The sequence below is a fragment of the Eumetopias jubatus genome, unplaced genomic scaffold, assembly GCF_037043125.1.
Source record: "Eumetopias jubatus isolate StellerSeaLion01/CBP00866 unplaced genomic scaffold, mEumJub1_p1.0 scaffold_7, whole genome shotgun sequence".
In the NCBI taxonomy this organism is placed as follows: domain Eukaryota; kingdom Metazoa; phylum Chordata; class Mammalia; order Carnivora; family Otariidae; genus Eumetopias; species Eumetopias jubatus.
Window position 1 is genome coordinate 62294114 of NW_028274813.1, and position 72089 is coordinate 62366202.

Genomic DNA, 72089 nt, shown 5'->3' on the forward strand with positions numbered 1-72089 from the left:
ACCTGGCTTTCTCTTGAGCTCCAGACTCCATCTACATTCAACTGCTTGTCAGACATTTCCATCTGGACATCTCCCAAAAGCCAATGAAACATTCAAATTTAACTCATCACTTTCTACCACTCCACTCACTCCTTCCTTAGGGTTCTTTGTCTTGGTAAATGGAAGAGAGACGATAACCTGTGAGAGTTATCCTTTCTCTCCTTTGTGGATTACTTCAGGCTCTGTTTGTTCTTTGCAGCCCTTCTGAGGGGTCCTGTGGGCTGAATACACATGCGCACTAAGCAAGCTGCTCTTTTTGCATCCTGTCACCAACCAGGAGCCAGGGCGGCACCGCAGCTCACTGCGTTCTGGCACGGCTGTCCTTGCTCGCTCCACTTGTCTTCATTCTCACTTTCTTGGGCTTGCATCTACCAAATATATTGTTATGACCATCACTATGGTCTCAGGCGTTGCTTTTTTATATTTTAATTTTATTTTATTATGTTATGTTAGTCACCATTCATTACATCATTAGTTTTTGATGTAGTGTTCCATGATTCATTGTTTGTGCATAACACCCAGTGCTCCATGCAGAACATGCCCTCTTTAATACCCATCACCAGACTAACCCATCCTCCCACCCCCCTCCCCTCTAGAACCCTCAGTTTGTTTCTCAGAGTCCATAGTCTCTCATGGTTCATCTCCCCCTCCGATTTCCCCCCCTTCATTTTTCCCTTCCTACTTTTTTTTTTTTTTTTTAACATATAATGTATTATTTGCTTCAGAGGTACAGGTCTGTGACTCATCAGTCTTACACAATTCACAGCACTCACCATAGCACATACCCTCCCCAATGTCTGTCACCCAGCCACCCCATCCCTCCCACCGCCCACCACTCCAGCAACCCTCAGTTTGTTTACTGAGATTAAGAATTCCTCGTATCAGTGAGATCATATGACACTTGTCTTTCTCTGAGTTATTTCACTCAGCATAATACCCTCTAGTTCCATCCATGTCGTTGCAAATGGCAAGATCGTTGCAAATGGCAAGATTTCTTTTTTTGATGGCTGCATAATATTCCATTGTATATGTTGTATACATATATACCACATCTTCTTTATCCATTCATCTGTTGATGGACATCTTGGCTCTTTCCATAGTTTGGCTATTGTGGACATTGCTGCAATAAACATTGGGGTGCACGTACCCCTTTAGATCACTACATTTATATCTTTGGGGTAAATACCCAGTAGGCAATTGCTGGGTCATAAGGTAGGTCTATTTTCAACTTTTTGAGGAACCTCCATACTGTTTTCCAGAGTGTCAGGCCTTGCTTTTTGAGGACCTGAGCAAAGATACCACCTTTTCCCCAACATCCTTTTTTCCAATAAGTCATATCAATTCCAACTTCTAAAGAACTCTTCAGTCTATTCTTTTGTCAACATCTCCATTGCCACCACCCTTAGGCAAGCTCTATCAGTTCCTCCTGGATTGTCACCTCAGCCTCCTAACTGGTCTCCAGGCCTGCTTCCCTACAAGCTATTCCCCACTCTCTAGCCTGACACACAGAGCTTAATGTTAGTTCTGAGAGTGAGTGAATACGTGAATAGATGTATCACAGGGTGCTGCATCTTGTAACTGAGCTACTTTGGAATGTTGACATAAGAATTTTTTCTAGAAATTTTTAGAGTATGTGTGAGTTGGGGTGGGGAGGCGCTGAGGGAGAGGGAGAGAGAGAATCCATGCCCAGCATGGAGCCGACATGGGGCTGGATTCCACAACCTCAAGATAATGACCTGAGTGGAAATCAAGAGTGGGACAATTAACCGACTAAGCCTCCCAGGTGCCCCTCTTTGTAGAATTTTTTAACATTTGACACTCAATCTTCCCCTCTGGGAGGGATCACGCATTAGTGGGCCAGCTGGTTACCTCATAGACAGAGGCTCAAGGGCTTCAAGATAGGAGACTAGAAGTTTTTTTTCTTTTTAAATTGAATTTTGGTTGAAGTTCCCTTTCTTCCTTCCTTCCTTTCTTTCCCTCTTTCATTTCCTCCTCCCTCCCTTCCTTCCTTCCTTCCTTTTAAAAAGATTTTATTTATTTATTTGACAGAGGGAGACACAGCGAGAGAGGGAACACAAGCAAGGGGAGCGGGAGAGGGAGAAGCAGGCCTCCTGCTGATCAGGGAGCCCGATGTGGGGCTCGATCCCAGGACCCTGGGATCATAACCTGAGTGGAAGGCAGATGCTTAATGGCTGAGCCACCCAGGTGCCCCTTTTTCTTTTCTTTTCTTTTCTTTTCTTTTCTTTTCTTTTTTCTTCCTTCCTCCCTCCCTTCCTCCCTTCCTCCCTTCCTTTGTTTCTTTGTTCATTTTTTTCTTTCCTAGATTGGGCTGACCCACATAGCACTTTTATTCTTCTCTGCTGTTCTACTTCTAAGAGTTCATGGGGTTTTAAGGTAAGTGAATAGTAGTAGATGTGGAGTGCTTAGAGCTGTGCGGGTTACATATTAGGGACAAAATAAGTTTTAGTTATTAGCATTATCATCCTATTATGGATTTTTTCCCTCCTATTTCCTTTCTCCCATTTCCTGAGGGTTAAAATAGTTTAAAAATATTTAATTCAAAATTGAGTAAATTCCATTTTCTGAATGTAGCTCTCCTAGGAAACAAAATACAGTAGAGATCTAAGTGGTCATCATCCTAAAATTGGCACTGTCCAGATGAGTTACTTAGTTTCTGTGCAATATGTTTTTGTGGATATAAAATGCAATTTAAACCTCAAGATTCTAGAATTAATATTCAATTTAGAAAAGTTAGAAAGTAAAAATAAAATTAGTTTTCCTTAAGCCTTCAAGTTTAAATTATAATTCTTATTTTAAAAATAAATGTAATCAATCCAGGGAGGTATTTGATTATAATTTGCTTGAGTAGCTGAACAGACCAAATTCCTTAGAACAGTCTGTGCTATTAACATCTCAATTTTTAAAATTCCATTGGGGGTGCCTGGGTGGCTCAGATGGTTAAGCGTCTGCCTTCGGCTCAGGTCGTGATCCCAGGGTCCTGGGATTGAGCCCCGCATCGGGCTCCTGGCTCAGCAAGAAGCCTGCTTCTCCCTCTCCCTCTGCCTCTCCCCCTGTTCATGCTCTCTCTCTGTATCTCTGTGTCTCAAATGAATAAATAAAATCTTTAAAAAAATAAAATAAAATAAAATTCCCTTGAACATTTTAAACTGCGTTTATAAATTGAGTGTATCCGATTATTTAAAGCACTTCTACTGCCCAACCTGACCACCAAAGGCTTCCCAGCTCTAAAAAAGCTAATTAAGTTAATGAATGTGGTCCATCTCAAGCTAATCGTATACATTCCAGTTTTGCTTACAAACTTTGCATAATTCTCTTTATCTTTCAACTGAAAATCTAAGTCTAAAATAAATTACTGAGTTATACCTTTCAAACTAGAATCAAAGTCCAAATCTATCAAATTTCCCTAAAATCTCTTAAACACTTCAAATATAAAATGAATACAGATCATTCCTAAATGCATGAACGAACTATTAGTAGCATGGTTTGGTTTATTTCATCATCTCTATATTTAATTCTAAACTTCCAGAGTAGAGAGATAGCTTTTACCATCTCAAGCAACTTGGTGCTGCTTTTGGCCAAGAGTTTTGGCTGGGATACAGTTATAAGGTCTGAATGCCTGTCTGGGCACCAAAGGAGATGCTGAGCACCTTTTTAATAGCCACAGTGATAACAAGGGACTTCTTGTCTGTGCCCGACACATGGGGCTGTTTTCACAGCTGACCTTCCAGTTTCCAATTAGATCATTATCCAATTCTTTCTTCTGATTTGAGCCTGCAGCTCTGGGTGGTTTACCTGTTGGTAGATATTAATTACTCTATTTACCACTGATTAACTTGAAAATTAAAAAAAAATTACCTTTCATGTTTGAATATTGGTCGTAATCCTAAAGATATTTATACTATCAGGTACACTCTTGTCATTTATGGGAAAGGAAAAGGGGGAAAAAAAGATATATTGAACATAATTTAGCAAAACTTAGGTGCTATACACAGGTCATTATATTTGTATTTATTATTTTATTTAATCTTTTTCACAGTTGTATGATAATAGGCAGGTGCAGTTATGTCCATTTGATAGAAGGGAAACTGAGGCTCAGAAAATTAAGTAGCTATTAAGTCACAAAGCCGGCATATGAGCCTAGTTTTGATTCCATAACCCGAAGTCTGTGCTTTGTGGGGAACTTCATGTAAGCCTCCTGAGATTTCTAGCTAGAAAACAAGTTTGGCCACACATGTAGAAGGTTCTTGGGGTTGTATTTCTTAAAAATTATTTTTCCTGCTATCTTTTTTTGTAACAAAACAGTCATGAATAGTTTGGGGTCATGGCTGTGAGTTGAACATTTGACACTCGCTCTTCCCTTCTGGGGGAGATCACACATTAGTGGGCCAACTGGTGACCTCATAGGCAGAGGCCGGAGGGCTTTGAGATAGGAGATTAGAATTCTTCTTTTTTTTTTTTAATTGAAGTACAGTTGAAGCTTGCTTGCTTGCTTGTTGGCTTGCTTTCTTCCCTTCCCCCCACTTCCCTTCCCTCCTCTTTTCTCCCCCAGCCCCCACCTATTCCCTTCCCTTCCCTTCCTTCTTTCCATTTGGAAATAATTTCAAGCTTATAGAACAGTTATAAGAATAGATTAACAAAAAATCCTTGTTATTCCCTTCCCCCAGGTCCACCAATTGTTAATATTCTATCATTCTCTGAACTATTTAGGAGTGTGTTGCATACGTCATACTTCTTTACTCCTGAACACTTCAGTGTATATTCCCTAAGAATAAGGATATTCGTTTACACGACCACAGTTCAAATATCAGATCAGATCAGGAAATTTTGAAATTTTGAAATTGATATAATGCTGTTGTCTAATTCAAATATAAAATGAATACAGATCATTCCTAAATGCATGAACGAACTATTAGTAGCATGGTTTGGTTTATTTCATCATCTCTATATTTAATTCTAAACTTCCAGAGTAGACAGCTTTTACCATCTCAAGCAACTTGGTGTTGCTTTTGGCCAAGAGTTTTATCTGAGATACAGTTATAAGGTCTTATTCCCATTTCACCAATTGTGTCCCTTTTAACAATTTTGCTTTTCTGGCCCACAATCCAATATGGGATTAAGTATTACGTTTACTTATCTGGCTTTTTAGTTTGCATAGTCTGGAATTTAGTTTGCATAGTCTGGATTCCTGGGCTTTCTCTGCCTTTCATGTCATTGACATTTTTTTTTTTTTTTTGAAGCATACAGGTCATATATTTTCCAGAATAGTTCTCAGTATGGGTTTGTCTAATGTTCCCTCATGATTAGATTTAGGTTATGCCTTTTTGGCAGGAATCCTACCTAAGTGCTACCGTGTCCTTCTCAGTGCATTCTATGAGGAGGCATTCTGTGTCAGTTTGACCCATTATTGATGATGTTAATTTTGATCACTTGGCTAAGGTGGCGTCTGCCAGATTTCTCTCCTGCAAATTTTCTACTTTCCCCTTTTTAATTAATAATTTGTAGTGAGATGTTTTGAGATTTTGTAAATAAACCGTTTCTCATCAAACTTTTATCTACTAGCTTTATCATTCATTAAAGATCTTCTCTGAATCAATTAATACTATATAGCTGCAAAATGCTGATTTTCTAACTCCATCATTGTTTCTACATTTATGAGTTGGCATGTTGTGGTGAGGGAGCACTTACTGGTGTCATTAATTATAAGTATGGACTAACGGGTTCTTAGTTTTGTTCAGTGTGTTATTGTTCATTACTATAATTATTTTGATGCTCAAACTAAGATGTACCTAGTGGATGCACATTTTAAGCTGGTTCTTGTGTCCCTTTGACTCATCATTTTTTGAACACTTATTTACTTTCTGACACAAGATAGTGGAGACTCATCTTGTACTTTTTCTGTGTGAGCCCTGGAATCACTTGTTTCTCCAGGGAGCCCTGGTTCCTTTTAGTGGGGAATGGTTTCTAGAAACCCAGATTTGGATGCTACCAGTGTCAAAGCTTTTAGGCCCTTTCAGCAGAAAGACCTAAGAAACAGACTTACACATTTATTTCTGTCTCTCTCTCTCTCTCTATATATATATGTATATATATATATAACTATAAATTCATACTGTACCCAAACATTCATATATACATAAATAAGCATATTTATTTCTATATTTATATATGCACTAAAAACTATAACTTCATACTGTATCCAATTTCAATCCAACAATGCAGGATTCTTTAAAGCCTACCTCCTCCATATTTGTATGTCTTCTCCGAAAGCAAGAAACCTGGTTCCCCACATTCTCAAAATATTTATTCATTTACTCCATCCTACAACACAGAGAAAATAATTTCAGAATTATGCACCCATACCACTGAGAAAAATGTGTATACTGAAGTGGAGTTCAGTTTTGGTAGCTGTTTTAGTCTTTAGATCAAGGTTATATAAGCAAAGCATTGTGTTCAAAAGTTATTTGGCTTAATTTATTTTTCTTCAGTGTGCTTAGGTTATTTGTTTGAAATATAGTAAGACTCTTTTGTTTCTGTTTGTATCCCATTTTAGATTTTTCATCCACCTCCATTCTTGTTGCTTTAATTTTATGTTTTTGAGTAAATAAAATGGTAATATACTTCCAAGAGCCAAAATGATACCCGAAAAGGATATTCCAAGAATGTGTAGTGCTCCTTTATCCCTTTGTACCCTGTTTTTACCCTCTGGATAACCAAACTCATTAATTTCTCATTTGTTCTTGCTGTGTTTCTTTTTGCGAAAATATGTAGTGAATATACATATTCTTATTTCACCTTTATTTTCCTACACAAAAGTTAACATACCACCTCTACTCTTTGTGCTTCACTTTTTTTAAACCTAAATCTATATTCTATAAATCACTCCTATCATTTCATAGAGATCTTCCTTATTCCTTTTTATAGTTATACGGGACTCCATTGAATGGATGCACTATACCTTATTCAACTGCTTATTTTTGCTATTATATCTGTTCATTACGGTAGAGGTACAGTTTCAGGGTAAAATCATAAATGGGGGATTGCTGGGTCAAAAGGTAAACATACATGTAGTTTAGTTAGGTATTGCCGAATTCCCTTCTATAAGTGTGTGCCATTTTGCATTTCCACTAGTAATCTTTGAGAGTGACAATTTCCCTGATGTCTTGCCAGCAGAATGTTTTGTCAAGGCTTTTAAGTTTTGACAACCTGGTAAGAACAAAAAGCTATTGCAGCATTGTTTTAATTTGTATTTCTCTTATTATTTTGAAGTTGAACAATTTCTAAATGTTTATGGCTTATTTTTTGTCCTTTTGGGTAAATGGTTGATATCATTATGCGATTTTTAGTCATTTATTCTTCAGTTTCTCAGAGTTTTCTGTATATTGGGAGCATTAGGTTGATATCCCTAACATAGAAAGATCTCTCCATCTCTATCACTCTTCCTATCTCTATCTTTATTTCTATCTATCTGTTTGTTTGTTTGTTTATTTACTTCAGTAGACTCCATGCCCAATATGGAGCCCAATGTAGGACTTGAACTCACGACCCTGAGATCAAGACCTGAGCTGAGATCAAGAGTTGGGTGCTTAACCGACTGAGTCACCCAGGTGCCCCAATTTCTATCTACTTTTTTTTTTTAAAGATTTTATTTATTTATTTATTTGACAGAGAGAGAGAGAGCAAGAGCAGGAACACAAGTAGGGGAAGTGGGAGAGGAGAAACAGGCTTCCTGCTGAGCAGGGAGCCCGATGCGGGGCTCGATCCCAGGACTCTGGGATCATGACCTGAGCCGAAGGCAGGCACTTAACGACTGAGCCACCCAGGCGCCCCTCTATCTACTTTTTTAACGGACGTAATTCTACTTTTTTAACGGACATGATTCTTGGGGCACATAATTCAGTTGGTAGAGCAGGTGACTCTTGATCTTGGGGTTGTAGGTTCAAGTGCCACATTGGGTATAGGGATTACTTAAACATAAAATCCTTACAAAATAAAATAAAAGACATAATTCTCTCTCTTTCATACCTTTGTGATATATTTGTATAGTAACATTGTTTTAGAGACTCTTAATGGCAAACAAATGTCTTTGCTTAGATAGCTATCGATGAGCAGAGGCCCTGGGAAAAGGGCCTTCACCTTCAACCAGCAGTTAAGGGACAATACCTATTGGAAAGGAAGGAATGATGTGAGACCAAGGCATATTCCTGGAACACAGACCAGAAACCCCTTCAGAGATCAGACAGTGATCAGTAGAGGAGCCTGAGTGTTCAGCAGCAGTTTGTCTCTCTGTCTGAATCTCCAGGTTGTCACAGGCCTTGTCTTAGGGAGGGACTAAAAGAAGTGAGGTCGCAAGATTTCGGGCCCGTGTCAGCAGTGGGGATCCATGTGTGTGTATCTGGTAAGAGATGGTTATGTCATAGAACCAAAGAAATCGAGGCCTGTAGGAGAACTTACAGATCACTGGGACGCAGAACCGAACTAGCACTATTTCAGGGGCAGGGAACAGGCCCAGAGGTAAGCCAGCTTGCCCAAAGTCACACACTTAGCTATCATCAGTGCTACATACTGTGACTTTGGACTAATAGGACTCTTCAAAGGTAATCCATGTTGAAACATCTACGTTCAGATGATTTTCATATTTTAAAGGTGTCATCCTGGTTAGTTGCATACTTCATTCTAGCAACTGCCTGGCCAGAACTTTTCTGAGATCCTCTAATTGAAGGAGAGCTGAAAATTTGCTTTGGCTGGTCTGTGTATTCCTTCATTCTTTCATTTTAATAGTACTGACACATTATTCTGATTTCTATTTTAGGCTTGAGTCTGACACATACTCTTCTGTCAGCAGAGGTTTGTTGTTTTGTTTTTTTAAAATAGATCTCTGTGTAAATAATTAGGTTGCTTTTCTTTAGTTGCATTCTTGTTTTAAGGATACACCATAATTAACTTAATTGGACTCCCGTGTTTCCTCAGTCTCTTAACCCATTTCTATCTAGATTAATCTAATCCATTATGTTAGTGGTTCCCAAACTGATAATCACCGAGGGCGCTTATTAGACATACATATTCAAACCCACCATGACCTCCCAAATCAGACTCTTCACGTGACTGGAAATCTGAAATTTTAACAATTTAAGAAGGATGCAGATTCTGGGAAATGATGATTCTGTGTTAGTTTGGGGAGTTTAACTCTCAGCTGGCAGCTTTACCCCAAATCCTCTTACTTGTGGATTATCCCTAGGTTCTGAGGGCAATGCCAATAAAACCTTGTGGTCTATGGCAGAATCATTGGAAGAAATACACAGCTTCCTAGCACAGGCAATTCATCAACACGTAGGGGGCTACTTTGAGAGGGAGAGAGCTCCTCCGGATGATGAGGTACACGCATGCCAAGTCACAGTCCTTTACAGAGACAGCCATTCTTCAGGAAATGCAGGAGGCAACGGGTAGTTGGTTCTTCATCCATTCCAGAACTGGATGACAAAGGCAGTCATTCCTTCAGTCATCGAGACCTGTTGACCAGAGCACTTGGTCAGGCACCAGAGCTGGTTCACTGACACCAACAACACTGCTGCTTTTGTGAGCAGACTGTCACCCCAGCTGGGGCTGCTTATCATCCCACTTGTCTTACATCACTACCATTGGGGCTATCTGTTTCAGCTCTCACAAATTCACTCTTTTGATTTCCGTCTCTTATCTTAGGACATCTTGCTCTTCCTACTTTAACACTTAAAATTTATTTTATTTTATTTTTAAAGATTTTATTTTTTTGAGAGAGAGAAAAATGCATGAGCATGAATGGGGGCGGGTGGTCAGAGGGAGAGGGAGAAGCAGATTCCCCACTGAGCAGGGAGCCTGACGTAGGGCTCGATCCCAGGACTTTGACATCATCACCTGAGCTGAAGGCAGATGCCTAACCGACTGAGCCACCCAGGCGCCCCTTAACACTTAAAATTTAATAAAGGTTTGCTGAGTGATTACTTTGTGCAAGGTACTGTGGGTTTGGGGGAGCAAGATGGAAAACTACTAAGAAAAATAAATACTCAGCCAAGTTGTCAAGGCTATAAAAATGCTTAAGCAACAGTTCCTGCTCTAAAGGAACTTAAGTTCACAAGGGGAATAAAACAAATAAATAACTATTAAAACTTGGCAATGAGAATAGCCAAGAAAAGGCAGGTATAAGGCAAACATTTTTGTTGCAGTAATGAAAACAGGTTAGTACTGATGTAGGAATAGATACATTGATGAAATTGAATAGTGAGCATAGAAATATACCCAAACATAAAAATAATATTTGATAATAACCTCACTTCAAATTGGTAGGGAAAATACAGATTACTCAATAAATTATAGTGGGACAACTGGCAACGCTTCAGGAAAATAAATTAAACTGAATCCTTACGTCACTCCTCACACAAAATTAATTCCAAAATGATTTAAATGTAAAGACTTAAACCATAAATATATTAGAGAAAACACAGGTGAGAGTCTTTCTAATTTTAAATACAGGCAGCCTTGTTTTATTGCACTTCACTGTATTGTGTTTTGTAAATACTGGTTTTTTAAAACTTGAAGGTTTGTGGCAACCCTGCTGTGAGCAACTGTACCAGCACCATTTTCCAACAGCATTTGCTCACTTCATATCTCTGTGTCACATTTTGGTTTTTCTCATAATATTTCAACTTTTTCATTATTATTATATTTGTGATGGTAATCTGTGATCAGTGATCTTTGATGTTACTATTGTAATTATTTTGGAGTACCATGGATCACGCCATGTGTGATGGCAAACTTAATTGATAAATGTGAGTGTGTTCTGACTGCTCCACTGACCAGCTGTTCCGCCATCTCTATTCCCTCTCCTCAGGCCTCCCTATTCCCTGAGACACAGTGATACCGAAATTAGTCCAATTAATAACCCTACAATGGACTCTAAGTGTTTAAGTGAAAGAGAGAGTCAAATGTGTCTCACATTAAATCGAAAGCTAGAAATGACTAAGCTTAGTGAGGAACACATGTCGAAAACCAACACAGGCTGAAAGGTAGGCCTCTTGTGCCAGTTAGCCAAGTTGTGAATACAAAGGAAACTTTCCTGAAGGAAAGTAAAACTGCTACGGTAGGGAACGCACAAATGATAAGAAAACAAAACATCTTATTGCCGATGTAGAGAAAGTTTGAGTGGTCTGGATAGAAGACTAAACCAGTCATATTACCTTAAGCCAAATCTTCAACTCTTTGGAGGCTGTGAGAGGTGAATACGCTGCAAAAGAAAAATTGGAAGCTAGCAGAGGTTGGTTTGTGAGGCTTAAGGAAAGAAGCCATCTCCATAACATAAAAGTTCAAGGTAAAGCAGGAAGTTATCCAGAAGATGTAGCTAATTAATGAAGGTGGCTACACTAAACAACAGATTTTCAGTGTAGATGAAGGAGGTTTTTATTGGAAGAAGATGCCATCTAGGACTTTCATAGCTAAAGAGGAGAAGTCAATGCCTAGATTTAAAGCATTAAAGGACAGGCTGACTCTCTTAGTAGAGGCTAATGCAGTTGGTGACGTTAAGTTGAAGCCAGTGCTCATTGGCCATTCTGAAAATCTTAGGGTCCTTAAGAGTTATGTTAAATCCATTTTGCCCATGCTCTATAAATAACAACAAAGCTTGGTTGATGGCACATCTGTTTACAATATGGTTTATTGAACATTTTAAGCCTACTGTTGAGACCTACTGCTAGAAAAAAAGATTCCTTTCAAAATGTTACTGCTCGTTGACAAGGCACTTGGTCACCCAAGAGCTCCGATGGAGATGTACAATGAGATTAATGTTGTTTTTGTGCCTGCTAACACAACATCCACTATGCGGCCTATGGATCAAGCAATCATTTTGATTTTCAAGTCTTATTATTTAAGAAATACATTTCTTTAGGCTACAGCTACCATAGTTAGTGATTTGTCTGAAGGATCTGAGCAAAGTAAGTTGAAAACCTTCTGGAAGCGATTTACCATTCTAGATGCCATTTGTGATTCATGGGAAGGTTAAAATAGCAACATTAACAGGAATTTGGAAGAGTTGATTCTAACCCTCAGGGATAACTTTGAAGGGTTCGAGACTTCAGTGGAGGAAGTAACTGCAGATGTGGTGGAAATAGCACGAGGACTAGAATTCGAAGTGGAGCCTAAGGATGTGATGAATTGCTGTAATCTTGTGGTACAACTTTAACAAACGAGGAGTTGTTTCTTATGGATGAGCAAAGAAAGTAGTTTCTTGAGATAGAATCTACTCTTGGTGAAGATGCTATGAAGATTGTTGAAATGACAACAAAGGATTTAGAATGTTCCGTAAATTTAGTTGATAAAACAGTGGCAGGGTTTGAGAGGACTCTAATTTTGAAAGAAGTTCTACTTGAGTAAAATGTGAGCAAACAGCATTGCATGTTATAGAGAAATTATTGGTGAAAGGAAGGGTCAATCAATGTGGCAAGCTTCATTGTTGTATTATTTTAAGAAATTGCCACAGCCACCCCATCCTTCAGCAACCACTACCTGAGCAGTCGGCGACCATCAACATCGAGGCAAGACCTTTCACCAGCAAAAAGATTACAACTTACTGAAAGCTCAGATGATGGTTAGCATTTTTTTAGCAAGAAAGTATTTTTTAATTTATTTTTTAAAGAAACTAGTTTTAAATTAAGGTATGCACATTGTTTTTTTAATACATAATGCTAGTACACACTTAATAGACTACAGTATAGTGTGAACATAACTTTTACATTTACTGGAAAACCAAAACATTCATTTGACTCACTTTGTTGTGATATTTGCTTTATTACAGTGGTCTGGAACTGAACCTGCATTATCTCCGAGGTGTGCCTGCATAAAGTCTTTTCCATGCATGAAAAAATAACCTAGTGGCATTTTTAAAAGAGTGATTTTCACTACATAAAAATCTAAAACACACCATAAGCAAAGCCAAATGCCAATGACAATGGGAAAAATATTTAAATCACACATGACAAATAAAGGACCGATATTCATAATATCCAAAGAACTTTTACAAGTCTATGGAAAGATAAAGAGCTTTACAGAAGTTTAAAGAGACATGAATTGGGTATTTATAATAGAAGAAGTACAAATGGCCAGCAGACAAATAAAAATACACTTCAATAATTAAACAAATGTAAATGAAAGCATTTTTTTGGCCTATTTGATTAGAAAATGTATTATTTATTTTTAAGCTTTTAACCATTTATTAGAGAGAGTACGAGCAGAGGGAGGGCAGAGGGAGAGGGAGAAGCAGGCTCCGCACTGAGCAAGGAGCCCAATTTTGCCACTGGATCCCAGGACTCCGGGGTCATGACCTGAGCCAAAGGCAGATGCTTAGCCGACTGAGCCACCCAGGCGCCCCGGAAAATGTATTTTTTAATTGGTAAAATGTCCAGTAATGTTTGCTGTAAATGGAGTGTAAATTGGTACTTTTAGGAACAACTTGGCAATTTAAATTTAAATTGGGAAATTTAAAGTGGGAATGTGGCTTTCCTGTGATTGAGAAATTCTATGTTTATAAAATTACAGGTTTACTCCAATAACTGTGCAAAGGTGTATATACAAGGTCATTCACTGCAGAACTATTAAGTGAAACACTGGCAACACTAGTTGATAAGGCTAATAGATTATAGTACATCCATATGAGAGGATAGGGTAACAATGCTCTGATCTGATGAGATATGCACTGGGTACTTGCTTAATTCAAAAATTTTTAAATGGGGAATCATAAAAAATGATACATATGTATTTTAAACAGAAAATTTTCACCTAACCTCTCTAAACATAGAATTATTCATTAATCTTTTGATGCTAAGACATGGTCTTTTCTCTGAGTATGGGTTTGCTGACTAGAATTCTCCTCACCTTTCTTGCATAAGCCACAGTTATGAGGTCTCTGCTCTTCTTCCCAATCTTGTGTCCTCCTTCTTTCCACCTTGCTCACATTGACCTCTATGTTGCTCCAGTTGCTAAATTCCCACTGAACGGCCTCTGCATTGGTTATTTTCTCCTTTCCTTTTCCTGCCTCTTTGCATGGTTGGCTCTTTCTCATGCTTTAAATCTCAGTCTAGATGTCGTTTCTGAGTCACCTTCTTTGATGACCCCAGTATATCAGCCAGGATGATTTTTCTTGCAAGTAACAAATTCCAGCTTAATTGGCTTATATTATACAAAGGAATTTATTGTCTCACATAACTAAATAACCAGTCATAGATCTGGCCCAAGAATACATCATAGCCATAGTTTAAACTAATTGACCAAGATCTGTCTTCTGTTTTTCACCCTACTCCCTTAGTGTTGGCTTGATTCTTCTCTTCTTTCCAATGGCTGTCAACAACTCACCTAACGTCTGGGTATTGAGATAAATATACATTGGCTCTGACAGTCCTGATACGGATCTTGTGCTCATTTGTCTTAGGCCATTTTTCCAAAAGCAGAGTCTGAGGTAGGTATTCAGATGCATGTGTAAGTGTTCTTCAAGAAATACCTGAAAGGTGTCAAGTATCTTTTCCGACCACATAAGAAACTAGAAAGCAATAGCAAGAGAAAACTCAGAAAATTCACAAATACATGGAAATTAAAGAGCACGGTCCTGAACAACCAGTGAATCAAAGAAGCAATCAAAAGGGAAGCTACAAATATCTTGAAACAAAGGAAAATGGAAACACAACATACCAAAACTTGAAGGATGCAGAAAAAGCAGTTCTAAGAGGTAAGTTTATAGTGATAAACACCAAATTAAGAAGAAAAGAAAGACCTTAAATAACCTCGGGGAACTAGGAAAAAAAAAGAACGAACAGCCTAAAGTTAGCAGCAGAAATAACAAAGATCAGAGTAGAAACAAAATGAAATAGAGACTATAACAATAAAAGAAAATCAATAGAAAAGAACAAAACTAAGGGTTGTTTTTCTTGAAAGGAGAAAGTTGACAAATCTTTCGCTAGACTAACCAAGAAAAGAAGAGAGAAGACTCAAATGAATAAAATCAGAAAAGAAAGAGGAGACAATACAACTTTTGTTGTAGAAATCCAAAGAATTGCTAGAAATTACTGTAAGCATTATACACCAACAAACTCAGAAGATAACCTAGAGGAAATGGCTACATTCCTAGAAATATACAACTTACCGAGACTGAATCATGAAGAAACAGAAAATCTGAACAGAGCAATAATGAATAAGGAGATTGAATCAGTAATAAAAAAAAAAAATCTCCCAACAAAGAAAAACTCAAGGCCACATGGCTTTACTGTTGAATTCTACCAAACATTTAAAGAAAAATTAGTACCAGTCTTTCTCAAATATTTCCAAAAAATTGGAGAGAAGAGAATTATTTCCAAACATTTCACAAGGCCAGCCTTATTCTGATACCAAAGATAAAGAAGGACACTACAAGAAAACTACAGGCCAGTATCCCTGATGAGGATAGATATAAAAATCCTCATCAGAATACTAGCAAACCAAATCAACAGTGCATTAAAAGGATCATACACCATGATAAAGTAGTATTTATCTCTGGGATTCAAGGATGGTTCAATAAATGCAAATCATTAAATGTGATATTAACATAAAGAAGGATAAAAATCATATCATCTCAATAGATGGAGGAAAAGCATTTGACAAAGTTCAACATCCTTTCATGAAAAAACAAAACTCTTACAAATTAGGTATACGGTAATGTACCTAAACATAATAAAGGCCATATATGGCAAGCCATGGCTAACATCATATTCAACAGTCAAAAGCTGAAGCTTATCCTCTAAAATCAGGAACAAGAGAAGGATGCCCACTCTTGCCACCTCCTATTTAAAATAGTACTGGAAGTCCTACTCACAGCTGGTAAGAAAAGAAAAAAGGAAATAAAAAGCATCCAATCACAAAGGAAGAAGTAAAATTGTCACTGAAGATGACCTGATCTTGTATATAGAAAACCCTAAAGAGTCCATCAAAAACTCTTAAACCTAGTAAACAAATTCAGTAAAGTTGCAGGATATAAAAACATACAAAAACCAGTTGCATTTCTATACAGCAACAATGAGCTATCTGAAAAAGACAAGAAGACAATCCTGTTTATAATAGCATCAAAAAGAATAACATACTTAGGAATAAGTTTAACCAAGAAAGTGAAAGATCTGTACACTGAAAACTATAAAACATTGTTGAAAGAAGTAAAAAAAGACACAAGCAATGGGAACTTGTCCCATTTTCATGGGTTGGAAGTATCAATATTGTTAAAATGTCCATACTACCCAAAATAGTCTACAGATTTGGTGTTATTCCTACCAAAATTCTAATGACATTTTCACAGAAATAGGAAAAACAATCATAAAATTTATATGAAACCATAAAGAAATCCAAATAGCTAAAGTAATCTTGGGCAGGAAAAACAAAGCTGGAGACATCATACTTCTTGATTTCAAATTATATTAGAAGTTACACTAATCAGAACAGCATGGTACTGGCATAAAACAGACACATAGATTAATGGAACAGAATCAAGGCCCCCAGAAATAAACCCAGTCATATACAGTCAACCAATCTTCAACAAAAGTGCCAAGAATATACAATGGGGAAAGGATAGTCTCTTCAATTAATTGTATTGGGAAAACTGAATACATACCTGCAAAAGAATGAAATTGCACCCTCCACTATCAGAAAAATGAACTCAGAAAGGATGAAAAACTTTAATGTGAGACCTGAAAGTATAAAACTCCTAGAAGAAAACATGGGGGAAACCCCTTGGCATTGATCTTGCGAATTTATATATATATTTGGATTTGACACCAAAAGCACAGGCAACAAAAGCAAAAATAAGTGGGACCACATCAAACTAAAAAGTTTCTGCACAGCAAAGGAAACAATTAACAAAATGAAAAGGCAACTTAACAGAATGGTAGAAAATATTTGCAAATCATATATCTGATAAGGGGGTAATATCCAAAATACGTAAGGAATTCAAACAACTCAGCAGCAAAAAACCAAATAACCTGATTTTAAAAATGGTCAAAGGACCTGAATCAATATTTTCCAAAAGACATACAAATGGTCAATAGATTCATGAAAAGATCCTCAACATCACTAATCATCATGGAAATGCAAATCAAAACCACAATGAGAGATATTGCACCTGTTAGGATGCCTACTATAAAAGAGTCCAAAGATAACAAGTGTTGATGAGCATGGAGAAAAAGGAACACTTATACATTGTTGGCGAGAATGTAAATTTATACAGTCATTATGGAAAACTGTATGGAGGCTCCTCAAAAAATTAAAAATAGAACTACCATATAATCCAGCAATCTTACTTCTGGGTATATATCCAGAGCGAAAGAAATTACTATCTTGAAAAGATATCTGCACTCCCATGTTCATTGCAGCATTATTCAAAGAGTCAACATATGGAGACAATCTACATATCTGTCAATGGATGAATGGACAAGGAAGATGTGGAGTATTGGGTCTTAAAAAAAGGGCACCCAGGAGCACCTGGCTGGCTCAGTTGGTGGAGTGTGCAATTCTTGATCTCAGGGTTCTGGGTTTGAGCTCCATGTTGAGTGTAGAGATTACTTAAATAAAATCTTTAAAAATTACATTACATTTTTTAAAAGATTTATTTATTTGAGAGAGAGGGACAGCACAAGCAGGGGGGAACAGCAGGCAGAGGGAGAAGCAGGCTCCCCGCCGAGCAGGGAGCCTGATGCGGGACTCAATCCCAGGACCCTGGGATCATGACCTGAGCCGATGGCAGACATTTAACCAACTGAGCCACCCAGGCATCCCTAAATTTGTTTTTAAAAAGGACATTCTGCCATTTGTGACAACATGGATGATTATGGAGGACAGTATACTAAATGAAATAAACCAGCTGCAGGAAGACAGATACTGCATGCTCTCACTTACATGTGGAATCTAAGTAAGTCAAACTCAGAGAAACAGGGAGTCAAATAGTTACCTGGGGCTGAGGGGTGGGAGACGTGGGGAGACATTGGTCAGAGTATATCAACTTTCAGTTATAAGGTGAACACGTTCTGGAGACCTAATGTGCAGTATGATGACTATAAAAGGAAAGAAAGGATGGAAGAAAGGAAGCAAAGAAGGAAGAAAGAAAAAAGGGAAAGAAAAGAGAGAAGGAAGGAAGACGCATTTGTGAGGGAGAGAGCAGAACAGGGTAAGGAAGGCAAAGATACTGAAGAATTAAGAAATCTCAGGTCAATTCTAGTCTTGGCTTGATGCACAGAGGGAGCATAAACCACAACTCAGGGGCAATGTAGCTTTTTGTGCCTGTAGATCAGTTACAGTTATTGGCTGAGGGCTGCCCCCAGGTTGGGCAGCTCCCATCAGCCAGGACCACTCTCTGGAGAAGAGGACAGCTGTGTGCCTTAGCAGTCAATACTCACAGTATCCGGGGGATGTGTGTACTGCCCAGAAAAGAACATCTGAATGGGGCACCATAGCCTCCATCACACCACTGAGGCCAGGAAGATTGCCGTGCTAATTGGTTTAAACCAGGTAGGTTTTTCACTTTTGGAGCTATGGATGGGGTCCATGCCACCCACCCAACATTGCTGAAGAACTCATGATAGTGTAAGCATGGGAAATGGGGAGAACGGATGGTGATCAGGGACCCAAGAAATGTTCGTATACTTCCTACTCTTAATTAGTTGTCATATAACCCTGTTTATTTCCTTCAGAGCACTTTCCATGGACTATAATTCTCTTATTGATTGATTGATCGTTTGCCTGTCTGACTCTTAGGATGTAAATTCCCTGAGGCTAGGAACCACTGTTGTAGCCTATGAATCTATTGGCATGCCTGGTACTAAATATGTTGATTGCCTTCCAGATAGGACTCTAAATGTGCAAAGACAGAGATAAGAAGGAAAAAAAGTCTGTAGATAAGGAAGATAATTCTAGACCAGTTGTTCTCCAACTATTAGTCCCCAGACCAGCAGCATCAACATCACCCAGAAACTAGTTAGAAATGAAAATTCTCAGGCCCCACTTCAGACCACATGAATAAAAAACTCTAGGGATGGAACTCAGAAATCTGTGTTTAATAAAAGTCTGCCAGGTGATTTTGATGCACAGCTGAGTTTGGGGACTACCGTTCTAGAACAGTCTGACTAAAGCATAGGACTTATACAGGATAGGTCATGGTAAATAAAGTAGTAAGAAAAATTTAGGACCATGTTATTGTGAATTTTAATGTAGTATGTACCCTGTGTGTTCTTTGTTTTTACTTTTCTGAAATATGTTTTGTTGGCAGAGTCATGAATTCTTTGAATTCTAGACACCCTTGTTGGTATATGGGAGGAAGGAGTGGGTTGAGTTAATGGTGTTTTGATTTTTCAGGCCAGGAGGGAATGTAATACTCCTGATTAGTCATCCAGACCCTCACCCTCATCCACAACCAGCTCCTTGCCCTATGTACACAGTTTCCTTTTCTTTTTTCTTTTTCTTTTTTTAAATAAACTTAATTTTTTAGCATGGTTTTAGACTTACAGAAAAATTACCAAGACAGTACAGAGAATTCCCATATACTGCCCCATCTAGTTTCCCCTACTATTAACATCTTATATTCATTTGTGTGGCACATTTATTATAATTAATAAGCCAATATTGATCCATTATTACTAACTAAAGAACATATCTGATCCAGATTTCATTAGTGTCTATAGAATGTCCTTTCTATCTGTTCCAGGATCTATCCAGGATACCCCATTATATTTAATCATCATGACTACTTAGACTCCTTTTGGCTATTACAGTTTCTCAAGCTTTTCTTGTTTTTGATGAACTTGACATGTGTTTTTTTTTTTTTTTTCTTTATTTATTTTAGAGAGAGTGAGTGTGGGGAGGGGGTGCAGAGGGAGAGGGAGAGAGAGAGAGTCTTAAGCAGGCTCTGTGCTGAGTGTGGAGCCCGCCTCAGGGCTCTGGCTCACCACTCTGAGATCATAGCCTGAGCCAAAACCAAGTGTCAGATGCTTACCTGACTGTGCCACCTAAGCACACCAGCCTTGACAGTTTTGAGGAGCACTGTTTGGGTGTTTTGTAGAATCTCTCTCAATTTGGGAATGTCTGATGTTTTTCCTAACATTTAGATGGGGTTTGCTTTGGGGGAGGAAGATCACAGAGGTAAATTCTGCCATTTTCATCACCTCACATCAAGTGTACATACCAACATGATATATCACTGTCGATGTTGACCTTGATCTAGAAAGAGGATGGATTTACGAAACGTTACACAGACAAGGTTTTCAGGACTTGACATTTACTTCGATTTTGGGAGGATGGTTAGAGTAAGGAAAAGGAGAGTAGGAGCCAAAACCTTTCCCTTGGGTGCCTCTCTAATATGGGTGACTGGGCTCATGGCGAGTGTATTTAGCAGAGGTGCCGGCGACCTGTCCAGATAAAGAATTTAGTCTGTAGTCAGCTTTCTCCCTTGGGAGCTGGGGGAGGGTTGGGGCAAAGAGGGTTCCATGGCCGAGACTCTCACTGCCCTGGAAAACAGGGGTAGAGAGTGTGATTGGTGCACAGGCCCTGCTGGCTGTGTCTGCCAGTCAGATCAGCTAGGACAGTCCTTCCTAGAATGACTTGTAGAGTCACTTGGAGGTGACGCCAGGGACTTTTTAGGGCCTTGGGCTCTGAGTTTGGGGGAGTGGGAGGAGTCCGGGGATATTCCTCAGTATGCTCTCAGCTGCTTAGTTATTTGAAAAAGCAATGGATGCCCGAAGTCAATGAGGAGAGGGATCGCTGCAATTTTCCCAGAGAAAAACTGGCCATCTCTTTCATGAGATGCATTTGACTATAGAAAGAATCAAAGGACATACATTAAAATATTAATATTGTTTATCTCTGGGGGTGGTGGGTTTTGGGGTTGTGTCAGTTTCCAACGACTGCCATTACAGAGTACCACAAGCTGGGTGGCTTAGAACAACAGAAATTTATTGTCTCATAGTTCTGGAGGCCAGAAGTCTGAAATCAAGGTCAGCAGAACTGTGTTCTCTTTTACAGCTCTTGATTTTTCCTTGTCTCTTCCTAGCTTCTGCTGGGGGCCAGCCATCCTTGTTGTTCCTTGGTTTGCGTGCAGCCCCTCAGTCTCTCTCTGTCAGCACATGGCCTTCTCCCCGTGTGTTGTGTCCAAATCCCTTATTCTTACAAGAACACCAGACATATTATGTTTAATATGACTACCTTTTTTTTTTTTTAAAGATTTACTTATTTATATTTGGGGGGGGTGGGGATGGGCAGAGGGAGAGGGAGAGACTGAATTCCAAACAGACTCTGCCCCGAGCGTGGAGCCTGATGCAGGGCTCGAACCCATGATCCTGAGATCATGACCTGAGAGTCTGATATTTAACCAACTGAGCCACTCAGGCGCCCGTAGTATGACTTCTTCTTAATTACATCTGCAATGACCCTATTTCCATTCACAGATCACTTTCACAGGTTCTAGAGAAACATGAATTTGAGCAGGGGAACACTCTTCCCCCCCAGCACAGGGGTGGTTGATATTCCCTTCTTCATATATTTCTATTTCTTTTAGGTTTCTTTTTGCAACCGACATGTGTTACTTCTGTACCAGCCAAAAAACAAAACAAAACAAAACAACAACAACAACAAAAAAACATAACAACACAACCACACCAAAAAGCAAAAAAACAAAACAAGCCAACAAACAAAAACTAAAAATGCTATCCCCACCACCAGTACTCTGAGAAATAATACAAACTACATTTGGTGAAGGGGCCAGTGCTGTCCTGAAATGTAGAGGAAGGGTTACCCATGCTAGTGATGATGTTCTGTGCCAGGAGGCTTCCTACATACCCAGCCCAACCCTGGGAACAAGACAGGGACGGGTGTGGGGCTGGGATGCCTGGGGAAATGCCTGGGCATCTCTGCTCAGGCCAGGGTCGAGGGCGGAAGCTTTTCTGTCTTGCTGTGGGCTGGGCTGCTGGCTTCCTAGATATGGGGCTTACCCCAGAGGGATCATTTAGACTTCCTGTGGCAGCACCCCGTTCCTGCACAGACACAGGAGGGCAGCTTGGAAAAGCATGAATATGATAACTAAAGCCACATTCACCCTGGCTGGGTAAATACTGCCTGAGAATCACTCGTTGTTTTCCCCAACGTTTTTAGGTACTGGAGCCCTGTGGGGAGGTGACTTCTCTCATGACAGCCACACCCCAGGTCTCCTTTATTAGTCACAGCACATGCTTAACTCTGCTTGGTTCTGCTCCCCTGACGTTCTGCACGTCCCACCATCCCGTGGTACGTGTTTACCCCTCCCGGGGGGCTGGTTGGACTGAACAACATTTTGTGCAACCCGTTCTAAAGGAGCAGCTGGGAATCAGGTTTAAATCATGGAGTTTCAGCACGACGGAATTAAAAATGCCTTAGACGCTTTTGTTTATGGGTGCCAGGGAGAGAAAGCAACCAAGGGAGAAAGAAGGAATTCTTCGTGTGTTTCATTTAATCACAAGTTCCGTCTGCTTCCTTCAGAAGGCACTGGTGTCCAAGTGATTTTTTTAAATGTAAGAGCATCCTGTTTGGAGATGGGGTCTTTGAGTGGATAATTCTGGCTATTAAGAAACAAAAACAATGGGTTCTTTAAGTGTGTGTGTGGGGGGCGGTAATGGGCTTTCTTGAAACAACTGTTCCTAGGCCTAAAACTCTCTTAGAATGTCAATATCAAGTTCAGTCCCACGTGACTGAGGCAAAAGGCTTTCATCCTTTTTCTCCAGCCATTTAACCCTTTACTAGGGTAAAGGACAGCCACAGAATAAGAAAAATCTCTTTAAAACAGTCTCTGTTATCAAAAGACTTCTCTTCCTGATCCACACCTAGCCACAACTGACTGACGGCTCCCAGTCTGTACCCCCAGCACTGTTGTTATTATCTCCATTTCACAAAAGAGAAAACAGAGGCTCAGAGAAGTTGAGTAACTTGCCCCAAATCATAGTCTAGATTTGAGTGTCTGCAAAGCCTGGAATCTTGACCATTACACTGAGCTGCTTCCAGAGAGGGCACTACCCATAAAAGTGTCCTCAGCAGAGGCTGAGAAGAAGAGCAGGCATCCACAGATGGGAGTTGGATATGCTTTCCTTTTCCACCTTTTCTATTCACCTGCTGTGTGACATTCAGTAGCTCACTGCATTTTCAGTATTGTAGGTGGCGTATTTGTGGAGCAGCACACGCCCTCTCTCAGAGGTTCTGCCATCGCCAGCTGTCTCCCCGGCAGGCACTAGAATGCCATATTTTAGGGAGCCTAAGGATTGAAGGAGGAACCTACAAAGGGTAGGCACCTGCAATACCATGCTCAGGGAAGCCCCAGCCCAGTCCACGGGCCAGCCCTGGCATGCCAGAGGTACCCATTTCTGCCCCAGGGTACAGTCAGAACAGAGGGGTCTTGCAAAGCCAGATCTTTCCTCTTTTGTGACCAGAGGTTCTTGGCATGCAAGGCTAGCTTCATCCAAGACAGGCTCTCCAGGCCCACCCCTTTCATAACTCTGATAGCACTTGTACTGCAAGGTTGTAATTATTTTTAATTTGAATATACAGAAAAGTACAAATGAAAAAGTAATGATCACTCATATTCTTGCAACCCAGAATTAGCCAGTGTTGATATATTTGCTTCTGATTTTATTTGTTATATCGTTACCTTAAAAAACCCCCACAAAACTTCATGATATAAATGTACACCATTCTTTGAAACAATTAGTATAATGTGGAATAAATTAAATCCCTAATGACCCACATATCAAATCCTAATTCCTCCTCCTCCATCCAGAGAGACCTTTAAGTTTGGTGTGTATTCTTCCAGCATTAAAAAAAAAAGACATATAAATATAAAATACGTGGATTTTTGTGTGTGCATGCTTTATATAAATGGCATCATGCTGTGTGCATCATTTTGCAACTTAACTGTTTTTCACTCAGTGTATTTTTGAGGTTTATCCATTTTGATAGACACAGATGTAAGTTACTCCTTTTAGTGGCGCTAATATCACTCCATTGTATGAATGTACATTTTATTTATAAATAAACGCATTTCAATTTCCATTTTTGCTATTATGGACAATATTGAAATAGATATACTCAGGACTACCGCCGCACAGCTATGTGTGGAGTTAAGCGGCACATAATCTGCCTTGCTGTACTGGGCCCTGCCTGTGTCTCCTTCCTTCATTTTTTAAACAATATTTATTGGGTGCCTCGGGACCGCAGGGCATTGTTCAAGTGCTTTGCTTGTATTAATGTATTTAGTTCTTTGAAAAGTCCTAAAAAGTATTGTTTTCCATTCTCATTTTTCAAACAAGGAAAATGAAGGCTGTTGAGGGCAATCCGTTGGCTCAGGAAGCTGCAGAGCTGGCTGGGGAGCTTGGACGGCCTGGCTCCTGAGTCCGGGTGTTGAACCATTGCACTAATTCTCCCTTGTGTTTCACTTTACTTGATGTCCCCTCTCAACTGTAAACTCTTGGGAGTAGGGACCCTGGGGAGCCACTGATTTTACATTCCAGCGCCCAGGCATGCCTCAGCTCCATTAGGGGCTCACTAATAACCTGTGAATCACTTTACTCTTTGTTCAATGCTCCTTTCCTAATTCACATTTCCCCTTCCCCATCTCTCTCTTTCCCTTCATAAGCATTCTTCTTCGGTCCCCTCCCCATAACATGGCTACCCCTGGCTCGGGCTTTCAAAGAGTGACAAGGGCACATCACCGATAACATAAAAAGGAAAGCTTTAGAGCGCGCCCTGATTTGGGAAAGAATATTTTACCAAAGGGCAAAGGAGGATTTGAATTTTTTCTGCCCTCAGGAGGCCCAGTCTTGCAACCCTGTAGGTCTAGGGCTGAACGGGAGGCACTGCTGTGTTCACACGTTTAGTCAAGAGTACTTCTAATTCTGTCCTTCAGCCGTCAGGCACGTAGGCAATTTCCTCTTGAAAGTTGGTGGTTGTAACTAAACAGGTGCAGATTTGAGGAAATGCAGGCCGCCTCCACTAAGCCCCCGCTGCCTGTGAGATTAGGTTGTTGAGGGACTTCCCCCCCTTAATTTAGTCACCCCCACCCCCTCCGCCCCCAGTCTGCCCCGGGCACGACACCCCCCCGCATCTGGGCCCCACAGCCCCGGCGGGGGAACTGCCCGGTTGCGCCAAACGTGAGCAGGCGAGTGTGTGGCTCAAAGGAAAGCACACAGGGACACGAAGGTCGAGTTCCCGCTGGCGCAGGACCACCGTCCCAGGCCCCATCCTCGCCCCCCGCCCCCGCCGCCCCTCCTTCCGGGCCGGCCAGCGCGGGGGTGGGGGTGGGGGCGAGTGGGGAAGGTCCGCGGGGGGAAGGCGAGCCCCACAGCTGCGTGGCCGTCCCGACTGCTGCCGCCCACGCGGACGGCCGCTCGGCCGCTCAGCCTTGCAGAGCAGGGCGGCGGGACGTGCCGGCGGCCGGCGCGGTTCCAGGGAACCCTGCCTGGGCTCAGGGGTGCGGCCGAGCGCGCTGACTCACGCTCTCGCTACGTGAGCGGCGAGCCGGGCCGGGCCGGGCCGGGCGTGGGGGCCAAGCCCGCGCCGCCGCCGCCCGCGCGTGCCTGTGGGGTGGTTCGCGCCCAACTGCGCGCGCCCGTCGAGGACTTCATCCTCAGGCTGGCCACTGGTGCCGATTTTGATCTCCTTTACGGCTTTTATGGCTGCTGCGGGGCTGTGATCTTGGATCTGCAGTGCCGGCACCCGGGAATTTCTGCTAGGCACGGGCGGCCACAATCACGTCAGGTCCGCGTGGGCGCTGGGCTTAGCCTGTCCCGGCTCCCGGGGGAGTCCACTGAGGCCCGAGGCCCGGCCTCGGGGGTTGCACTTCACAGCATCTTACCTACGTGAAGAGCCGTCTGTAGGCTCACACCCTCCTTGTTTCAGTCGATCCCTAAACAGCCCTGTGACACGGAAAGGATAGGAACGGCAGGCGCTGTTCAATCCATTTGACAGCTGAGGAAATCAAAGCTTGTGTTTAGGTATTTTATCAGTTGGCAACAAAACAATTTGCTGTAACTTATATGTAGAGGTACTTAGCTCTTCGATAAATAAATTTGAGTGCCGGCATAGCCTGTTTTACCAACATCTTCCATTCTCCTGTGTTCATTGGGAAGACAAGTTAAAGAGGAACAAAAGAGTCCCGGGTGCGCGCGTGTCTGTGCGCGCGCGCGCGCGCGGCGGGGATGGGGTGGCTGGGGGGGAGAGTTTATATTAATATATGTGAAATCGGCCCACTGTCTGCACAGCTGTTACCTTTTGGTAGGCTTTAAAGGGACACAGCTGAGCTTACAGTAAGACCAGTGTTCGCTGAATAACTGGCTAGTCCTCTTCAAATACAGCAAGGGTGGCCTTGGATGCCTGCCATGGCTGAGGGTCCTGCTGGTGCCTGGGGCAAGGGCCGCACCTGTAACGCCAGGCCTGCGTCCAAATCCTGAGCCTTCGGTCATTGCCAGTGACTCTGAGCAGTGTAACTGACATCACTCAGCTTCTTCTCACTTTGGGTTGCCATGAGGTTCGAGATGAGAATGTTATTTGGAGTTTCCTTAACTACCGTGTCCGGTAGAAAGGAGAGGCAGGGTTTCTTTTCCTTGGTCCTACAATATCAGTCGTGGGAAGTGGGAAACGTTGTCCACTTCAGAAGAATCCGTGTCACTCTTGTTTGCTCATCTTGGGTAAACCACGGAGAACACAGTTTCTATAGAGTCGGGAGGAACAAAGATGAGTTAATTCTCATGGAAATTCCGCCTTTAGACACGGCACAAGGTTATGGGATCTTGGCTGTAAACACAGAGCTAAGCCACTTGTAGAGCACTCTTCAGTTTGCCTACTTTGTTTTTGTTTTGATTTTTTTTTGGAGGGGGCAGAGGGTTTGCCAAACTCCAGATTTTAAAATTAATACATGATTTTGTAAAAACAAACCAAAATATAAAGAAAAAAAACCCTTTATAACCCAACATATATATACCAGTAATGTTAGCATTTCAGGTATATTTATTCCTAGGTACTTTAAAAATTCTTTTAATATAACCGAGACCACAATCTATGTTATTTTATATTATTTACCTTGCTTAATGTTATACACATTCTCCCATGTCATTAAACCGTTATAGCCACCTTCAGAATATATTATATTTTTTCAACATTGTTGGAAGTTTAGGTTGTTTCCATTTTTTGACTAAGCAATACTCTGATGAATATCTTTGTGTATAAATATTTGACCATTTTATTTATTATCCCCTTAGCATGGGTTTCCTGAAGTGGAATTTTTAGGTCAAATAACAAAAACATTTTCATGATGAGATCACATTGCCAATTGGCAATTTCCATGCGTGCAGGGACTAGCTCTGCCTTCTCGACTACTGTATTCCCAGTGCCCAGCATGGAGTTGGTTAACGTGCAGTTGAAGGAATGGCTACAAGGGACAAATTTTCGTCTGCAACAAAACTTGCCTGGGAAATATTAAAACCAAAAATTATGTTTCATCCCAACTGGTTCTAACCAGGTGAAGCTAATAAAGGACCTTGAACCTTTGGGAACACCCCGCCCCCCCTTCACGAGCTGACTGAAGACTCTTCTGACCAATGAGGAATGGGACTTGTTTAAACCTACTACCTATCCAGAGTGCTGGTTTTCAGCGCTTGATTAGAGTAACCATCAGGCACTCCTCCCTCCTAACACTTAAAACAAAACAAAAGAAAACAAAACAACCCCGACTTTTCCCCCTTTAGGGCCCTGCTCTGCAAATGTCTCCAGTGGTGTGTGCTCCCTTGGCTGGTAAATTAGTAGACTCCGGTGTGATTGAGGGAAAAAAAACATACCTCTGGTGCTCTTGGTCTTTATTCTTTGACAAATGAGTATTGTCCAATTGAAATACATGAAATTTGTAGCAATCTACAATTTTTCTACCAGTTTCTAAGTGTGTTTCATTGTTCCTTTGCTAATATTACATATTATCCTTTTCATAACCTCTGCTATTTAGTGGATTAAGATATGAAAAATTTTTTTTGCCTATTAAATGAGCTAGACTGAACCTTTTATTTTTTATATTTTTTAAAAGGTTTATTTATTTGAGTGGGGGGAGGAGGAAGAGAGATTGGGGGTGGTGGAGGGAGGGCAGAGGGAGAGAAAGTCTCCCGCAGACTCCACACTGGGCCCGGAGCCTGGCATAGGGCTTGATTCCAGGACCCTGAGATCATGACCTGAGCCGAAAACAAGAGTCAGATGCTTAACTGACTGAGCCACCCAGGTGCCCCTAGACTGAATCTTTTAATACAAGTGTTGTGATTCTCTATTTATATTTTTATTTACTGAGATCTTGGCGATTTGTTTGTATGACCCTTTTATGTACTAAGGATATTGCAGAGTAATTTCTTCATAATATTTTTAAAGTGATGCAATGCCAGGAAGATTCTGATGCAACACATTATTTTGATGTGTTAAATTTTTGAAGTAATTGCATGTTTAAATTACTTATTGCTGGAGGTGTTCTTAGGTGGAATGGGTGGTTTCTAGCCACTGGAATGATCTAAGTAGAGGCTGTTTGATTCCTTAGGGAGGAACTGAAACATCTAAATGACAGGTTGGACTAGTGATCTTTAAGTTCTCTTAAAACCTAGAGATTTTATGATCTTAGCATTTGCCCAAGGATATAAGGCTAGTAAGTTTTGGAGGGTAGTTTTCTTCCAATACTCTATAAAATCAACCGGATCCTATAAGAATCAAAGGATGATTTCCCGAGTCTATTGCCTTTATGTACATTTTTTCCAGAAAAGCCCAGTTGAAGAGTGTGAATGTGCTTTGTGTTGAGCTGTATCCTGGCCCTTTAGGACTTTATTTACCAGAAATAAACATGCATTTTGGGGCACTTAGCTGGCTCAGTTGGTGGAGCATGTGACTCTTGATCTTGGGGTTGTAAGTTCCAGACCCACGCGGGGTGTAGTGATTACTTAAAAATAAAAACCTTTTTTTTTTTTTAAGATTTTATTTATTTATTTGAGAGGGAGGGAGAGAGAGAGAGAGCACAAGAGCAGGGGGAGAGAGAAGCAGACTCCACACTGATCAGGGCGCCTGACTCCATCCCAGGTTCCATCCCAGGACCTTGGGATTATGACCTGAGCTGAAGGCAGACGCTTAACCGACTGAGCCACCCAGGTGCCCCCAAAATAAAAATTAAAAAAAAAACCATACATTTTTACCAAAAGTTTTTACATATGAAGAACATTGATTTTGCAATCTAATTCATATTTTTGGTTTCTTCTATGTAATAAAATTTTATAAACTTATATTTTACATATTTATTCCTTATTAAATAATCTTTATTATTGTAGATTTTTACACATATATAACTATGCATGGTTGTATGTAAAAACCATGTGTACTGTATTTTATTAATAATATGGGTTTTGTTTTTTTTTTAAAGGTGATTGCTTACATAGTTTTCAGTTATGTGCCAACTTTGGAACTACTGCCAGCATAAAAGTTAGCTCCACTGTGATGTCTATGCAGATCTCTACTGCAGATGTCCCTGACATCTTGACACAACATAAATGACATGGATTTTATGTATGCATTTATTATACGATATGAGAGCTGTATGTGTTCTGACAGCCCTTGTGTTCCTCTTACTGGTGTGCTCATTACTGTGCGAACTACATCCTCACCAATCTCCCCTAGAGGTTACGTGTTTTGGTGGGGAGGGAGCAAGTGGGACTTGATCTTTCTGTATCCCTAGCACTCAGTTTAGTGCTTGGCATTCTACAAAATTTTTGTTGAACTGAATTAAATGTAGTAAGTCACATGCAAAGACCAGACATGAAACTGTGCAAGAGGTTATGGATTGAGTTTGTGCTGAGAAAGCTGACTGAGGGTGCTCAGGGCCGGCGCTGGGGTAACAGTTAGCAGAAGCTAAATGATTTGAGTGCCTCCCAGGAGCTGGCACGAACCTGGCATCTCACAGGCTTTCCCTTATTTAATCCTCACAACTATACTGTTTAAGTTTTTGTTTTTTATGTTGTTTTTACAGAGAAGGTTTAGAAAGGTTCAGTTAACTTTGTCAATCGTCAGTGGTAGAATTGGCATTTTCTCCAAGCTTAGACTGGCTTGGAAATGCAGGCTCTTTTCTCGTGACCAGGATGCCCGCAGTAAGCACCCCAGTCTTGACTGGGGCAGAGCTGGGGAGGAAAGTGTGTTGGTTTAGAAAAGAACTTGGTTCCATTAACCTAGATGAATTTTGTCTTTGTATCTCTCCTCTCTCCACCCTTTGCATTTCTGCATGCCCTTTGCTTCAGCTTTTCTCACTCTCTCAAGACCCAGGGCCCTCTTGTTGCCCCCTTCCTTATAGTGCCCCCCTGGACTTTCTCTCCACACAAGCCGCATACTCTCTCCTTCCCATCCAGCTATAGTCCTTATTCTTCTTCCATTTAATCTGATAAACTCTTCTAGAAAAAGAATAGAATAATTGTTAATAATGTTTCTCCTCCTGCCCATGTGTTTTGTTAAATACAGATGTTAGTTGTAGGGATTCTAAAGTTGGGAGGGAGGCTTGGGTAGAAGGATATTTTGTATCTTCAGATAAAACCATAGATTGGGCTCCTGGGTGGCTCAGATGGTTGAGCGTCTGCCTTCGGCTCAGGTTGTGATCCCAGAGTCCTGGGATTGAGTCCCACATCGGGCTCCCTGCTCCTTGGGAGCCTGCTTCTCCCTCTGCCCCCCCCCCCCCCCCCCCCGTCTCTCATGATTAAATAAATAAAATCTTTAAAAAAAACCAAACCATAGATTGCAGCCACTTAAGCTCTGAGTAGGGCAACAAAGGGCCCTTAGATCTCCAGGACAACCAACATCTCATTTGTTCAATACATCCATGTGAAGGCCTACTGTGTACCACTGTTCTAGGTGCTTAATGTAAATTAACTCTTTTATCCTCCTAACATCCCAATGCGGTAGGTGAGAATGTTGCCCCTGCAGTTGGGACCAGAACCCTGTAGGTTTGGCTCTGGAGCATTAGGGCACTCAGCTCATTTGGAGGCAGTGGGGAGGCAAGGGGAGAAGGCCAGGGAGAGGGAAGGTGGGAAAGAGGGTAACAGAAAAAGAGAAGCTCTTAACAGTGGCTTAGGACTTTGACTGGACATGAAACAAAAAATAAGGTTAGCCAGTGAACTGTTTTTGGAATCCATTCAAGAGGTAGTTTAGAGCAATGAGAATGGGGGAGAAATTAGCACCTGTGCCAAGGGGCCAGCCACAGATTGTTGGGGCCCAAAGGAGTGGGGACACCACTGGGCACAGATCTGCCACTCTGTAGTTTATGACAGATAGTTTACTATTGGGTGGAACTCGCTGGAAGCACAGCCAGCCGGGAGGGAGTGAGGAAGCAATCCGCCAAGGGATAGTGCAGGGGAAGGTTCCAGGCTGGGAGTGTGAGCCAGAGGGAGGGAGGAAATGAGCTTTTCCTGGTGGGTGGATTTCACCCAAATGGAAGTCCAAATATGGGCCTCCAAGAGCCGGAGGACTGCAGGAGGGGGCCTCGTGTGTCTGGGAATCTCAAAGCCAAGATCATTCCTAAGCTGAGTGGGGGTGGATTCCTGGGAAGCCTCCTCATCATTACAAAGTATTTATTAAGTTCTAAGCTCTAATAGTTTCTCAAAAAGTGAATGTTTCTGGAAAAGACATTTAGAAGGTGTGAGAGAAACATATTCTTGGGTAAGTGGCTGAAGGCAGGCAGCCAGGCTCTCAGGAGCATTCTGTGCTAAGGTGATCAGTCGATTGTTCTGGTTTGCTTGGGACTATTCCAATTTTTGCACTGAAAATCCAGCCCGCCTTCAAAATGCTCAAGATTCTGCTCATATGCTATGTCTTGATAGAGGCCTTCCCTGATCATTGTCTGAAATAGTATCCCATCCCATCCCCAGTGGTCACATCCTACCCCCTTATCCTGATAACACTTATGCCCTTGAAATCAACTTATTTATTTGCTTACTGTCTCTTCTCCAAAACCAGAATATAAGTTCCAGAAAGACAGGGATTTGCGTTTGTTCACTGTTCTATTCCCAGCACACAGAACAAGACTGGGCACACAGAACAGGATCATTTTATATTTGTTGAATAAATGATCGCTTTTTAAGGTTTCTAGTACTGTGGTCAGCTCTGGATGTACAATGATGAGAAAACCAGAAGTGGTTCTTGCACTCACGAAGCATAGAGTTCAGTGGAGGAGAGAAAGACATTAGTGACATATTTTCACATGTACAAGTAAAATTACAACGGGGTTGGATGAACAGATGGATAGGAGCCTAGAGGAGAGGTATGGATCTTTGAGAAGGTATGATGCCAGGTGGAGTCTGGGGCCCTGAGCTAGTGAAAGCTTGCCAAAGGAAGTAATGATTGAGTTGACTCTGAAGGTTGGAGAAAAAATGCTTTCTTAGGAAGAGGGCACTACGTGTGCAAAAGCTCTGGGGCAGAATGGCACAGACTTGTTTGGAGAACCATAGTCAGGCCCTACGGCTGGTGTGCCGAAAGCAAGAGCACTTATGGTACCCTGTGAGGCCAGGCTGGAGAGGCAGGCACAGCCAGGCCACTTGGGGCCTTGTGCATTGGAGGCCTTGCTGAGGATTTGCCCATTTTCCCCTCAAGACTGATGGGAAATCGTTGAAGGGTTTTAAGCAGCGGTGTGTGTGCACATGTGCATGCATTGTGTGCATGTGATGATTAATCTTTTGTATTTTGAAGTGAGCATCCAGTTGATTGCCAGGGTTCCTCCATCCCCATGGTTAAATGGTTAAAAGTAGTCTGGGAGAGAATAATTAAAATATTTATAATTATAAAAGGTGGCTCATAGTCTTAATTCTTTTCTTCTTCTGTGTGTTGATGGACTAAATTCCTGTGGCCTAAATAAGGGCAGAACAATGGGGGAATCAAATTTGTGCCCAAATAGTTTTTTGAGGAATCTTTCTAGAACTTGGTACTCCATAAATCTGTGAAGCCATTGTTTTCCAAGCACTCTTCTAGGCTCTGTGGGAAGAGAAAAAGGAAACCACATGAATGTTCTTCCCCCTTGGGGAGCTTAGATGTTTAATGACAGGTATGCAAATGAAAAAAGTCACAGGATAGACCCAGAAACAAGTGCTACAAGAACTGCTTCCTAGAGATGGAAGCTCCCATGGAGCAAGGTCCATGTCTGAATCATTTTTGTTCCTCCCACAGAAGTTAGCTGAGTGCCTTGCCCAAGAGATGTGTCAAATGGATAAAACTGAGGCTGATTGCCTCAACAGAGAAGAACACTTAGTCCATAAGCAAACCAGGCCTCTGGTGACACTTCCATTATAAAAAGTACTTCTGAAAAATGTAAACTGCGTGACGACAGTTTTGCATCCATTTTTTGGTTGTTCACCGCTGTGTCCCCAGTAGTGAGAAGCTCTGGAATGATCAGAGGACTTGGCGAGGAACTGGTTAAGTAAATGAATGGTCCCTCCATATGATGGGATACTATTCAGCATCTAGAGAGTATGTCACTGGGGAGCCTTGCTGGCTCAGTTGGTGGAGCGTATGACTCTTGATCTTGGAGTTGTGAGTTCAAGCCCCATGTTAGGTATAGAGAGTAGTTAAAGTAAAATCTTAAAAAAAAAAAAAAAAAACATAACGAGTATGTCACAGAAGAAGGCTTACTGACTAGGCAGGGTAGTGAAAGCATCAGCTTTGGAGGCCCACTGCCTGGAGTGGAAGCCCAGTTCTGCCACTCACTAGCTGTGTGGTCTTGGGAGAGGTATTTAATCTCTCTGTAAGGCATTTTCCTCAGCTGTACAATAGGTGTAATGATAGTACATACCTCAGAATTCTTATGAGAATTAATGAGCTGATACATAATGAGTTTATATTAAAGTATGTAGGGTAGTGCTTGCTATGCGGTAAGCACTCAGTGAGTATCAGTTCTAAGGGCTTTCCGTATAGTGACTCCTAATCCTCACAACAACTCTATGAAGCAGGCACTGGTTTGAAAATAAAAAATATATTTTTTTTGTTTATTTATTTATTTATTTATTTATTTATTTGAGAGAGAGAGCATGCGTGCAAGCAGATGGGGGCGGGAAGGAGCAGAGGGAGAAGAAGAGGGAGAGGGAATCCCAAGCAGACTCCCCGATGAGCACAGAGCCCTACACAGGGCTCCATCCCATGACCCTGAGATTACCACCTGAGCTGAAACCAAGAGTCAGATGCTTAACCGACTGAGCCACCCAGGCGCCCTGATCCCCATGTTTTAGTAAGTGTGATTCTCTGAAAGTGATGGGTAGAAATTGGGACAGTTTTGTGAAGAGGAATGACATGATCTAATTTATGTTTTAACAGGATCACTCTGTCTGCTGTGTTGAAAACAGACTAAGGAGGCTGGAAGGGGCAAGGCCAGAACCAAGGAAACTACTTAGGAAACTATCGCAAGAATCCAGGTAAGATATGTTGTTGGCTTGTGTCAAGGTGGTAGCAGCTGAGGTGGTGAAAAACAGTGTGTTTCAGGGTATCTTTTGAAGTTAGAGCTCCATTTCAGGATTTGCATGATGGAATGGATAGGAGGTGTGAAGAAGATGGGTCGTGGATGACTACATGATTTTGGATCCAATCAACTGGAAGGATGGAATTGTCATTTATTGAATAAGGAAAGACCGCAGGAGAGTAGGGTTGGAATGTATAATTGGAGATGCCTATTTGTCGCCCAAGATGAGATGATAAATAGGCAGGTGGGACATATGAGTCTGGAGTTCAGGGAAGAGTTTTGGGATGGAGATAGAAATGTGCACCTCGTTGGCCTACAGATGATATTAAAAACCATGCGACTGGATAAGATCACTGAAGGAGTAAGTAGAGATGGAAAGCAGAAGTCCAAGGCTTGAACCCAATCTTTAGAGGTTGGGGAGATGAGCAGGAACCAGCAAAGACTGAGGTGGACAGCCAGTGAGGCAGGAGGAAAACCAGGAGCATGTCAGAATCCTGGTAGCCAACCAAAGAAGAGACTCAAGTGTTTTACATGTTTTAAAAATGTAATCTTGGAAACATCCTTGTCAGTTGCCCCTGTAGCCATGTAGGTGATGTCATAGGTGGAGGAACCTGGGCTCACACAGGTTGGGCCCAAGATGCACAGTCTGAAGCAGAAATTGGATTAGAGAGCAACTTATCTGACTTTATGTCCAGTACCTTTTCCTTGTACCACACTTCTGCACCATGGACCCCTCTTGGTCAGAAGAGGGAGACTTGCCCCATCAATTTTATTGGGTTAGTCCCCTCACCTTGAAAATGGTCTGTTCTAAACTAGTCATTCAACTGGTGTGCCCTGGTGCAAAAACCTATTTGGTATTTAAGTAAGAGCGCCCGCGACAAAAGAAGACCGAAAAGGAAATAGGATAGGCAGCTTGTCAACAGCTGAAGGATATGACAGAATTAGTGTGGCCTGCTTAGGGATTTCAATTTGGAATTCCCCAGCCTCATGGGAGTTAGTGGGCATGATTAGGAGCCTGTGCTCTGGGCCACAGAGGGTTAGTTGTATAGAGGTGTGTGTGCACCTATATACCTCTGCATGTGTGGATGCCTGTGCATAGGAGAGAGAGAGAGGAAAAAAGCAAAATCTCTTGCCAACCTCATCAGCCCATTTGTGAGCTGACCCTGGGGTGCCTGGACCCGATGGGCCTGCAGGACTCTACCGGAAGAAGCCTGATGTCAGGCAGATGAGAAGTGACAGAGATGGCCTCACTATGGAAAGAGAGGGCAGGGACAGCGATACGTTCTCTGCTTGTTTCCTGTCCTTACAGAGAGGAAGGTGAAAGCCATCCAGAAATTTAAATATGCTTTACCTACCCCACCTTCTTCTACCTGTCGGTGGCATGAACTTGGAACTGGGAAAACAGAGTTGGATAAAACTGTGAGGAATTCTATGGGGTGGGGGGAGGGGCACTGAACTATCTGTAAGAACTGTGGTGCTAAAAAAATGAATAAGAAAAAAGTTGAGGATAGACTGGACCAGCAAATAGGCTGGCTGAAGCTAAACACATGGCGAACTAGGAGAGAAGAGAATCGGGTAAGGAGTTACCTGCATTTTGGGGAGGTAGGTTGTAAGACAAGGCAACTCAGAAACAGGCTTTGACAGGAGGCCATGATCTGTGGGGTTGAGACCACCAGTGGCTTCTGGTTGTTAGCAAACCTATTCCAGCTGAGACAGCACCCCCCAAATTGCCTGGGAGGGGAGCCCAGGCTATTTAAGCTGACATTGTTTCTTAGAGGGTGAGCAATTTTTTTTTTTAAATGAAGACTTAATTTGTTAGAACAGTTTTATGTTCAGTTTTAAAGCAGGAAAATTGAGGGGTCGGTACAGAGATTGCTCACATATGCCCTGTCCACACATATAAATAGCCTCCATCATTATCAACATCCCGCAGCAGAGTGGTACATTTGTTATAATTGGTGAACTGGCACCAACACATCATATTCCCTCCAAGTCCATAGTTTACATTAAACAGTGTCATTATACACTTGTACCAACCCATAGAACGTACACCACTGAGAATGAGCACTAATGTAAATACTGGACCTTGGGTTAGCATTTTTAATCTTGCAAAGATTTATAAGTAAATGTAGAAATGTTTAAGAGAACCATCAACCTCATAATAGTTTTGTCAATTTGTGTACAAATTGGTATTTTAAGTATTTGCAATATTTAAGGGAAATTGGCCCGTGAGAGTAATGGTCATTTTTTGACCATTTTAAATATGTAATTAAGAAATGACTTAGTTTTGTGATTTTATATTGAAAGACATTCTAAAATTACTGTCAGTATTGGAATATTTGAGACTGGAAGATCTGTCATACTTTGAATTTTATTTTATTAGAGCTATATGAGATTTTTAGACAATTAGATGTACTTATAAAAGATTAAATATATCATGTTACATATCAATATTGAATATGTTTATAATATATAAATATATCAAATGTATATTATAATTTAAATATTAAATATATATAATTTATATATTAAATATCAAAATATAAACATGGTTTAAAATGAGTGAGTTTTGTAAACTGAATTTGTAGATGGAATCAAACATTAATTAAAAACCTCTTAAATGTGATTAATACTTGCTATGTTTATAAAGATTAATAATATCTCTAAATTGAACTTAAAAGTTTAAGGAAGACCTAGATTTTTAAGTTTATAACTTTAACAGTTTGAGGATTAAATTTTAAAAATCAAAGTAGCTCTCTGTAATCTTTTCTATGTGAAGAGAGGGTCCTTGAGATTACCCCCAAAACTCTCACTATTCTATCAAGGGCCCCGTGGCAGCTCCTGGGTGTCCAGTCCTTCCATGCGTTCAGTGACTCTTACTTCCAGGTAGCTTGCTGTTGGAGGACAGCTGGCTAAGGCAGGACCCTGTGGGGGAGGCGGAGAGCCTTGGTGTTCGGGAGTCCAGGAGGTAGAGGCAGCTCTACTCCCTTTTTCCTCAGGGGCATGTTGATCTTGCATCCTGGAGACTGGGCACAAGGGCTGAGAGCTATAAAGACAGCAGGGAAAGCAAACTTGGAGAGTAGATGACAGAGTAAGAGGCAACTCTAGAAATAATGAAGGAACCAAAGATGGTAGAAACTGTGAACACATGCTCAGGAGAGGATTGTGACTTCAGCATGAAATCAGCGTGGTCACTGTCTCATTTTGTAGATAAGGAAACAGACTCAGAGAGGTCAATGACTCACCAAGATCTCATGGCTTGTCAGAGGTAGAGATGAGACTGGGGAATGGATCCTCTAACAACTCCTAATTTAGGATTCTTTTCAGAGTATTTCTTGGTATCAATGCAGGGTAGGCGGTTTTGATGGTCAACACCCAGTCAGAGCACAGGTTGGTGGTTGAGGTTTTACAATTTGTCTGAAGGGCTACTGCCTGACGTCCAAGGCTTTGGATAGAAATTAATTGTTAAATACACTCACCTCCTCCCTGTAGACTTTTAAGTCTCTTTTGGATCCTGGTCCTGAATCCTGGACATTTCAAAGCAACCCAGTTCTGAGGGGAATGTCCTCAGGACTAGAATGTCTTATCTTGGTAGAGGTCTTAGGAGGAGCACTCCTGTGAGGCCGTCTCTGAGGCCCTGTGCAAAATGCCAATGTGACAGCATCCTGCTGGGACAGGTACTGGTGGGAGCGGGAGTCGGCATGGCTGGGGGAGTGGGCCTGGTGGGGAATGAGGGGAAGTCCGTGTATCCTGGAAAACGGAAGGTTTCTGAAAAGGATGGGGATAAAGATCTCTAGGGAAGAAGGGCAGTGGTGCCATCGAGGACTGTGTGAAGTCCAAAGAGCTCCTCATTTTGCATGTTCTTCCCCTGGGCCCTACCATGTCTACATGTTTAATAACATGCTTTATGACTGGGCAGGTTCGCACACCTTTTGCAATAACCTCTCCAGGGAGAGAGAGAGAGAGAGAGAGAGAGAGAAGGTAGCAGTATCTCTGTTTTATGGCTGGGGAATCTAAAGCCCCAGAAGGATAAAAACATGCCTAATAGAAGAAAAACCTAGGAAGACGTAGGGCCTGATTTCTGAACTCAAACCCCCTTCTTCCATTCTTCCCCTTTTCCTTCTCTTTTTAATTTTAAAGGTTTTATTTTTCTTCTTTATGGAGGCAATATATGATCCTTGTTAAATGTTATTAAATATATTAAGATAGAATAAAATATAGATAAAATTTGAAAAGAAGAAAAAATTATAATTCTACCACTTAGAGTTAATCACTGTTACCACCTCGAAGTATGTCATTTTGCATTCTTTTCTCTGCACACAATAGATATCATTATCAATATGGCCTCATACTACTCGTACTTTCTGTAACATGCTTTTTTCTCTTTTGTTCCCTTTTTTTTGCATTGACCCAAAGAGGGGGAAGAAAAGAGCCTTTAGACGAAAGTCTTTTTTAAAAAATTATTTTAGAGATAGAGGAGGAGAGGGAGAGGGACAAGCTGACTCTGCACGGAGCACAGAGCCTGACTTGGGGCTTGATCCCAGGACCCTGAGATCATGACCGGAGCTGAAATCAAGGTTTGGATGCTTAACCGACTGAGCCACCCAGGCACCCCTACACTAAACTCTTAAAAGTTTTTATGGGGGGGGCACCTGGGTGCCTCAGTTCATTAAGTGTCTGCCTTCGGCTCAGGTCATAATCCTGGAGTCTGGTATTGGGTTCTGTGCTCAGCAGGGAGTCTGCTTCTCCCTCTCCCTCTACCCCTCCCCCCTACTCACGCACTCTCTCTTTATTAAATAAAAAATAAAATCTTTAAAAAAAAGTTTTTTGGGGAGTGCCTGGGTGGCTCAGTCGTTAAGCATCTGCCTTTGGCTCAGGTCATGATCCCAGGGTCCTGGGCTTGAGCCCTGCATTGGGCTCCCTGCTCAGCGGGAAGCCAGCTACTCCCTCTCCCACTCCCCCTGCTTGTGTTCTCTCTCTCTCTGTGTTTCTCTCTGTCAAATAAATAAATAAAATCTTAAAAAAAGTTTTTTTTAACCAAAGTAATATAGGTACATAATTGAAAAAGTCAAAATAGTACTACAACTTTTACATCAAGAAATATTTGCCATGTTCATCCTACCCCACATTTGATTCCACCTCAGAAGCAACTACTTCTAAATCTTAAAACTTTCTAAATAACAAGCTTATAATGCTCTTTGTTAGTTTTTCAGGTTTAGATATTACACATCAACTTCCTCTATGTAAGATGATGGTTTGGTTTCTGACATTTGTGTCACCCATGTCCCTCTCTTCCCTTCCTCTCTTTTTCCAAATATGGTCACAACACTGGTAATGTGGGTTAAATGAATATTCAGTGATCACATTTCTGCAAGTATGTAAATATCATTAAGGCTGAGCCATATAGGGTACTAGGAGTGTGCTTTCTATTTTATCCAGCTCTTTCCCCCTGGACTTAATACTTGACTTAGTTTTGTTTTAATTTGCTTAGTTGCTTGGTTTTCTATACCGAGCTCTTTCACATAACTGTTAATCACATCTTGATCTATGTACAAACATTATTATTTTTTTTTTTTCGAGAGACAGCCCTCCTAAGAGGCTCCTGTCTCCCATACCCTTTCAGGACTGGTGGCTCTCCAGGACCGCTACGTGTTTTCCTCACCATCACCCTGGAACTTTCCTCCACCTCTCTCCTGAGTTGGATCCCCTAGTTCTGGCTCCTATGTCTTCTTATGTCTTGGTTTACTCTGTTAGTTTTATTATAGATGCTATCCAGGAGTGGCCCGAGACTGCCCATGTGCTTTTTACCCTGCTACATATAAACCTCACCCTTTTAATGGGTGAGGAAATAAATGTTGGTTTTTGTTTTCAGCTCAGCATAAACCAAGAGAAGGAATTCATCCCACCTGGAGTCCAACAATTCCTGTTCCAGAATTAGTCAAATTTGTTTTCTTTCTAGATTTAGCAAGCTTGTTACAGTTAAAAACTTTGAGTTTCGTTGACCTTAATAAGAAGGCAATAGGAAAAAAAAGAAGAAAAACCTTTATCTGAAAATCCAAGCTGTGACCATCGAAGGAAAGAACAGCATAAAGTTTGCTCCCTTTAAAGAAAAGGGGGACTTGAACGGAGCATCTTCAGCCCACCCACAGTCTCCCCGCTTGGAGACTTTGGCAGGCGATGTGCAAATTGTCACATGTGCCTGGCCTGGCCTGGCTCTCTCCCAGATTTCTGCCCCGTAAGTGGCCTGTGGGTTCTCAGATGTGGTTTGATGCTTCGTTTGCCACTTTTTTTTTTTTTTCAGCACAAAATACAAGCCTTGGACAGGTGCTGGGGATGTAGTGGCTTCTGAAATTGTTTCCCAGAAGGCAGTGACTCATCACAGGAAACCCCTTTGTTTTCTCTGACCTTCCCTTGGCTTCCTGCTCCACCCATCTGTGTGTGAGTTTTCACATTCCTCACCAAGAGACAACAGCTTACCTCTAACTTGAGTCAAGAGTGGTGAGTGGAGATAGTTCTGGGAATAAGTTGGGACCACCTCTTCCAACAACAGTGCCCATGAAGGCAGCAGGCTTGTTCTCAATGCCTTGGCCTCTCCCCATTGCTGTATGGGTCAATTTCCATTTCATGACTCCTGGGAAATCCCTTTTCCTATGTCCCTGACCACACGGATTGTCACATTGTCAAAGAGGTGGATTTGCTCTCTTAGCCCTGACTCTATAATCAGGGACAGCTTTTGCAGAACTCCTTTCCTGGAAAATATATATCACTATACATTTAGTAACAGGTGTTCAATTGTTTTTAATTGATGTGCGCTAAATCAAAGAGGATGTTGGTGGTTGTTGACCCACAGAGCTTCTTCAGGTATAGCCAAGGTCTTCAATGGATACATGTTGAAGTGAATCATACCACTCAGATTCCTACATGTTTAGAGTTAGAAAGGAGCTTAGAGGTTATCCAGTCTTGCTTTTTCTTTTTATAGGCAAGGATCACGAAGGCCCATCAAGTTACTCTCTCATGGTCACCCAGGCAGGTCCTGGCCTCGTGGGTCCTGGGCCATCTGAGGCTGTCTGCATACTCATGCTTGCCTCTGCACTGCTCTCCAGTGGCGCTGTAGTCCCACTTCCAGCTGCACCTCTTCTTGGCTCTCTGCACCTCAGGGTGGAGCCTCAGGTGGGCAAAAACCCTTCCACGAGGTCTCACCCCTCCACTGCCACTGCTTTCCCTGACGTTCTTCCGTGGCCAGGCTTCTCTCCAGACTACAGGCAAATCCAGACTGTTGACTTTGGTTTCCTTTGGCTGAGAACCCATGACTTTCCATGAAGAGTGTGTTTCAAAGTAGTTCTTCAAAAACTTAATGGCAAAATACTCAAGAAAATTTGAAGAAGACACAAACAAGTGGTTTTTTAACTTTTTTGGTGGTTTTTTTTGGACATTTCCCTACTAGACCCCTCCCTTCCAAGGAATAGCTTGGTTGTTTGTTTTATCATCATCATTTAATCGTCATCTTACTCATCCAACTTTGTATCCTGCTATTTTCCATTTGTGTTCTTTTAGGATAACTCTATGACAGAAGATTGGGAGCAAATATTGGTCTGCTTTTTTATGAAAACTTCTGTTAGAACACTGTCACCTATTTAGAAAAGTAGGTTCTCTACTTTTTGGTAGGACAAACAATAATGTGCATGTCCAAGACACATTTGGGGGGGGCAGGAGCCATGGTCTATATATCCCCTAAATCTTCCCATCTTCCTCACTACCCCATGTGGAGCAGCTGGGGTTGCATTCTCTGTCACTGACACTGTGCTTCCTGATAATCTGTGAACCAGAACTCTTCCTTTGCTACCATATCCACATTCAATCATGTCTTCTGGTCTCCCTGGTGGTAACAGCTCAGCCCCAACCACCATGTTGACCTATTTGCCATCTCTGATCTCTTGTTTATTGTGAAAGAATCTGTTGTAAAATAACCAGCTGTGAGGCCTGCACACCCTACAACTCTGTGAAAGCAGGAACCAAGTCTTCTTATAGGTCTTTGGCATGTTTCTGTATCCCCAGTATGATGCCCAGCATACAGAAGATACCTAAGAAATGTTCGGTGAGTGAATGAATGGATAACTCTAATTGTGACTGCAGAATAGTCTTCCTTTTTGGTAACTCCCAAAGCAAAACCACAGCTGTGATGGGAACATCCTCACCAGAGTATTTCCTACCATGAGGGAAGAAATAAACTGAATCAGAAATTGAAAGTCAGAAAGGCTGAGAAGTATCTTGGGTAGGAATGATGGTTCCTGGTTTCTCCGGTTCTTTCTTCTTAACTCCCCACAGCCCACGGACCCTGGATATTACAAAATCCTTTTTATCATTTAAGAATCGTAAGTGCCTGATTTTTCTTTGTTATCCTTCTTAATTTTGAAGCAATAAAGCTTTATTTCCCGAGATAGGAGCAGCAAACTCCACTCTAGGAGAAAGCCCAAATCTTCATAAGTTTCCCTTCACACCTCAAAATCTTAGTCATGGGCTAACCTTGCTTGTGATGTAAAATTACTTCTCAGTGGAAGACTCCTCAGCAGTAAGAGAGAAGGAACAACATGATAGATACAACAACCTGAGTGAATCTCAAAATAATTTTGCTGAGTGAAAGAAATCTGAGCAAACAGTATGTACTGTGTGATTCCACTTACACAAAATTCTAGAAAATGCAAGCTGATCTACTGTGACAGAAAATGGTTGCCTCGTAGGTAGGAAGGGAAGAACTAGGAGGCAGGGGTTATAAAAGGGCACCAGAAAACTTTGGGTTGTGATGGGTATACTCATTATTATTATGATTGTGTTAATGGTTTCACAAGTGTGTATGTATGTCAAAGCTGGTCAAGTTGTGCATTGTAAATATATGCAAATTATATTGGACGTCAGTTACACACCAATAAAGTGTTTTTAAAATTGTTGCAAGCAAATGGAGTCCTATTCCCCACCCTACATTTCCTACCTCACTTTCCAGCTTCCTCCTACTAAAAGGTGATCACACCCCATTTTGTTCCTAACGTGCAATCAGTCCTTTGTTACGGTAGACACTGAGATTTCTTTGCTTCTTCTGGAAGTAAAGGAAGTATTTAAATTGGGTCACCATTTCCTCCCACTTAATTCCCAGGCCCTCCTGAATGCTATAGAGAAGCTTACCCTCTTCTGTCTGTAGCCATTTAGGGACTGCCCCCTGCCTGGCTCCAGTGACAGGTTTTTGAATAAACAGCAGCTGATTGTGTAGCTGGTACTTGCATGACTGCAAGCCTGGGTGGGCCATGACTTACCAGCTCGAATGATAACAATTCTCAGACCTTCACATGTTCTGGGGATGCTTTTCAAAAGTCCCATCGGTTCTACACAGGATGGCCCAAGACAGTGACCTGCCAGTTTCCCTGTTCCTTCTCAAAGTGTTCCCTCATTGCTCCCCAAGGTGCTTTAGGGTTTGGTAGCTCCAGATTAGTAGTGAGAAGTGCAGACAGATCTCCTCCTGAGGAAGTCAGCATTATTCTAATGTTAGAGGTATTTCTGGAACCTAAGGAAGAATTGGCCATGAGTCCCTGGAATATACAGATGGGGGGCATCACTGACCAGCTGAGCTGCTGCCTGTTCTCCCATCTTGCAGAGAACAGAGGTTCAAGGGTTTGGGTGGTTAAATAAGTAGCAAAGGCCTCACGTTAGAGCAGGGCTACTACTCACACCTGTGCTGGTCTGGGACTAAGGTAAGAAATTGAGAGCCAGTGTTTAGAAACTTTTATAGCAACATGCTAGCATAATTTTGTAACTGTTGGATCTAAGAACAAAAGAAGTTGGGCTTACATTTGCATGTCTTTTACTTTAAACTCTTTTTTAGTAATTTCTTTTTATTTTACAAAAGTTGGAGTTCATAATGGATTGGAAAAAAAAAATGAACTGGCTCTTCACTACAGATCTTTTGAGACACACTGAGCTAATTCCATGGCCTCTGAAGGGCAGTTCTGGGTGCCTTCCTTCCAAAGGCATGGTAGATGAGCTATGGAGAGATGAGGTGGACCGCGCCAGGGGGGAGGAGGGCAAGGAGTCACCCTTTGTCTCTAGTACCCTCTCCTTGACCAGACTGTACACGCATCCCTGGGGAAGCGTCGCACCAAGGATGACCACAGTTGAGACAAAATTGAAGGGGACTGCAATCACAGGAGGGGCAGGAAAAACCGTGGTTATCATCTAGAACTCCTGCCTTAGGCCAATGTCCTTCACAATGGACCTTAGGGGCAGGTGGAGAAAGTAGCTGAGAAATAAGGATTTGAGGGGAGCTATAGCTCACACCTCACTAGTCTGGAATGAGCTGAAAGTGGAAGTTGGACTGAAGAGAATTTCCTACATTTAGGATGCTTCTATAACTCGGGAGGAGGAGGAAGGATGCTTGCAATGATTGCTCGGCAATTCATGCAAATATACGGATATTTCTCTGGAGTCACTGAGGGGCGGAATCATCCCTGTAGAAGACAGGGAAGGAACAGCACATTGGACAGAAAAGTTTTAATGAAAAGAGGTGGGCTCAGAAAAGCGCTGAGTATAAAATGGACCTACTATCTATCTTAAAATGGGGAGATCCAAGCAGCTGAGAGGCATCAAGAAGGACCTATACTTGGAGTCTTCACCATTGTATTTTAGGGCTGTCTCTGCTGGACCCTGCTCTGTTTCTGTAGTAAATCATGGTGTGAGGTGATATTCAGGTTCCCAGGGGACGTGAGACAGAGCACTGCCCTGCCTGTCCTTGAAGCAGTCAGCTGACAACCCCCTCACACTCCCATATGCTGGAGAGGTGGTGGGACAGAGATGACAGCTTCCTCTTGTTGCCTCTTTCGTGACTCAGTCTGCCCTCGTCCCTGGTTGTTGACGATGATGTGCTCCTTGACTGAGAGGAGAGAATCAGGTTGGGTGGGTTCTGGCTCTTTAATATGAGAAAAGCTTTTGTGTCTTAGTTTTGGAAAAGAAAGGAAACACCCAGCCCTTTTGCTTTTTTGTTAAATTAGAGGGTGCTTTCTGCCTTGTAAATTCTCCTGAAATATATGTTGGCTTTGACTCAGTGATGACGCAGGCATGTCTGAGTGTGCCTTCTGTGTGGCAACACATTCTTTCTAGTCCCAAGGGTTGGAGTGCAGGGAAAGCTGAGAGTCGACCTTGGGTCTCATGTTGGTTGGTGCCACACCAGGAGGAGGCACTTGCAACATGGTGGGCTACTGGAAAACTGAAGCAGGGTTGAAAACTGGGCGACCTTTCCTCTTGTGCCAAACCCAAGTTAGTGACAATGCGGTCCTAGCTACTAACTTTGGGCGATGCTTTGCATTGTCTGGAACCATCTGCAAGGAGTTTTAAAGGGAATGACAAAGGAGGGCAGGAGTAACGTGAAGGCTGCTACCAGATAATGTGATAGTTAACTTATAAAGCCAAGCTGGCGCCTTCTGGGGATGAAGTGACTGACTCCCCTGATCAGGGAGACCAGGCTGTGGTTATAGGTCTTTTTTTTTTTTTTTTTTAAGATTTTATTTATTTATTTGACAGACACAGCGAGAGAGGGAACACAGGCAGGGGGAGTGGGAGAGGGAGAAGCAGGCCTCCCGTGGAGGAGGGAGCCCAATGCGGGGCTTGATCCCAGGACCCTGGGATCATGACCTGAGCTGAAGGCAGACGCTTAATGATTGAGCCACCCAGGCACCCCGTGGTTTTAGGTCTTTACCTCTCCTGGTTTCCTGCCCAGAAATACTCAGGGACAGCCTGAAATAAAATTCAACCCACACCACTGGCCCCCAAAATTTAGCATCTGTTTGGCTAACAAGACTGGTCCAGTATGAAACAGTGTTAGTAAGCATTGGACTATGGCAAAGATTACAACTAACACAGGGGTTTCAAGGAAGAGGGATGGATGTGGGTCTGAGGACCCAGGAAAGGCTCCTGGAAAACCAAGGCTTGGACTGGCACTGAGTCCTTCCTTTGGAATGGGGTTTGAGTTCTGGACTTAACATTGGACGGATATATAAGCTCTCTGGGCCACAAGATGGGGAAGAGAGCAGCTACATCCTACGCTTTCTGTGAGCATTAAATCCTAGCTGAGTACTTGCCTAGTAATGCTCCCTCTCTTCCTTCATTTCCATGGCTGTAGGGAGTTCCTTCTGGGGTGAATTCCTGGGAATGGCTCACCAATTTGGAGGCAGAGCTTAGATTTGCAAGGTTGTGATTGCTCCTTGTTGGGGGGGGGGTCAGTGCTATAAACAAAGCAGGAGTCAGTAGCAACTTTTCCTCACTATGCACCCAGGTCCCCCACTGGGCTAAGTATGTCTCTCTTAAGCTGCGAACTCCAAGACAGAGCTTGTACCAAGAGAGGTACTTTGCCCAAGTACTCACTTGGCTAAAAATACCAGAATTCTCAATATTCATATTGCGATTCATATTAATCAAGTTCTTGAGCAGTAGCTTCCTTCCTAGCTAATAATTTATTTTCCTAGCTAATAATAATAATTTCTAATAATTTCTAAATTATTAGAAACATTTCCCCATTCTACTATACATGAAATAGGAGGTTCTAAAATCCTAGCTCAGCACTAGAGTGCAGTTCATTCTGGAAAAAGAGGCCTTTAAAGTGCCTTTAAAATTTTTTAATCAGTAAGAAATTGGTCATAGATAGAGAGGAAGTAGAGCATGATGGAGAAGAGCCCAGACTCTGGATCCAAAGTACCTGCACTTGCTTCCTGGCTCTGCCACTTGACTAGCTACATGAGTTTGGGTCAATGATTTCACCTCTTGGTACCTCAGTTTACCCATCTGTTAAGTGGGAAAATAACTGTGCACATCTCCTAGGGTTGCTGCGATAAGGAAAGGAGTTCAGATTTATGTAAAGCACTTGGAGCAGTAAGTGGTCAGTGTAAGTAGTAAACATGTGTTGGCCGTAATTAATATTATTATGTCCCAGGGAAACGGAGAGAAGGAAGGTTTCAGTTCAGGCCTTGAGGGATCCTGTGCCCTAAAGAAGAGAGCACCAAGACAGCCAACACTCTCGGGGCCTGGTGACAATGGGAGGTGTAGAAAAGAATAGGAGATAGGAACCCAAGTGCCAAATCCTGATGCGATGACCCAGGCTCGATGACTGGCATTGCAATTGCCATCAGAGAGCCCATTGGAATTTGACAATCTGTGTTCTAGATTCTGGAATTCCTGGATACCGCCTCTCTGCCAGCCTGGCGCAAGACTTGTTTTGGTGAGGATGACATGCTAACACAGGACTGGCTCAATAACAGCTCCTTTGTTCTGTCTCCTGGACCTCTGGGTGCCACCGTACGGACTTGTCCACTTGGCCGGCAGCTGGCATCTTAAGGGTTCAGGCTGTTATCAGATGGATGCTCACTAAGCAGAGTCCCTCCCGATCGGGTGGTGTGTGCAGCAGTGCACGTAGGCCCACATACCTCATATTTCTGCCTAGGCGATTACATCCCAGCCACCCTGCCCCATTCCAAGGCAACAGAGCCAACTGGGACACAGTGCTTGGGGAGGGAGCCAGGTGTTTTTCCCCTTTCATCCATTCTGATTCCATAGGCATTTTCTTCTAAGCTTGGGCTCTAACTGCAATGCCCAACATGGAAAAACAAATCCAAAAGGCCCGAACTGAGCTGGGTCTGCTCACAGTGCTTCATTCTGCTGTTCTGAAATGAAGCCAAAAGGCACAGCCTCTGTCCTCCAGGACAGAGAACTTAGAAGCAGCTTGTCCTTTCCCCAGCTGCTGCCTGCCCAGGGAGGGTACTGCACATATCTACATGTGAGTGGTTCACTGCCTGGTCTGATCGGCAGGTCTCTATTTAAGTACTCGTGTGGGGCTTTCAGAATCCAAGTGTATAAAGTGCATGTCTGGGCATGGTCTCTTGGCTAGGCCCCAGGCTTTGCAACCCACCCAGCTGGTCCCCAAAGCTGGCCTCTTGCATCATAAGTGATCCCACGCAGTTCCAATGACATATGGTTTATGACAAATCACCCTGGTTTGGGAAATCTCCCGGCTAATGTTCTCTTATCTTGGCAGAGAGAACCCTGTTTGAATACTAACGATTGGTGCCATTTATTGAACACATGCTATGCCCCAGGCAGCGTGCTCAGGGTGCTTTACATAGTGATTTCCCACAGTCTTCCTGCCAGCACTCCAATGGAGATAGTGTGATCAGCTCTGCCTTACACACGAGGACCCTGATATGCGGTGATGTTAGGTAACTTCCTCAAGGCCACCCAGGTAGGAGGTGGTAACACCAGTATTTGAGCCAGGCAGTCTGGTCCAGGGCATGTTCCTACCCACCATGGTGCCCACCACTGTGTTGTCTCTCTGCTTATACATCTCCAAGGATTAAATCAATGCCTGAGAATGATCATCCTCATTGTTATCATTAGTTTAATCTAATGTTTTATTGATAATGTTTTATCATTAGTTTCATCAGTGGGGCACTGAAGCCTCTACCTGGTTGATACTTTGGGTTAATTTGCTACATCTTTGATATTAGGGACAATAATGAAAAAATTAAGTTACTTCCTTATTGATTTCTACTACTTTGATTCAACAAATATTTAGTGAGCATTTACCTTGTGCCAGGCATTATACTAGACCTAGCAAAGAGAGCAGTTGGGCTCAGCAAGTACTTATTGGACACACACTATTCTTTGACACTGAGGAAGACACAATAGGATTGGCTGTACGTGTGCTTTCCTCAAAAAGATTTAAGCTAGTTAAGAGACAAAGTAAACTCACACGCATGCTCCTGAACCTCAGCTTTCTCGCTTCTAAAATCAAGATAACTGCATCTACCTGGTGCGACATGTGACAGATCCAGTGGCTTCTGTGAATAGGGTAGGTGTTCCACAAATAAGATTTGAATGAATGAATTTAAATAATAACGATTCATTGTCTGCCTCAGTTTTTCAGCTTTTCTAGTCACTTCAACGGGGCTGATAGTTTTCTAAGTTTTCGAAGAAACTTTTGGCTTGGGATGTCTACTTTCTGTGTAATTACTCTCATCAACAGTCCCCTGAGGCTTTTTCTTTAAGAATATTTCAAGTAGAAGAATTGCAGTTTAAATATGTGATCAGTACCAAGGGAAGATTTAGTGTCGAGTTACTACATTGAAGGAAATCTCTGGGAAAATGCTCCCTGGAGTGTGCTTGGCCCAGTGAGCTCACTTCGGAGGTTGGTTCCTTAACTCTTAACCCCAAGGCAGTGTTCAGTTTGTTCTCTGTTACAGTAGTCGTTGGGACATTGCTTAATCAGGTTCTTTCCATAGGTGAAGGCTGTGGATCCCTGAGGGAACTGGAGATGTGGGGTGGGGTGGACCTCCTCCCTTTTCCTTACTGCCAAAGTAATGGGGTGGTCTGCCTTTGCCTTTCCTCACCCCCAACACCCTTCTTATATATTTCTCTTTCTGTACATTTCCCCCCTTCAACACTGCCCCCAAATTAATCTTATCTTCCTTTCACTTGTTGAACTGGCCTTTTCTTTCTAGGAATTGGTTTTAATTCACAACAGTCTCCAGAGCAACTAAATAGATGTAGATATTGTGCCTCAGTATTCTCATACATAGAATGAGGGGAATAGACTGACTAAGTCATAAGATATATATATATGAAATGTTAACTGCTCTAAAAAAAGTATCATGGGAATGAAGAAGAAACCAGTTTTCTGGGTGAGGAGGCCACATTTGATCCAAGACTCACTGTTAATCATTGAGAAAGGGGTGAAGGAGACTCTGTTCTGATGAAGTAGCATGAACAACCGTAAGGTGTGTTTGCCGTGCTCCAGGGAGACAAGACAGGTCATTTGTAATGGCTGGAAGATACGGAGGGATCCAAGGACAGATGAGAAGAAAAAAGTGGGGTGATGGGTAAGCTATGGCAGTCCTTGAAAAGCTTGTTCAGAAACATCATAAGTCAAGGGGAGCCATTGCTGTTTTAGAAGCAGGGGACAAAGTTTGAACTATTTAGGAAAAAATGTCTAGGTGAAGGACAAAACCAAGGCAGACTAATACAATAATTTTGGTGAGAGAGAATAGTTTCCATAGAAATGAAAATAGGAGGGCAGATCTAAGAGATAGAATGCTGTGGGATCAGAGAAGAAGAGGGCATTAAAGGTTTCAAGCCCATGTATACTGGGGTCAGGGGTGGGGGAGGATGCCACTGAGAAGGGGAACTGAGGAGGAGCTATCTGCTAGGCTGGGAGTGGGGGTCTTCACAATAGATCATGTTGCATTGGAGGGCTGGCAGGGTGTCTATCTGGATATGATACTGGAAATTCAGATCTGGAGCTCAAGAATGTAGTCAGGGCTGAAGATGAAGACTTGGGAGTTGTCATCACAGGGGTAGTTGTTGGAATAGCCAATTGTTTTGCTTCCTCAATCACCTAAAGAAAGGCACGGGTTTCCAGTTGCATGGGTGAGGGCAGGTGGAGGGATGTTTTCTGGTGCCTGGATGGCTAGTCCTGATCCCCCCAACACAGGCCTTGGATCTTTGAGATTCCAAGGAAGGAGTACGTTAGTCTTACCCTCCTTCACTTAGCAAGCTTTGCCTCTTCTCCCTCAGTTGTCCAGCTTCTAATTCTGTAAACAACAGCTGGAGAGGGTGCATGAGGGCCAACTTAGCAGCTGTGTGTTGGGAATCAAGAAGGCATCCAGGATGAAGATACTGTCTGGCTACAGCTGCTGCCAAGATGAGTGTGTGTGTGTGTGTGTGTGTGTGTGTGTGTGAGAGAGAGAGAGAGAGAGAGAGAGAGAGAGAGTGAGGGAGGGAGGGAGGGAGGGAGACGGAGACGGGATAGGAAAGAGAGAGAGATGGGGGGTACTCATAGCAGGGAGTGGGTAAAAATTGCCGGCCAACTGTCTTTTAAGAGTGGTAAATTAAATATTCTTAAAAAGTTTTAATTCTGTACCAAGGATGATTTCATTTCATATTTTGTTCCCAACCCCGGTGATGAGAATATTAGAAATTGACCTTTCTGGATCCTCCAGTTGCTGGTGACCAGGCTTTGCACACATACCCCGGTCACCTTGGCAGTAGAGTGTGCTCAAACACTCTGGGGTTGGCTGGAAGCTGCTTCCAGGCTGGTGCCGCGAGGAGAAGCACAGGGATCTAGAAATATGTGAAAAGATGAAAAGTTAAAGAAAAGGCTGTTGTTCCCAATCCCAGTGGAAGAGAGGCCTCTTCCCGGAAAGGGATTAGGGATTTGGGTGTGTGGTTTTGCTCCTGGCCAAACGAAGTCTTGAGCTGGGTAATCTGTTTCTAATCATAATTTGGATTACCCCACACACTAACCAAATGTTTGTTTGTCTGAAGAGGCCCATCTTCAGGCCCCAAGAGAGGCATGACAAAGCTCCCCTGAAGAGCCAGTGTACTCCTGGCTGGTAGGCTCATTCTGAGGCTGGCAGGCAAAGACCGTTGCCTCTTTGTGTGGGGAAAGGGCTGGAAGTTACTGTTCGCAGTGTCTGGGCTTCATCAGCCTGGAGCTGTCCCCTTTGGTCCCTGTTGATATACTCCTTTCAGGAACCAGCTGGAAATGGCCGGGCACCGCCCCTGAGGCCAGGCTGAGCCACGGGGCTGTGTCAGGTGTGGAGGTGGGGCTCCTAGGAGGAAGCCACAGTGAATATTGAGACATCAGCGGTTGCCGGGTTTCTCCCAGGTCTTATTTTGACGGGTAGGAGAGAAACCAAAGAGGCAGCACAAGCTAAGTAAAAGTTAGCTTAAAACTTAGCCTCTTAGATTGTCCATATTCCTTAAGACAGTTACTATGAGTTTGCAGTTCACTCTTGAGGGCCAAGCAAATTTCATTGATTTTGAAAGTAGCCAACTTATCAGAACTGTTTCTCCCAATTGGGAAATACACAGTTCTTTATGAAGGAGGTCTGTACTTCAGGACTACAAAAATGGGCTAGGAGATGAGACAAGGGTGGTTTTGCCAACTCAGGGCTTAGAGAAGATGAATGAATAAAAGGTGGCAGGCAATTTCACAGATGAAAATGGATTCCATTTCATTCATGATGTGCAGGAAAACTTTATGTCATTATTAACACTTATGGTGTACAGATGACATGGGCCCCACCCCTGCTGCGAGCACAGGACAAGATGTGAAGAATTCCACTGTTTTGTCACCATTAAAAAATCTTTCCTTCTCTCCTCCTCTCTCCCTGAACGTGCATATGCGTGTGTGTGTGTGTGTGTGTGTGTGTGTGGTTTCAAAAGAAATGTTGGTAGTAGTTTAGAGGGCAAGACATATAATTGTTGTGTTTCTCTTTTCAGGTCTTAGGAGGAAATACCTAAGAAGAGGTGATTAATTACTGTCTGAAAAGCGCTTTGAGATCCTCTGAAGGAAGGTAATTAGAAGTGTGAGACGTGGTTCCTGGATGTGTGATTATATGTGATTATATGTTACGAGTGGTGCTAGACTACTTCAAATGCATTCCTCTCAGGCATCTCCAAACAGGCAAGTGGGTGCTGGGAGGGGAGGAGAGAAAAGCTAGAAGGAAGAGGAGCTATTGGAACAAGGACTAGCATTTCCTGTGAAGTGGGAGGAAGACAGCCCGGGGTCCCCGGGGTCTTTGCAGAAGATGCACATCTGAGAGTGTTCCCCAGGGGAATTTGCCTCCCCACCCCCTTACAATCCCAACTCTGTTGACTTTTAGGATGGTCTCGTTGTTCAAGTTTTACCAAAGGTGTCAATGACTGCTCTATTGTCACGGGGGAAGCCATCTTCCATTTTCCAAGAGAACTGAAGGCTTGTTTTCTGTCATTGCTATGTGGGTAATAATCATGGAGCATTAAAATCTTTATTATTCTCTGCACTTATGGAACTGCTTTTCTTAGAAAGCCCCATATTTTTTTTTCCCAACTAAGTCTTATTTTGAGAGGAAGGGGCTCTAATATAATATCCGGTATAAAGCTAGAGTGAGGCCACCTCTCGACGATCAGTGGTGTCTGACCTCAGGGGCCCAGAAGCACTAGTGTATGTTGGTTAGACCTTGGATCCGGAGCCGGCTTGAGTTCTGGATCTGTTGCTCCTACTCGCAGGACTTGAAGCAACTTATCCAATCCCTCAGAGTCATAGTTTCTTCATTTGTGAAATTGGATAGGAATGGTATCTACCTCTTTGAGTTATTGTGAGCATTCGAAGAGGAATTGTGTCTCACGTTTGTAATAGGGTCTTGTAGGTTGGAAGCACCAAATAAGTGTCTGCTTCTGCTGCAGCTACTACCTAGGAGAAACTATAGGCTCATTTAGAGCAAGTGATTATGATTATGACTATGATTGCCATCATTATTAAAGTACTCCTAAAGAAACTAAGGTTGATTTAAAACTAAATGTTCAAGTAGCTAAAATTTTGTTTGGCACTCTTCCACTCCTATTCTTAATCTCTCCTCTTTGTTGTTCCAAATTTCTGACACATGACCATGGCTTGAGGTTTTCATGATGTGTTAAATATATCCCCTGTGAACATAAGTGACTTAACGTACAGATACCTACAAGGATGGATTCACACTTTCAAGGACATGGAAAGCTTGAGGTTTTTCTGAAAATCAAAGTAATAAACCCTATAGACCTCTAGAACTTTGAAGCTGAACTTCAGGGACCATCTAGTTCAAACCCAGAGTAGGCAAATGATTCACCCTTGGAGAGCAGGTGTAGCTGGTTAATGGGAGAATGGGATTAGAGTCTTGAGTTGAGCTAGACAATTAAGAACTATGAACATGTGAAACATGGTATGACTCCTTGTAAAGCTGCTTCTACTGAGCTACACCCTAGCAATATGCCATTGGTCTCCAAAAAAGGATGCGATAAGATTGCCTACAAAATGGTATTTTGTGCACTAAAGGAGATGAAGCTGAGGATGTCATCCTGATCCTCTTTACGCAAACACTTGAGTGGCCGTATCTTTCAGTTCTAAGTACCAAGAATAGCTGGCACTTCTGAAACAACTGTGTTTTCATCTGATGAATGTCATGAACTTTTTATGTGATCATTGATCATGGGATTAATGCTTTTTGCATCAGCTACTAGAAAGCTCAAGGCCAAATTTCCATGCTACCTCTGTGACTAAAAGCCAATAGCTACTACAAATTACAGATGTTCACTACAGCTGAAAACTTCATAGCCACTTTTCCTGAGCTGTGTTCTACTGAACACTAGCATCCTATGGCACAATGGCTATTTCTTGGGGGCGGGTAGGAGGAGTTTTGGGGTCCTTGACACTGCATCCTTTACCTCCTTCTTCGATAGTCTTGATGTTTATATTGGTATCTTAAATGTTCTGAGGAGTCTGATCATTTAAAATCAAAACAAACAAAAAAACCCCTTTTGAACTTTCTTTAGCACTGTCCTTATAAAACTTGTTTGACCACAGAATCTTATAAAAATATTATCTCAAAAGTCTAGTTTTATATGAAATATGTTTTGGGAAATACTACCTTTCAGTAACATGTAATCAAATCCTGTTTATTGGATTTATGTCAGTACAAAGGTTGGTTCTTGACAGTGTGAAACGTGATTATTCCTAGTTCTGCACAGCATGGAGAGAGTCCAGTCAACTGAGGAGGCCCGTTTGAACTAGAAAATTTGGTGATCCCTGATTTAAAAAATGAAGAAAAGTTTTTCAAGGGTGTCTGTTCATAGAATTACGAATTTAAGTTTACTAACATGAAGACTAAAGTTAGAAATTAAAACATTACATAACATTTCTGGCATTCTTTATTTATATCTAATCTAAAAGATGGCTTTAAAATCATGTTTTTAAAAACAAACCCCCCCAGGAATGTAAAACAAAGATAAAAATTTCCTTTGAAAAGCATCAAAGTTAAAAGTTATAAAATTTTCATCTGAACTCCGGTTATGGAATTGAACCGCTCCCTCTTCCTCCTTTGATAAAGGCTTACATAATGGGGGTGATGCAACTTCATGGTATATCTTGAGGGGGTTGTGCAGCTCGGTTTCTTCCTCAAGCACATGGTACATGCAGAGCCTACAATGTTCATTTCATGCACCTTGGCCTTTAAGATCCTTGCCCTGCCACTCTCCATTAACACTCACCAAACAGAAAACCACAGCAAGGACCTCAAACCCCAGCCACACGTGTATTACTTGGGTGGGAGACTGGGACTTGCCTCAGACAACACACTCAGCCTCTGGACTTGCTCCGTCCCTTTGGCCAGTGAGCTAGACCCAAGGGGAAATTTCATAAGGCAATATCACCTTCAAAGAGAAGGGCCAGGCTCTCCTGCTCAGGTCCTTGGTTGACAGCCAGCTCCTTCAGCAGCCTACCTGACATGTCACCATACCTCCAATGGCTTTCATTGCCTTTCTCTTTGTGTATGACGGTGGAAGTTGTGCAGTTTTGTTATTTCTCTGGTCCACTTGTCTCTTTGATTGTATTTCTGTGTTTTTGTCTGTGTTCAACAATGCCTGCTATGTGTCAGGTATTATGTCACAAAAATGCATATGCCCCTGTCCTTGCCCTTGAGGAGATCACAGTGTAGATGAGCAGATAGGCCCTGGAAACAATTTCCATTCAGTGTGACAAAGACTCCACAAGAGCCATGTTATGATGACCAGGGAAGCAGTAATGGAGGTGGCTTTTGAGGCAAGTCTTAGAGAATGTGTTGAACACTGTTTTTTCCATTAATAGAATTACTTTTTCTGCTTAATGGCAACCTGCCTGCTAGAAAGGGAGGTATAAACCAATAGCTTGTTTTGGATTAAATCAGGAGACTAACTGACAGAACCTATTAGCTAAACGCTAGATTCTTATTTCAAGCAATTCAGTGAATGTTCAGGCCTTAATCATTTCAGTTCAGTATCAGAGGACAAGACCATCTAGAAAGTGGACTCTCTAGAACTTAGTCTCAAGTTTCCCTGATGTAAAAATATTCTAGGGATAGTCTTTGATTTTGGAAATTCCTAGAATTAGCTTTGCTTTATGTTCAGTAATGCCTAATTTCCCAATCTCATGGCAAACAGAAAATAGATGGCATGTTTAAATTGCTGTGTGGATGAAAATAAAGCTCATTACTGAAGAACGGATTTTAATTTAAATTTCAAAAGAAATTTTACAAAGTGCAAGAACACTTGGGGTAAGCTGGCTCCTTGAGTTTGCTATTTCTCAGCTGACGCCAAAAGGTGGTTAGCAGACCTAGTACTGGGCAGAGTTCTGTGAATTCTTTTTCAAGTTACTTTTATGAGACAAACCTGTTGTTGTCAACCATGTGATATAATATCCATCACTTCTCTGGCTATACGAATAGTTCTCTCATTTGATGTTGGTAGAAAATCTTGGTTTTAGCAAATACTCTTTTTCTTTAGACTAAGCATTTCAGGTCTTCCCTTTCCACCTTCCCAAAATTCAATTTAATAATGATTTTTGACTGTTTATGTTTATTATATCCAGACTCGATAGCATCTTCATCTTTTGTTCTGTTTGGGTTGAGAGGATGTCCATCCTGATGGTTTTCCAGAACCCCAAATTTAAATAGGACCTTTCACCACCAAAACCATGGGGCTGGCCTGGCATTTGAAAGCAGCACTTAATGTTCCTGTTTCTGGTTTGAAACTTCGGATCTCCTATTTCCAGACTTGAGAGTTTTGCTCCCCACTATCTGTCATCCTACACTCCCTCGTGGTATTTCAATATGTATGTGTGACTCCTACCAGCCCACAAACTCATTAAGAACAAGGAATGGGTCTTATTTGTTCACTACATAAAGGAGGTGCTTAAGAAATATTTGTTAAACATATGTTTATCCTAAAAGTTCATAAATTAGACAATCAGATGTAGGTTGTTTCCCTGTGCAAGATGTGAAAAAGAGAAAGTATCATGTATATAAGTCTCAGAACTTGACTTCTCATAGTATTTTTTTTAAAAGGGCAGATCGAGGAATGTCCTCATAAATTAAATGTTAACTCCTCCCCGGTGTGATCCAAGAATCCTGATTTACTTTGCACTCAAATGGGACATTCTACTTTAGGATCTTGCATTTGTGGATCAGATATTCTATCAAGAAAGGTGATATCTGGGGGCGCCTGGGTGGCTCAGTCATTGAGCGTCTGCTTTCGGCTCAGGTGATGATCCCAGGGTCCTGGGTTCGAGCCCCGTATCAGGCTCCCTGCTCAGTGGGGAGCTTGCTTCTCCCTCTCCCACTCCCTTTGCTTGTGCTCTCTCTGTCAAATGGATAAATAAAATCTTAACAAAAAAAAAAAGAAAAGGAAGGTGATATCTGGACTGAAAGTGAAGGATCTTGCCCTCTGTGGAAGGCCAAGACAGAGTTGCTTCAGTACTTCTTGTCTAAAATCCCTGGCGTCTACTCTGTGTCAGGCATTCATAGGCATATGATTTCATTTAATCCTCATAAGGGCTTCAAGGCATAGAGGGTGAAAGACTTCTCCCAGGTCACATAAATAAAACATACCTAAAACTAAACCCAAGAACAAGCGTCCCTGAAACTTGGCATTCTCCCAGCACTCCCTCCAGCGAGGAGTCCTCCCTCTAGGACCAACTTCTGAGTCGTGCTACTGTAAGGCCCAGCCATCTGCAGAACCCGGCACGGCTTCCATTCCAGCCCAGCCACCATCTGCCCTCCATGGATGGCTCAGTAACCACCTCCGTCGTCTACCTTGCCCTCCTCAAATCTATTCCCACACCAAAGCTTGAGTGGTCTTCTCAGGACTCATGTATGACCATGTAATTTTCTTGATTAAAAATCCTCCACTGATTTTTCTATTCTCTTTTAGGATACAGACCAAAGTCCTTAACCAGGTCCACCATGCCCTGCCTGATTTGGTTCCAGATGACCTCTCCAGTCTCTTCTCATTTTCTGGGCTTCTGCTATTCCAGCTGTTCCCTCAGCATGAATGGTTCTTCCCTTCCCTTTCATAGTCTAGGCTGTTGCCCACTCTGCTGACAGAGCTCAGCTCAAGAGTGTTTTCCTCAAGGGACTTAAATGTACTTTATGGAGTGTGTGCCTCTTTCATAGTTTTAAATTTATTTGTCCTTGCTTAATTCTTTTATTACTCTCTGGCTCGCCCATGAGCCTGTAGGCTGCATGAGGGCAGGGTATGCCTGTTTTCATTCGTTAGACCCTGGCCCAGAACCTGAAGGTAGTCGATAGTCGCGAAGTATTTGTTGCATAAATTAACACACGAACAACTGGCAAGTAACCAGAACAGATCTGAAGTTCAGCACCCCATGTTTTTGGTGTATGGCCAGGCCCCCAAATGGCCATTCTCATCAAAGGACCACAGGTGTGGAGCCAAAGGAAGGTAGAGGTTGGGAGTCTGGCTCATGCCTCCCTTTGGGTCCCAGGAGGGGCTGTCCATGTAGCTTGTGGTCCTTGGACACTCACCCTGTCCCAGCATTACTCCAGGCACTTTGCGTAGATTCTGGCAATTAATGTCTCTCAGGAGGTTAAGTAACTGGCCTAAAGTACCCCAGAAATTAGGTGTGGAGCCTGGGTTCAAGCCTGAGCCATTTGGCTCTCGACCCACATTTGCAATCTTTTTGCTATCTGTCCTTGGTTTACTTTGTTCCATGTTTTCCCCCAACTATGAGACCCTCTCTGATTTTGGTTTCTGTTCTGTTTCTTTAAAATCTGTACCCATTTCTTCTCTAATTTATCCTTTCTCTTCCCTTCCCCCCCCCCCCGCCTCTTTCTTCCCTCTCTCTCCCCTCTTTTTTCCCTCTGTCTTCCCTCCCTTCCTCCCTCATAATTCCATTAGTGAGGAGAACCATGACGTTATTTACCTGGAATTTATATTTCAGGAAGCTTTTTCTCTCAGCAGCCGGAAGCTTCCTGCACACTTTGCAACTTTGTAGAACGAAATGCAGATCAGCATTATAAATCTCGCAGCACGCGTGCGCTCTTACTTTTATGATTCGTTAAGATAGTTTTAAAATCACCTCTGATTTTGAGCTTTGAATTTGGACTAGTAAAGGTAGTAAAAGCAATATAAAGAAAGGGAAATAAACTTCAAAACTGCCTTTTTTTTTTTCCTGTGAGAAGCCCACTATAAATCGTGGAGATGCTTCTCAAATAAAATTAGATTCCGCGGCTGCCTGCCGCTTCCCTCCACATTTCGCCTCTTTTCTCGAAATCGCTGGAGCCTCTCTCTGGTAATCTGAAGAAAGGAAGAGAGTGTTCAGGCGCCGTAAGTCCTACAGAGAGCTCAGGCACACTGATTTGCATTTCTGGGTCAGCGTGATTTCACTTTCATTTAACCCTTGTACTGACCCTTGTTTTTCCGCACTGTGGCTCTTGCCACCTCTGAGAGCAAGCAGTGTGCCCCACCCGCAGGCGGTACATGGCCCCCCGCAACCCCAACCATGCACACTACCCCCACACTCCCCTTTTCAAAGTTCCCAGCATCACTAAGGTCCTTTCAGTGCGGCACTGGCCAACATTTGAGGTGTCTCTGAATGCAGGTTTTATTCCCATCTAAAAAGGTAGTTTTGTGTGTTAATCATGAAAAATGAAATGAACATTATAAAGTACGTATTCAGATGTGTCCATGGCTGCCACGGATTCACACTTCCTGTGTGGGTGTTAATACTTGATGTCATGAGAAAGCAATGGAGAAAGACAGATGTCCTATTCTGTCTCTCTTTTGTATGAGTCATGCTGGGAATTCTGTGAGGACCCACAGTGTGTCAGAAAGGGGGACATGACATATATCTAAGGCTTTGGAATAAGGCTTTTTCTGGGGACCTGGGTGGCTCAGTCAGTTAAGCGTCTGCCTTTGGTTCAGGTCATGATCCCAGGGTCCTGGGATCGAGCCCCGCATTGGGCTCCCTGCTCAGCAGAGAGTCTGCTTCTCTCTCTCCATCTGCCTCTTCCCCTGTTCATGCTCTCTCTCTCTCAAATAAATAAATAAAATCTTTAAAAAAAAAGAAAGGGGACACCTGGGTGGCTCAGTTGGTTAAGCGTCTGCCTTCTGCTCAGGTCATGATCCCAGGGTCCTGGGATCGAGCCCTGCATCGGGCTCCCTGCTCAGCGGTGAGCCTGCTTCTCCCTCTCCCTCTGCTGCTTCCCCTGCTTGTGCTCTCGCTCTGTCAAATAAATAATCTCAAAAAAACAAAAAAAAAATTAAGCCTCTTTCTGCTCTCTTATTCACAGTTAATTTCTGTTAAGAGGAAGCAAAGACCCCCAACAAGATTTAGTTACCTGTACTGTGATAGGTATAGGGCATTAGTTGTTCGTCTGTGATGAGGTCCTTTTGGCTAGAAGACCTTAGCGCAAAGGTAAAGGTGCAATGTAAAATGCAAAGCACTGCACAGATGTTGGATACGAACCCGATGCTAGAATTATTGAGATAAAATATGAATGAAATGTTTGTCTCCCAAAGCGTTGCCTCAATCAGTAAGAATAACTTTATTGCCTTTTTCCTAGAAGTAATAACATAGTTGTGTGATATGTGAATTATATCTTGACACAGCTGTTTAGAAAAATGTAGTAACAACATTACTAAGAAGATAGGTAAACAATGAGAATCAAATAAAAATCACCAATATTCCCAGTTCCAAAAGATAACCACTGATGGTGTAATTTATTTTCTATTAGTTTTGGTGTGTGAATACCAAACTGAAATAGTCCAATAAGTCGTGCTGAAATCTTTTTCACTTAATGTGTTGTGAACATTAAGTATTTTTCTGCTTCTGCATAGTGTTCTGACATATATATAATATAAGTGTTTTATAAAGAATTTAAACAATTCTCTGTTGTTGGACCTCTAGGCTGTCTCCAAGTTTTTGACCATGTGTGGAGCTCTCTAATGAGTATCCTTATGGCTATATTTGAAGCACATCTATGATGCTTTCTTAGATAAACTTCTAGATATCTAGTTGCTAAATCAAAGAGTGCTCATTCTTTTAAGGCTTTAAAACACACACACACGCGCACACACACACACACGCACACACGCACACACGCACAAACACTCCTTCAGAAAGCCTGAATTTATACTAGCAATGTATACCATTGTACTTATTTTTATATATATTCTCCAACACTCCATATTATTTTCAATTTTTTTTCCAATATGACAAGTGAAAAATGGTGTCTCATGCTTGTGATTTTGACTCCTTAGATTCTTAATGTCCTTAAACATTGGCCATTTACAAAGTATTTATGTCCTTTGAACATTTTTCTTATGTGTTGTATAGCTTTCTGGCAATTTGTAAGGTCTTTAAGATCTAATAAGGCTATTAATTCTTTGTCATCCTTTTGATTTGAGTTAAAAAACCAACAACCTTTCAAATGAAAGTGACGCAGATTTTTCCTTAGAAAGAAAAGCAGCTGAAATTGGTTACACAAACAAAGTCTTCTCCCGACTGCATTCACCTGGTGTGTGTATGGGTTTGTGAACTTTGTGTATACCTCAGTTGTTTTCTGGCAGATACTCCCGAATCAAGAGTTAGAAAACATCATCTTTACAGATAGTTGTGGTTTCATGTTGAGATAAATAATTACTTTGAGTTAAATAAAGGAAAATTACAAATAGTTTTGAGCATTAGCCGAGCTTATATTTAAAGGAAAATTTATGTTTTCTTCTACTTCACCTGCTTCATGCATGGCATTGTTTTTTTCTCTCTTTTAGCAGTAATCTAAATCAGGACAAACATAGGCCAGAACTCCAAGGCCGATGACAGGAACTCCTAAGATTGGATGGTCTGCTGGGCTGGGTACTTAAATAGAAGTTGATGTTGGATGAGACCACATCCTTCCTCCCCCTCCCTTCCTTGCCCTGCCGCACTCTCCCTCTGTCTCTCTTTTTCTCCCTCTCTTCCTCTCCCCACCCCTCCTCTCTCTATCCCCCCCCTTTCTCTTTAATTGGCTATAGGACCTTGAGTAACTCTCCCCTTTGCTTCTAGGCAGTAGGAAATAATAGTCCTCCTACCTGCCTGAGGCAAGAGGCTGGGGGAGGTGGTTGAGCTGCCAATGAGATCTCTTAAACATGCAAAGGATGGTTTTTCCTGTTACTTAAAAATGTAACTGTGCTCGGGTGCACACACGCTCAGATGCACGTGTGTATTGGTTTGCACACTTGTTGCTCAGTCACTCCGCTGTAATTTTTTTCAGTTTGCCTTTCAGAATGATAAAATGTACATGTAGTATTTAAAATCTCTAATAAGACTGCTATTTTTTAATGACTGGCAGTAACTCCTTTCATTAACTAATGGAGATAGTGTTGGCTACATCTTAACCCAAAGAGGTGTTGTGTGAGGGTAATTAAATGGGTCCGTTAAGTTGCCCCTCGTCTAGAAATGGACTGCCATCTTTCTTTTTTCTTTTTTTAAAGATTTTATTTATTTATTAGAGAGAGAGAGAGAGAGTGCACGCACGAGAGAAAGTGAGCACAAGCAGGGGGAGTGGGAGAGGGAGAAGCAGGCTCCCCAGTCAGCAGGGAGCCTGATGTGGGGCTCGATTCCAGGACCCTGGGATCATGACCTGAGCCGAAGGCAGACACCCAATTGACTGGGACACCCAGGCGCCCCAGGACTGCCATCTTTAAATAGAGCAACGGACATGGCTTGTTTCCAGATTGTGGGGTGGGCGTGAGGATAATACTTTTAGTGACAAAGTTGGCATTTCCCATCTGTTGTACTTCAGACACAGGCCTCCTTCTTTCTACCAATCACAAATATAAAAACTCTGCTGATACTTTGACCATCTGGATTTCCCATCATACCCTGTTTTCACACCTGGAGATTCAGAGCAGAACTTTGACTGATATTTTTCAAAATTGTTTCATAAAATTAAAGGACAGATTAACATTTTTCCAAAATTGTAAATGGTAGAATGAACATTCATAACTTTTGTTACTGCTTTTAGAATTGTTAATAATCTTAGCTTCCGGATTTTTCAAAAATGCATTTTTTTTTTAAGCAAAACATTGCATTCTCACTTGCTGCTTATGTTTTAACAGTGTCAGAGCTAAGATTAAAGCGGTGGGTAATAGCAGTCCCAGGTTCAATATGAAGTTCAGTGAGTTCTATATTCTATATTATACTTTAATTAAAATATTTACGTGTTCATGGTTTGCTTTCCCTTCGGGAGCCAGACACTACCTTCGCCGGGTCAGCTGGTAGGCTCTGCTAATTCACTAACCATGTCAAATACCACTTTGAATCTGTTCTAGGGTATGGCATTATTCGGAACTATTACTACATTAGTCATTTCCACAGAGCTATCCACCTCTCTGTGCCTTGGTACCAAGCCCAGCTTGGGTTCCAAGGGCTGCTTTAGAAAAATGCAGTAGGCCCCAAATTTCCTTTTCTCTCCTTAGTCACTCCTCAAGCAGCGATTTGCCTATTTTTGCTGTTTCCTAATTTTTAAGAGGAGCGACAGACAAGGTATTAAGCTTTGGTTTCTCTCTAGATCCTATCAGTTTCCTCAAACACAGTAATCTCCTCTGTTAGCCCCTGGAGTGCTGCTGGGGATTACTGGGCCCCACTAGCCACCGCTGCCTCGCCCCTGCAGAGCTACTTGCTTTTAGGGAGCTAGGAACGAATTCCCCTGAGTGTCACATACTTGGAGACCTTTTAGCGTGCACAGCAGTGTAGAAACAGGAACGCTCATCCCCTTCCTGGCATCAGAAAGAAAGGACCTGCATGCTTCAATACCCCATTTTTTCCTTCCCTTTTCAGTTCCGATGAGGGAGCAGGTGCAGTCTTGTGGCAGAAGGAAGATGACCCTGGCTAGGATTGTTTTGTCTGTTAACTCTGCCTCGGTGAGGGAGAGTCTTTTAAATAATGATTCATACGTTTGAAAGGTCCACGGCACAGGGAAACAATTAAATACAAGATCTGGACCATCCACTCTGAACTAGGTAGCATTACTGATAAATGTGATAAAAGAAACTTTCATCAAGTTCAGAATGTGGTGTTGGAAACACACTGCCGCCTCATTGGTGGGCGTACTTCCTTCTTTCTTTGTAAAGCTTCACAGTAAGTAGCCCCGTGTGAAACTGGAACTCGGTGTGGGGTAAGAGGACGGGTGGAGGAACTGTCATGTTATTAAGTTATTGCAAATGTAGTGACTGGTGATTTCACACGTACGCATTCCACATTTTACAGGAAGCTCACACGTATAAGAAACCATGCCCTGTTGGCCCCTTACCACCAGATTTTCCATTGCCTACCTCTAAAATCTGATGCTTGCTTATTTGATCATGTCAGTTGCTTTTCTATAGTGCAGAAGGAATGTGGTCATGTGAATTTCAAGGATAAGAAAGCAACCTACGTGTATCAAGCAAATCTAAAGGACAAAAGAAATTTTTTCAGTCACTCGCAGCATAGTATGTTCTTCCTTCACTTCACAATGCTTCCTTTGAGATGGCTTTTTTTTGTTTTGTTTTGTTTTGTTTTGTTTTTAATGAAGCCAAAATAATCTTGCCAGTAGGGTCATGGAAAATTTTACCAACTCCATTTGTTCATAGTTGCCCATCCCTTCTCATTTCTCTTCCTTCTTTATAGACAAAAACTTAAAAAAAAACTTATTTGACTTCTTTTTCCATTATAAAAGGGAATTTCTAAATAAAAGCTTGTAAAAATTTGAACAATATAAAGGCATACAAATTAAAAAAGCAGACTCTGTCCCCCAGTCCCCTTTCTTCCAGCCACACTTTTTATCTGTTGGTAGAACCAGAGTCAGTTAGGATTTCTTTCTTTCTTTCTTTCCCTCTCTCTCTTTCTTTCTTTCTCTCTCTCTCTTTCTTTCAGATTTATTTATTTACTTGAGAGAGAGAATCCTCAAGCAGACACCCTGCTGAGCGTGGAGCCCGATGTAGGGCTCCATCCCTGGACCCTGAGATCATGACTTGAGCCGAAACCAAGAGTCGGATATTTGACTGACTGAGCCATCCAGGCACCCCTCAGTTAGATTTTCTATGAATTCTTGTCAAGTATAGTAAAGACACATGGAGAACTGAATATCAGCTCTTCTTTTTCAACACACATGTTTCCAGAAGATGCAGGGGTGAAGGGGGGAGAGAAAGTTGAGCTAGACTGAAGAGAGATGGGAAGGAAGATGCAGCTCCTTTCTCCTCGCTTGGAGGTCAGCTCCTTGAGGGTGGGGTTTCTCTATTAACTATCTTTATAAATTAATCAGGTTAGGAAGATGCCTACCAAGTAGTGGTGCTGAATGAATAAATAAGAATGAAAAGCAGGAGGGGTGTCTGGGTGGTTCAGTCAGTTTTAAGTGCCCGACTTTTGATTTGGGCTGAGGTCATGATCTCAGGGTCCGCAGATTGAGCCCTGCGTCAGCTCTGTGCTGCTGAGCATGGAACCTGCTTTATTCTCTTTCTCTCTTTCCCTCTGCACCAGCCGCCCACCCCCACCAACCCCTGGGCTTGCACACACATTCTCTCTCTTTCAAAAAAAAAAAAAAAAAGGGAATGAAAAGCAGGAACTAACTGGCTAAGGTTAGGCAGAGTTCACTGAGATATTTTAGGCCTTTTCAGTCTATCAAAGGCTTCCTTGCTTGTATTTTCTATGTCTACCTTGGGTTTTTAATCTATAAGCCGTCAGCATGTGCTACTTTGAGGCTTAGTACCACGGGTAGTTGCTGCTAAATTAAACTAATATTAAAGATAAAGACCTGTTTGGAATAAATCCATACTTGGAAACTTTGAACCATTTCTACCATTAACTCACTGGGGGATTTGTACTTCAAAGGTCATTAAGATTCATAGGCCCACTGCCTCCTTTTGGTAAAGAGAGGCCACAGAGAATTCTGTAGACGTAGTGCCCATCTCTCCCACCATCATGGCCACAACAGGAGTCAACATCTGACTAAAAGTATAGCCTGCTTAAGGCTCTCCAGGCCCCCTTGAGGTACCTGAGAGTGGCACTGGATTGTTATTGTCTGAACCAATCAAAGGGAAGTCTGAACTTGAGACAGAAAAAAGGACCCAGAAAGAGAGAAAATCAGACTCATTTACAAACAAGGTAGTCCAGTGTCAATGCCAAAAACTAGTGATGTGGAAAGAGAAGGCAGTAAGCAGAAACTATGAGGCAAGAGATGACTTCAGTAATGGAAGGCATGAAAGAAGGTATAGAAAACCATCAGTTAGTAGAATAAGCCCATAGAGAAAGGAATAGGATGCAGGAGATGCTTCAGGAGCGGCAGGATGCTGGAGAAACTGCTGTTTTATTCCAAACAACATTCTAGTTCTCCGTGAGGCCTGCCATGGAGCTCTGGAAACCATTTACTTTGCTTCCTCAACCCTCCCAAGTGTCCCTACAATGGAAACTCTTACCCGGAGGAGAAAGAGTAGCCTCCATATTTTGCAACTTGAAAAATCCCCATTTGTAAGAAGAGTAGGTTGTTTAGAGATAATCACAGACATTCCTTCCCTTGCAGTTTGAGAGAGACATTATAGAATGACATACAGATGACCTGGGCAGAGCTTTACATGGTGGCAAATGCTTTGCTAGGGTCGCTACAATTCAAGGTCTTGTTTTCTCTGCTGTGGACTTTGAAATTTAATTTCATCCCTGTAGCCAGTGTTGGCTTACACCAAGTAGGCGATTTCTAAATCATCCAATGTATGGATTTCAATGTGAGGTAGAGCTTTCCAGAGATAGGGCTCCCCTTTTTACAGTTTTTTTGGCACTATTGAATGTCTTTTCCTTGTCAAGACTCTCTTTGGGCTTTTCACCCTTTTTCCTGAGCATTACTTCTTCTTTTCCTCCTTTAGTTTCATAAATACATATGTTCCTTATGGTTTGCCCTTCCTATCTCCTTGCCTTCCGTGGAAATGCCCTCCACTGCCATGGTTCTCCTCTCTCCCACGACCACTTTACCACCTTCCTAGATTTCCAAATCTCTTGGCCACTTGCCCCTGAAAGTCTCACCAGCATCTCATTTTCCAGGAGTTCAAATGGAAATAATTTTCTTTTCCTCCAAAGTTCTTCCTCCTGCGTTCTTTCCCCTTCTCTAAAACGGGACCTCAGTGAGCCGGACTCAAAGTTCAGAGTCCTTTTGACTTCTTTCTTTTTCTCCCTATGACCAACAGCTATCATTACAAAGTCCTAGCAGTTCTACTGTGTACTGCTAGTGTCATCCGTTCTCCTCTATATTCATCATCTGGTGCTGCATCACAAAGCATGCTGAGGTGTAGCAGCTTAAACGACACATTTATTGTTTCACACAGTTCCTGAGGTAAATTAAGAATCTGAGAGTGGCTTAGCTTAGTTGGTCTCATGAGGTTGTTGGCAGGCTCTTGCTGGGGCTACAGTCATCTCAAAGCTTGATCAGGGCTGGAGAATCTGCTTCAAAGATCATCCATGTGGTTGTTACCAAGTCTCTGTTTCTTGCTGGCTGTTGGCCAGAGACTTGAGCTCCTTACCAGGTGGGTCCCCCTCCATAGGGTTGCTTACCCCAGGACAGCTGGCTTCTCCCCACAGGGAGAGAGAGGAGAGAGTGAGAAAGGGAGAGGGATGGGGAGAGGAGACTTAAGATGGAAGCTGCAGTGTCTTTATAACCAATCTTGAAAATCATACACGGTTGGTTTTGCAATATTCTATTTGTTAGAAGCAAATCACTAAGTACAGCCCACATGTAGCATGAGAGAATTAAGGAGAAATGTCAAAGAATTTGTGGACATTTTTATTTTTCAAACCACCACCCCCTCTTCTTTGTATCTCTTTCCACGGTCCCAGGTCAGGCTCTTATCACTCCTCATGAGTATTTGTTCTGAAGATAAAGGCCAAGATATTAAATATGGGCTACCTGGCCCACATCTCTGTTTCTGTGCCTCCACTTGACTGCGTCCTATTTATCTGTTGGCTTGCTTTTTTTCTCTTTCTGGGTCTTTCTCTCCCTCTCTCCCGTATTCAAACTTCCGGAGAGAGAAGCTTTAATTGGTTCAGGCAGTCAATAGCTGTCACTCCAGGTCACCTCATAGGGGACTGGAGAGCTTCAGGGAGTCTGTCCTTTGGTCAGGTGTTGGCTCCTGGCCCCATCAGCTGTGCCCAAGGTGGTGGGTGACTTAACCCTGCCTCATGCTCCCCTATCTCAAGTCACAGTCCCCACCGCCTTCCTCCTGTGTGCCACTGGCCTCTTTTGGAAGGTCACAAGGGCCATTTTCCCTCCTGCCACAGAGCTTGTGCTTGGCCTGCCCCTCTGCCTGGTCCCCACTTGCCTTACTCCTGAGCGTCTTTACATCCCAGTAGATGTTACCTCTTCAGGTAAGAATTCCTGATCCCTTCACCTACATGAGGTTCCTTGTGAGCTCTCCCAACACCTGGTACTTTTCCTTCACAACTCTTACTTGCGCGGTTATTTAACATTTCATTCCTCCATTAGACGGTAGCCTCCACGTGGGCAGGGACCCTTTTGCTCACAACGTCTGACACTTGCAATGAGCACAGTGACTATTTATTATAATAAGTCTCCAGGCTCTTCTGTCATATGCATGTTGGCATAATTACTCTTTTTCCTGCGTTCATGTTTCTCCCTTGCTCACACGCTTTCGGTGGTCCTTGAGTGCCATCACTCTTGAGTCTGGCATTCAAGGCCCTATGTAACAGGGGCCAACTCTCTTTTCTGGTTTTGTTTCTCAGCATTCCTTTTAACAGACCCAAAAGCTCCGATTGAAGTGAATCACTTACTGTTTCTAAAGCACACTTTATGCTTTACTCTTTGCATCTTTGCTCCTATTGTTCACTATATCCTGGAAGGTATTCTCACTGAGATTATATAAAAATCTCTTTTTAGGAAACCTTTTAGTTTGTATCTTGTGGTTGCATGTTTATATGTATACCTCCTGAAAATTCGGCTGACTTTAATTTATATCATAGATATCATGACATTTCTCTCGTAAATACTGTGAGAAAATAAGAACATTTTCTTTCTCAAACACAGTACCATTTTTGTATTTACAAATGAACAGTAATCTCTTTATATCATTTAATATTTAATCCACAATATATTTCCTCAATGTCCCCCAAATGTTTAATTACCGTTGACTTAGTCAAATTAAGAGTCAACCCAGGTCCACACACTGCATTTGGTATTTATGCTCTTGATTGACTGTTCATCACTTGTAGCTTTGGCCCCGTGTCATTCAGCTTGGCCTCGGGGATGTAGGTCTGACAGGTTTAGGGCACAGCCAGCTTGAAAATCCCAAGAAGGTCACAGGTTCAGAATTTTGACTGCTTTGGGAGCAAGCTAAGATGACCCAACTATTTCTTCCTAAACCCTTCCAAGAGTAAAGTCTGGCCTGATCTTCTGCTCCCTGCCCCCTGTTGGCCCTGCTCCAGCCACACCGATCTGCTCTCCCTTGTCACTCACTGTGCCCAGGTCCTTCATACACCACGGCCCTCCTGTTTGCTTATGTGGCTGCCTAGATTCTCTAACTCCCACTTCCCTGCCCTTCTTCCGTTCTCCCGCCAGCCCGCCTTAATACACTCATTATGTGCCTGATGAATTCCCATTCTTCCTTTAAGAATCAAGCACAAGGTTCCTCAAACAGTTGAAAATAGAGCTACCATACGATCCAGCAATTGCACTACTGGGTATTGACCACAGATACAAATGTAGGGATCTGAAGGGGTATGTGCACCCCAATGTTTATAGCAGCAATGTCCACAATAGCCAAACTGTGGAAAGAGCCAAGATGTCCATCGACAGATGAATGGATAAAGAAGATGTGGTGTATATACACAATGGAATATTATGCAGCCATCAAAAGGAATGAGATCTTGCCATTTGCAACGACGTGGATGGAACTGGAGGGTGTTATGCCGAGTGAAATAAGTCAATCAGAGAAAGACATGTATCATGTGACCTCACTGATCTGAGGAATTCTTAATCTCAGGAAACAAACTGAGGGTTGCTGGAGTGGTGGGGGGTGGGAGGGATGGGGTGGCTGGGTGATAGACATTGGGGAGGGTATGTGCTATGGTGAGCGCTGTGAATTGTGCAAGACTGTTGAATCACAGATCTGTACTTCTAAAACAAATAATGCAACATATGTTAAGAAAAAAGAAAAAGAAGAAGATAGCAGGAGGGGAAGAATGAAGGGGAGTAAGTCGGAGGGGGAGACGAACCATGAGAGACGACGGACTCTGAAAAACAAACTGAGGGTTCTAGAGGGGAGAAGGGTGGGGGGATGGGTGAGCCTGGTGATGGGTCTTAAGGAGGGCACATTCTGCGTGGAGCACTGGGTGTTATGCACAAACAATGAATCATGGAACACTACATCATGAACTAATGATGTAATGTATGGTGATTAACATAACAATAAAAAATTTTAAAAAAAGAATCAAGCACAAATATTACTTCCTCAGAGAAGCCCCCCCCTTTTTTTTTTTGGGTGCCTCCCCTATCTCTATTGCCCAGAGTAGGCCAAAAACCCTTGTTAAATTTTTTCATTGGACAACACTTTTCTTCTAGAGCACTTATCCAGCTGCAATTAAATAATTATTTATGGAATTACCTTTTGAATGTGTCTTTTCCCAGCCAAGACTTATAACTCCATAAGGGAAAGAGCCATATTCATAATGCCCAGAGTTGTATCCCAGAATTTTGCAGAGGGCCTCACAAATACAGGGTGATCAGTAGAATATTAATGAGTGGATAGATGGATGGATAGAAGTAGATATGAAACCAGTCAAGTTTCTGGGGTGCTTTGAACAATCTATTGACTGGGTCATTTGGATACCGTAGGGCCTCCTTTGAATCTGGATGGACAGATCCAGAGAAGGGTCAGAGATAGGCTGCTTTTGGCTAAGAGAAGGTGAAAGAAAGACATTTGTTTTATGGTATCAGCCTGGCCAAAGGATGTCTTTACTTTCTTTGCATTTTCTCCTGAGAGATAGAGAATTTTCTCAAATCCATTCATCCTTGAAGACAAATCACAAGGAAATTTGAAAGTCCCTGAAATTTCTTGACTTCAAAAAAATTTTTTCTTTTTAGGGGGAGCATGTCAGAAATTGATGCTAAAGAAAGACAGAGTCTTGGATTCCACACACTTCCCTGAGAATTACTAGACTCAACACAACAAAAAGTCTGTTTCAAAGCAATGTTCATCTTTTGGAGTATTTCACTAAATAATTCCCTACAGAGATCTCAGCAGTTCCTTCCATAATGTTCTGAGCAAATGTGTTGGAGCCACTTAAGCACAGTGCTTTCCTCATGATGGCAGAGCCCACAGACACTATTTACATGTACCGGTGCCATTTAGATCTTAACTATAAATTACCTCATAAAGGTTAATAGAACTGAGCCAAGCTTTAGGAAAGCCCTTATGCACAAAATTGCCTCATATATTGGTGGATGATAATAGAAATAAACACTGAAAAGAACAAGAGGTGTGGCAGGGATAAGAGAGCCAAGTTCTTCGAATATTACTGGAAATCCCTATCAATGGATCAGCAGGGCAGAGATGTTAATTTCTCGGGAACTTCTTTACTCCAGCCTCAGAAAATTCATTTTCTGATCATTTGTTTCCC

The 72089-nt window shown here is 42.2% G+C and overlaps 2 long non-coding RNA genes across 4 annotated transcripts; one reads left to right on the forward strand and one right to left on the reverse strand.

The window, feature by feature from the left end:
* Positions 1-26304: 26304 nt before the first annotated feature.
* On the reverse strand, positions 26305-59796 carry LOC114217944 (uncharacterized). 2 transcript variants are annotated; one of them, XR_003611070.2, is made up of 3 exons: positions 59379-59796; positions 51593-51730; positions 26305-26803 (listed from the first exon to the last, which is right to left on the reverse strand). It is a non-coding gene; the product is annotated as an uncharacterized LOC114217944 (long non-coding RNA). The 2 variants fall into 2 exon arrangements; XR_003611071.2 differs by lacking the exon at positions 59379-59796 and adding an exon at positions 51914-52114.
* LOC114217945 (uncharacterized) lies at positions 34465-55297 on the forward strand. Of its 2 annotated transcripts, none has more exons than XR_003611072.1 (3): positions 34465-34541; positions 52895-52968; positions 55147-55297. It is a non-coding gene; the product is annotated as an uncharacterized LOC114217945 (long non-coding RNA). The 2 variants fall into 2 exon arrangements; XR_003611073.2 differs by lacking the exon at positions 55147-55297 and adding an exon at positions 53278-53845.
* Positions 59797-72089: the final 12293 nt, after the last annotated feature.